Genomic DNA, 72089 nt, shown 5'->3' with positions numbered 1-72089 from the left:
TTGTACCAAATTAAAACATCAAAAGCTATGAAACTGTCAACTAGACAAGAAATGCTGAAGAAAACATCTAGATATCTATTTATTTTGTCAGCTATTTTCATGGCATCAATATAAAATCTTTTCAACAATGTAATTAAAAAACATTTGTAATAAGAACATCTGTAATTAAAAAATCAACCTCTCTAGTTATTATCTGATTCTGGTGATGGGGAGGATCTACACCTATCTTCTCTCTAGTTATTATCTGATTCTGGTGATGGGGAGGATCTATACCTATCTTCTTCCGCAGTTGATGGAACTTGTTGTTGCATAATATTTGCAAACATAGCTGCCATCTACAAAAATAAATAAATTTGCTATTAATGTACTTAACTATACAAATAATTTTAAACAATTATTTGTTTAGTGAGAAATGTTATTACTTGTGCTGGTAATAATTCAGGTCCACGAGAGCCCCCAACACTTCCCGACATCATACTTAACATTACTCGTGCAAAATTTTGGAACTGATCATTTTCTTGCATTTTTTTTTCATCAGCTCTATTTCCGTTTGTCGTTGTGCTTCTTGCAACTCCATATCTTTAATTTTCTCTCTCATTTCATTAAATTTGTCTGTCAAATCTGAATTTGAGTGATAATCTTGCCAATACATTGAGCTGTGTTTACATTGCTCTGGGAAAACTTGGCTAGACAATGCACCAGCTCCTAAACATCGTACCCGACCAAAATGCTCAGGCCCAAAAACCTCACTATATAAAGAATATAATTAAAGTCGAACCATATATAACAACTTTTACAAAAATAAAATAAAATTACAAGTAAATTGTTACTGAAATGCCTCCTCATGGACTTCCAATGGTTGTGTTCCTTCAGGTTTATCTTGGAGGAGACGATCTACAGGCTCTTTAAGTAAATTATAACAAGAAAATAATTTGTTATTATAAATAAAAAATATATAAAAGTTAACTTAAAAAGGAAAATTTTATTAATTTAATTCGTATTGCCTCATCGTCAATAGCAACACCTCCTTTCTTTCTACTTCTCCGACTCAATTGTTGTATTTCAATACGACTTGGTTTTCTACCATTCTCTCGAGACTAACAAGATAAGAAATCCACATTTAACACAAAATATTAATAGAATAAATTATTCTATATGTGCAACAACTTATATTGCTAATTTACACATTCCATCAAAAGCTAACTAATATACATTACATTGCTTGTAATTAATATTTAGAATCTCATAAAACCTTGGAACTTTAAGGATAAGAGCATTAAAGTGTAAAACAATAAATGAACAGTGAGAAACTAATTATAAAGAAGAAAATAAAAAAATTTGATTCTTACAAATTTATATTTCAATGACGGAATATTAGTGCGTCCCTGTGCATGAATCCCTTCTTTTTGTTTGCATTTTCTCTATTGATTTTTGAAGTTTTCTGGCACAAAAATTTATAATGAAATTATAACATTTATAAACTTATGTCAAAAAATAATTCATACTAGTAGTACCTCAGTAGACTTCCAATAGTTATATAAAACTTCCCAAGTTTGAGGTGTCAATCCATGAGGAATGAGTTGTATTGCAACAAGCTCTTCTAGTGGAGTATTTGAATCATAAGATGTAGCTTTCACTTCAGTCCTCCATCGTCTCCATGCGGCCCCCATCATTTGTATTATAACTCTTCTATGGTGATTGGGGATATAGAAACGTGCCTATAAACATAAAATGAAATATGTTCATGCTTCAAATTTAAAATTGAAGCTAAACTCTTGTAAACTTATGGTAACAAGTTACCATGCATCATTCAAGCGATTTGTCGGCATTTTTCTCCAATCTAAAAAGTGTAGGGGCAACACAAGTCCATTCCGTGCAATAGTCCTAATGAAATTTGCAAGCGTTGGTTGTAAATCACCGTAAGGTTGCCCCCTTTCATTGAATTCAACAACGAGCACATGATCGGGATGTAATGCATGAATATCTCTCATGATAGTCTTGCCACGTTTTCTTTGCTGACTTTGGGATGAAGACATGACCTCATTTTCAACTAAAAAAAAAGTAATTTGCACTTAGTGTTGCAAAAATAATTTACTGTTCATATCCAAAAATATTTTTCACCTTGCTCATTAATCTTCTCATTTTGTATCTCCAATGGTGAATGGAATGTTGTGTATTGTGATTCATTTTCATCATCAACTCCTCTGTTACTTGATTCTTCTCTCCTAGATCATCTTTGGCTATTTTGGATTAGCTTTCGCATTCTTTTGTTTGCCATTTTCGAAAGTTACCTACATAACACAATATAGGAATATAAATGAACATCCATCATCAATATAGTCAAATAGATTATAGATGGATCAATAGGGAGGTATAATGCATGGTTGATGGCCAATAAGATTGACTATATAGAGCCTTTCATTGAATCGCAAAAGAATAATGTTAGAATTCTTCTCAATCGGCCTTATTGTTTATGATGTTCTCAAAAAAAAAATTTTGATTGTCTCTTGCAGGTGTTGGAAGGCCTTCTGCAGGTGCTCAAAAGAAGAAGCATACAAAATTGATAATTGGAATTGTAATAGGTAAGTAAAAAGTTGGCTCAAAATTAATCAATATTCTTGTTTAAGTTTGTGGTAGCTGTGAACACCTTTTATTCAATGATTACTAATGGACAAAATAAAAGTAGTGAATTTCCAAAATAGCTCAATCATATCCAAAATTTCTTATATTGGGTTCAATCACACACATGACACACATATATAGTTTGCCCATTTTTTATAATCCTGATGAACATGGTAAACTGCAAGGACAATGGTTGGCTTTATACTTGCATGTTTAATCTCAAGCTACCTTCTATGTTTTAGACAGCCAAACGAGAAAAAAAACCAAGCTATTCAAGACTTCATACCTCAGTACGAGTCCATAACTCCAAGAGATACACTTACACTCAAATCAAAAGAATGACAAATTCTTTCAACGACAAGCTTGGGAATGGTGGTTATGGTTCTGTATTCAAGGGGTTCACTCCAAGATGGCCGCTTGGTCACTGTTAAAATCCTAAGTGAAACTAAAGGCAATGGAGAAGATTTCATCAATGAGGTAGGAAGCATCAGTAGAACTTCTCATGTCAACATTGTTGCTCTTCTTGGATTTTGCTTGGAGAGATCAAAGAGGGCTCTGGTTTACGAGTTCATGCCGAATGGATCACTTGATAAGTACATTTTTGATGATAAATCAAACAAAAAAAATGACAAACTCAGTTGGGAGAAGTTATATGATATTGCAATAGGTACGAGGTCTTGAGTACTTGCATCGAGGATGCAATACTCGCATCGTTCACTTTGACATCAAACCTCATAATATCTTATTAGACCAAGATTTCTTCCCCAAAATTTCAAATTTTGGATTGGCCAAGACACATTAAGCAAGACCTAAAAACCCTAATAGCATATAGGAATCAGAAATAGGTCGACAACGATAGCTAGGTCAAATAGTGTACCTTGAAGGAGGAGGAGGTTATGCTAGCTGCGTACCTGGGAGGAGACGGAGGTTCTCCTGGCTATGTAACTAGAAGGAGGAGGCAGAGGTCAGAGGCTCTTCGTCAGCGATGGGATGAATCCGATCGACAAAACAGGACACAACAGCGGGCACAGCAGCAACGACGAACACTTTGGCAGAATCGCGCAGTAGGAAATAGTGGGAGTAAGAGGGGAGGGAGATACACAGCAGCGGACGAACACTTGCAAAATCACGCGGTAGGAAATAGCGGGAGTGAGAAGAGGGAGGGAGATATAGCGGAAACGTGAAATTTTGGCTAAGTTTGCGTGTTGTTTGAGTGAGGGAAATTAATATAAAGTCTTATTTTTATTTTATTAAAATTAATATTTTAAATAAAATCAAACAAAAATAATGGCAATTTAAATGATTAATCTATTTTAGGTTAAAATTTGATGTGGTCCATCAACACAATCTCCTTGACACTATTTTTTTATTTTTAAATAAAAACGTAATAATAACACTTATAATGTCTAATAACAAATAAATTGATAAAAATATGAATTATCATGAAAAATAAGAATTGTAATTATCAATTTTGGGTGTTATTTGAGTGAGGGAAATTAGTATAAAGTCTTATTTTTATTATATTAAAATTAATATTTTATTTAAATAAATTTTAAATAAAATTAAGCAAAAATAATAACAATTAAAATGGTTAATCGATTTTAGGTTAAAACTTGATGCGGTATGGCAACACAATCTCCTTGACACTATTTTTTTCTTTTTAAATAAAAATGTAATAATAACACTAATAATGTCTAATAACAAATGAATTGATAAAAATATGAATTTTCATGAAAAATAAAAATTATATTTATCATATTTAATAAAATTAAACAAAAAGAATAATAATAACAATAAAAAAAATAGGGAATGTAAATAATTAAAGACACTATCACATGTAACTAAAAAAATAATCCACACTTATTTCCTATGATTTTTTTGTCAAAAATACCCCTAAATGAGTAGTTGTTCTGATGATCACTAGATATAGGGATCACAATGCACAGTATAGTCTGGGTGAGATACCTATGCCACCCTACAGGTAAGTCAAGGGTAATTTCATGCTTAAAAAGCGAGATAAGTATATTTTGTTAGAGTTGAATGGTTTCTACATTGATCCTCTATCAAACTTGAAATTGGCCCAGATCAAGTAATATCTGTTGAAACGCATAATGCAACACACACTCAGTGCTTCATCCATCCACATTGTCACGTGACTACATACTCTGCCTTTAATATTATATTTTCACCACTTAGGTTTCTTTGGTCAATGATATAGTAATTCAACTCGTTTGTGTGCAAACCTTAACACCTTCGGGAAAGCAGAAAGTAGGGACCTCATACTCTCTCATTGTGGCTCTCTTTCCAGGAGGATACTTGAAAAGAATCTGCAATTCCAATTTGAAAAAGCATGTAAGAGCAGTAGTATTCCATAGGCATATAAAAAGTATTAAGAGTCAAAATCGTACAAACAGAATTCAGGAAAGAGTATCTAAAAATCAGACCTGAGGTTCCAAAGTAGGCATACACCCATGATACTGATGTTTTCTAAGATCCAAGATTTCAGATTTTGCAACCTCTAACTCCCAGATTTTTCTTTTAGCAAAAGCATCTTCAACAGCTTCAACATTTGCATTTGAATGAAGACCAACAATGAAAAAGTGTTCATATAACGACATGGGTACTTTATTTTGACTATGATCCTACACTAAGATTGTTCATTTCAAAAAGCAAAGACTAGACATCTGAAATAACAATTCAAACAAAAAAAGTCATCGGCAAAGGTGAAAAACAGATCACTACCAATTAATGGTTGACTATGAATAAGCTATAAGTTAAGTCAAAACAAGGAAGTGCAAGATCAGAAAAAATAATTTGTGTTCATTGCATTCATTGAATTACATGTTTGGATGAATGTGTTATAAACAGATCTGAATAAGGTTGCTAATTTGTGGATCTCATCGTGGCAGAAAATTAAGGTATCACTGGCCTATTGAAGTACCTGAATTCCATTTGGTAACAGTTTGTACTGATCTCATGCAGCTTACCAAAGTTTTGACTGTTGACTACTTGGCTTATTTCTCATATGAGACTGGGAAAGGCATAACATTTTAACCATCCGATACCATTGAGATCCAAGTAATTATTTATACTACAACTATTGGAATCAGATTATATGCCAAATGTAGTTTCAGTGGCATACATTAGCAGTTTAGTGGGATGTCAACAGGAATCAGATTATGTGCCAAATGCAGTTTCAGTGGGATGCATTAGCAGGATTATGTGCCAATCTGCTTACTATTAGATTTGGTTTGCTCTTGATTTCAGAAATCAGATTAAAACTGTCTGATCTTAATAGTACCAAAATGCTGTTAACTAATTGGTGTTGTGTAGAGATGTTGAGATTTTCATGGTTTAAAGCATGAAATTTCAGTGGATGTAATTTCTGAAACCTGTGGCAGCTTAACTTAGCAAGATAGATGCAGAAATTTGCTTGCCAAGAATAGAATTAAATTTCTGAAGTCAAAAGTTGATATGCCTAAGAATCAGTAAGTTGATATGCCTAAGGAACAGGAGCATGAAACAGATTGGATCACACAAGATTATCTTCATTAAAGGGAAAAAGTATGGAGCTGGAATCTGACATCCAGAAATCAGAACTGGAACTAAATTTCTCAAACTGTTTTACTGGATTCTATTGCTGAATTTGTTTCTTAAGTTCAGATATGCAGGAATTTTTCAGGCTTGAGTTTGAATCTGCATTTTGAACTGGATTCTCAAATCTCGAAATTCTGAAACAAATAATCCCATTTAGCACTAAAACAATAGGAGAATAATGTCTAGTTGCCGCTGATCAGAAACACTTGGATTTTGTATCAAATAGTTTTTTTTCTTTTCTAACACAGATTCAAAACTCTTTGACTGAATTCTAAGTTTACTGTTAGTTAATATATTTGTCAACTCTCTTAATTGACAGCACATGTATTCATTTAGATTTGTTTATGATCAATTACTTGTAACTAGCACATGACACACAACCTAAGAGAGCTAACACATGAAGTGAAGATTCTTGTTCTTTTTTTTAGGTAACAATTCCGATTGATAGAGCTTTAGAATTCTAAAGATAGTTTCAACATAATGAACAACAATACAAAAATCAGCTAAATCTTTCATCATCTGTTTCATTGTTCACAACGGGAAGAACATCAACTATTGAGCCCTCTACATCAGTTCTAATTAATTCAACATCTACTCTATTTACATCACCTAATATCGATTCCATATTAGAAAAATTATTATGAATAAAATGCATCATATCCATATCATCTTCATTGGCCATGTTGTATGTATCTCTTGGTGTGTGACGAATGGCACAGTACCAATCCTCCTCCTTGGGATCACGAACATAATAAACCATTTGAGCTTGCATAGCAAAAATAAAAGGTTCATGTTCCTCACGTTCTCCTATATGTATCAAGCGTGAAAATTTTAGCATTGAAAATCCAAATGGATCAATTTTGAAACCTGTAGCAGTGTTAGCCCAATCGCATCGAAAGAGAACAATTCATCCACGACCACCATAATCAAGTGAGATGATATCATTTAGTCGACCATAATAGATTGACTCATGATCATCATTATCATGCATCGCCTGCACCATAACTCCGCTATTCTGCACCTTTTTGTTTTTTTTTTCAGATTCCACCGTGCGAAATGCAAACTCATTTATGTTGAACCCATGATAACTAAATGCTACTGGATTTGGACCACGCGAAAGCACCCTAAGATTTAAGTTATCGATTTGTTCATTTATTTGATCAACCTGTAAGGTACACGTATAATTTTTTATAGTAAAAAAAATAGCAAGTCCATTTATTAAAAATTTATAATATAAAATAAATCACATATATTACTTACTCGTCTTGCAAACCATTCTGGAAATTGTATTCTAACCATGTCATCCAACTGAGAATTACTTGGGTGTTGGCCATATCTATGTCTTCTCTTCAATTCATTTTTTTATTTCACTGTTCAATATCAACATTAATATATAATTAGAAAAAAAATGATTGCTCATAAAATAATAAAACATTATGCAAAAAAAAATAAAAAATAGTAATACTTACTCACGATATGGTTGCAACACTGTACAATTAGAGAGAATATATCTATGAGCTTAAGTTAGAGTTTTTTTCATCTAAGGTAACTACTTGAAACCCTTTTGTTGGTCGCCCTACATGTGGAAACATCGGTAGTGTGGGAAACTCATCATTTGGTGTCTGTTTATGTCGTGTTCCGGGATTTTTTAATGAGCTGTTACCATCTACATAACGAGAACAAGACACAACACATTCATCTGCTAAATATACCTCTGCAATGTTGGCCTCTAGTCGTGCTTTATTTCTAACAAAATTTTTAAGTTTCCCCAGATATCTTTCTATTGGGTACATCCACCGATAATGTACAAGCCCAACAATTCTTGCTTCATACGCTAAATGTACCACCAAATGAACCATTATTATGAAAAAAGATGGTGGAAATATTCTCTCTAATTGATAAAAAACCAAAATAACTCCTTCTTCAGCCTTCTGTAATTCTTATTCTTGTAGGGTCTTTGCACACACTGTTCTAAAATATTCACACAAAATAATAAGTGGAGCAGTTACCTTTTTTGACAACACGCGACGAAGAGCAATTGGAAAGAATTGTTCCATCATAATATGACAATCATGGCTTTTCAAGCCCATAATCCTACAACGTCCAACATCCACACACTTTGAGATATCAGAGGACATACCATCAGAAACACGAATATCTTTCAATACAGAATAAAATATCTTTTTTTTTCATCTTTAGACATATAGTAACATGCAGGTGGCAAATACTCTCTACCATCTGATTGTGACCGGGGCCATAATTGTTTCATAATACCCAAATTCTTTAAATCTCTACGTGCTGCGTAATTATCTTTGCTCTTGTTGGAATCATCTAAAAGTGTTCCAACAATGTTGTCGCAAACATTTTTTTCAATATGCATCGGGTCCAAATTATGTCGGATCAAATTAAATTCCCAGTATGGAAGGCTAAAAAATATGCTTTGTTTTCTCCACATTTGTTCAATTGATCCTGTTTTTATTTTCACATTTGGTTTTGATGCATTACTCTTACCAAAAATCACATTCTTATTTAAGGTCATTCATAGAACATCAGATCCCGACAATGGCGCAAAATTCAACTCATGTTGCTCTGGTTTGCCATAACTTGACATTGTTCGCAGTTCTGAATCTGGTGGTAGAAAATGACGATGCCCTCTGAATGACCACTTTTTGCCATGTTTTAGGTACACTGCATCTATATTATCAGCACAAGTCAGACATGCATTCTTGGCATATGTATTCCATCCAGACAAACATCCTAAACCAGGAAAATCACTGACTGTCCAAAGTAATGCAGCCCACAGTTGAAACATTTTTTTTGTCACAAGTATCAAATGTGGCAATCCCATTTTCCCATAAATCTTTCAATTTAGTCAATAAGGGGCGCAAATATATATCGATATCATTTCCAGGTGCTTTTGGACCTGGAATAAGGGTAGATAAAATAATAGAATAAGACTTCATGCATTCCCAAGGTGGCAAATTGTAAGACATCAGGACAATAGGCCAAGTACTATGTGAAGTGCTTTGATTTTTAAATGGATTAAACTCATCAGCAACGAGTCCCAAGCATACGTTTCTAGGATCAGATGCAAATTCATAATAACGATCATCAAATTCCTTCCATGCTCGAGAATCAGCTAGATGCCTTATATTTCCATCCGAAACACATTTTTTAAAATGTCACTGCATATTTTCAGACGTCTTAGATGACATGAATAACCGTTGCAATCTTGGTTTTAACGAAAAATACCAAAAGACTTTGGTTGGAATTTTAACCTCGAGACGTTTTTTTCCACCTTTATATGATCTCCTTGATGATTTTTGTAAAATTTTCCATCTTGGAAGGTTACACACTTTGCAAACCTATTCATTCTCACTTTCCCCCCAATAAATCATACAATCATGTGGACAAGCGTGTATTTTTTCATTATGAAGTCCTAAACTAGAAATTAATGTCTTTGCTTCATAAAATGACTTAGGCACTTGAGCTTCAGATGGAAGTACTCGACGAAGGAAGTCCAACAATGCTGTAAATGACTTATCACTCTATTTTCCATTCACTTTCAATTGAAATAACTCAACAAGGAATGACAATTTAGAAAACTCTGTGCATCCGGTATATAGCTGTTGTTTCCCTTCCTCTATTAGTTGATAGAAATCTTTCACATTAGAATTCATCGATGTATGACTCGTTGATTCTCCAATGTAATTTTCATTACTTGTAGATCCTTCATGCATTCCAAATGCATCATGCAACATTTCTTGTACCATGGGTTCATGGCTAGTTACTTCAGAAACTTGTTGCACCAAATCATGAAGTTCTTTGTTATCATGATCTTGTATAATTAGTTTTTCTCCATGAAAATTCCAGATGCGATAATCTTGTAAGATACCATTTATCATCAGATGTTCGTGTACTATCTCACGATCATGACTCAATGAGTTTATGCATTTGCAACAAGGACATGGTCTCGTGACATCTGGAGCCACATCACCAATGCATAACGTAAAAAATATAGGATTCCCACCCGATACTCAAGATTGCCATGTGGCGCAGCCATCCATTGCTTCTGCATAATTTGATGTTGCTCAATAATTTATAAAAGTTAACACATTGAAACAAGATTTATCAAAATTAAAGAAACTTCATAAATAAAATTTCCAAGAATTCAACAAACATATATATAACTACAATTCCTAAATATAAAAATGAAGCTTAGCATCATAGACACGCTGTAAGCAAATTACAATAATAAACTTGAAAAATAATACGGATAACTTATAGAAAAAGACAAATTAAATTAATGGATTCATTGGAAAAATTTACAAATCTACCAGCCAACACAAATTAAACCCTAATTGATTATAATTTTTATCACCATTAACATATAAAAACATTGTCACCATATGAAAACTAAACCAAGAAATTACCTCGAGAAACAAAATCAAAGGTGATTTATGATGTGGATGTTGAAGGATGATGCTAGGGTACAATTAATCTGATGTGTCACTATAATAGAGAGGATCGCTAGAACATAGATAGTCGATAGAAAAGAGAAGGTGGCTGGAACAAAGAGGGTCGCAGAAATAGAAAGGTTTGCTGGAATTGTGAAAATAATATGAGATGCGAGCATGTTTTTTTTTGTTAATCTCGTATGTACCCTTTAGAAGCGGTCGTATGTAACCTTTAGAAGCGGTTCTAAACCGCTTCTAAAAGTAACTTATAGGAACGGTTCTAATAACCGGTTTTATATGTGTCCAATAGCAACGATTTACCAACCGCTTCAAAAAAACTCAATTGAAGCAGTTTTAAGAGCGGTTAAACTTGACCAATTCTATTGGATCTGCTTTTACAACCGCTTCATCAACCGCTGCTTATATTGCAGTCCTAATGTCTAATTTTTTTGTAGTGGATGCAACACTTGAACACAAATGCATATATGTGCAAATGTTGGGATATTTTAATTTTTCCAAATGAGCTTACATGACTTGAGCATCATTCATTAACCAAGATGTAGTTTGAGAAATCACCATGGGAACTAAGTACTAAACAAATAGGATGAATCATGACTATTCTAATGATATCAACTATTCAAGATCAAGTAGAGTGATAATAGAATCCTTAGGGTTAAGATAAAACTTGAATTTGTTTCCGTACAATACTTAGCTCATATTATGATATTTAAGATAGAGAAAAGAGGTATACTAAACATACTAGCATTATATCCAAAACATTATGAATCAAAATATAAACATGCAAATAATTTTGCTCTTAGACAAGTCAGCAGAAGTGAGGAATGATGTTCTCAATACGCCACATGTTTCAAAAAAGACAGTCAAGTGATAGTCAAAAACAAGCTAAGCAAACAAAATAAAGAAAAACTAAATGCAAGGCATAAGCAAAAAAAAAACCCTAAATGCAAGCAAAGTAAAAAGAAAAATTGAAAATGTAAAAAAAAATACATAAATTTTAGGTTGCATACACCCCCCAAGACTTAAACTTTTCATCGTCTCGATGAAATCAATATCATGGAGGTGGAGGGGGAGGGCGGGGAAATGGAGGTCTATGCGTTCGGCTAGCAGGAAAACTAGGAAGACCAGGAGTCACACTCAGGATCCTATGATATTCATAGAGGGCGTCAACTTGTTGACGCGTAACGGTCATGCCCTCTATGAACTCTCTCATTCTAGCTTGATCTGTATCAAAATCCTGGACAAATTCAGCCACCTGACCCTGAAAGTTCCTCTTGAACTGAAAATGATCTTGCACCTCTCTATACTAGTCATCAGACAAGGTGAAGCGACCCTCCAACATTACTCATTGGGCTTCTTGCTTCTCATGAAGTGAGTTAAGAGATGCACGAAAATTCGAAAAAATCAAATCTGGAGTGACCTGTACCATAGGCAAAAGAGTTCCTAGTAGGTTCCGGATGCCCTGATGGTTGCGGGTGTCCAGATGATGAGGGATCAAGGTGGGGCTCGGTGTCTCTGGACAAGGAAGGGACATTCTCGGGATCTAAATCAGTGATCACCCAATTAGCAGGGTTTCGAACAGAGGTCCGCTCAGGATAAGGAAGGGGTAAAGGGAATTCAACCTTTTTGGGAAAGGCAAACTCATTCTCATCCCAGCAAATCATTTTCATGGCAAGACATGCATCAATATTGATCATGTCATTACCATGAATGACTTTTAACTTATCCAAGTCACAACCCAAATTTATAGCTATTTGGGTAATCAATCCACCAAAGACAATCAATCCCGAGGATACTTGCCCAGCTCTCACTAGGTTTTGTAAAAAATGAAAACCGAAATCAAAGTCAACCTTATATAACATAGCCCATAGAGTATAAAGTCCACTTTCCTAATGACTCCATCGCTTTCCACTCTACCAAAAATAGTTTTGCTCATAACTCGGTGTAAGTATCTAAAGATGGGGTTTTGCATATGGGAAGCTTTAGCTCTAGAAGACTCATAAGGTTGATCCAATCCGGTGATTGAATTCCAAACATTATTCCAATTAAACCTAGGATCAAACCTGCGAGAGCCACCAGTAGACAAACCAAAACAACTATTGAAGTTACTAAATATCCACTGAATTTCTTGATTCATTAACCTAAAAGTAATTTTGCCAACATAACCATCTTCATTTGAATAGTGGACATCTAAAGAGCTTAAGAATTCAAGTATAATTCGTGGGTATGTAGGAAGATGTGTGTACATAATATCGTCCCAATCTAGAGAACTAATCATCCAATCTACATCATCTCTAATTCCTAAAACGTTTAAAATAGTTGGGTCCATGCATCATGTACACACAACCTTCCTTGTGACAAGAATATCAAATCTAGCTTTATGATTCTCATTTCTAAAAACAATATTGAATTCATTATCGTTACCTTCGTTGCGTGCCCTCCGTTTGCTTTCCCCTTTACGACTTTCTCCTTGCCCTTTTCTTTTGATGGATCCTTTTCTCGACTTGAACCACCACTTCCTTTTCGAAGTTTCTTCAAAAGGCTGGACATGATGTTGAGTTCCAAGGGGAAAAGTGTTGTTTATTTGGAGAAGTGAGATCTTGAGAGAATGGTTCTTGAAAAATAGGATCTTAGGGAAGGAAGTTGTATATCTTGAGGGTACGAGAAGAGAATTTATATTTAGATCTAGATCTAAATGTAGTTTATTTGGAGAAGAATGATTGAGAGATCTAGATCTGAGAAGTTAAGAAGGAAGGTTGAAGAGAAGAATTGACTTGGGGGTGTGGCCGACATGGCCTTGGCACGATTGTGTCTTATAGACACGCCCAGGTTGAGATGCTCCACACGGCCGTGTAGATCTACACGGCCCAAGCAGTCCTCCTTTCGGTCAGATTCACACGGCAGTGCCAAATGGCAGGGGCAATGTCATCTCTTCCTCGGTTGGGCTCACACGACCGTGTGTGACACACGACCTCCTTCGTCTCCTCCTCTGGAATTTTCACACAGCCGTGTGGAATCACACGACCTTGTCCTTTTTCTTCTCGGGTGAACTCACACGACCAGTGTGAGTCACACGACCAGTGTGAGTCACACGGCCAGTGTGAGTCACACGACCAGTGTGAGTCACACGGCCAGTGTGAGTCACACGACCAGTGTGAGTCACACGGCCAGTGTGACTCTCACGGCCAATGTGAATCACACGGCCTTGTGCTTCTCCACCTCTGTAAGTGTCACACGGTCGTGTATGTCACACGACTGAGTTCTCCTCCTTCTCTGGAAATGTCACACGACTGTGTTCGGTACACGGTCGGACTCTATCAAGACTAAAAAATGCTACATTCCCTCTTTTTTGACTTCTCCAATGCCTCCCTGCCCATGAAATAATCATGGTCAGCTCATGGAAGTTATGTTCAACCTGAAGACAAAAACAACAACGGATTAAAAACACTAACTAATGAAAAAGAAAACTCAAATTGAATCTAATAAGAGAACCCTTGGGTTACCTCCCAAGAAGCGCTTGTTTAAGGTCATTAGCTCGACCCCGTTTCCGTTTTCACGACTATACCCAAGGAGATACAAATTTCTCTCCTAGGGTTGAGTGTGCTCCTTTTTCCCTCATTTTTGCCCTCGGAGGGCAGATGTATTTTTCATTTTTAATGGGAGGCCTTCTCCCAATGTTTGCCAAATCATGTTCTTCGTCCAACGGCCTCCCATGAGGATGGAAGTTTCGATCCTCAAATCTGTAAGCATCTGCCCTGCTGCAAACACTCACTAGAAAAGAAGAGACATGGTTTGAAGAATTAGATAGATCATATTCCAACCTTTCCTTACCGATTACCAATGAAAGTTTATGATTTTTCACATCAATTATTGCTCCAGCTGTTGCAAGGAAGGGTCTTCCCAATATGATTGGAATTTTTGGGTCTTCTTTCATGTCAAGCACTACAAAATCTGTGGGAACAACGCTCCCACTGTTGGTTGCTACTCGGGATATCGTACTGGTTCCCCTGTACAAAAATTTTATACAAGTCCCGAACCTTTCCTAACAACCTATTATGTTCTTTAGAAATTAAATTTGGAATCGCAAACAAAACTTAACATTATTGATTCCGAATTCAACTTATCTGTTCTTAGAGGTTTAGACTTGGATCGCAAACGATACTTAACATTATCGATCCAAATCCACCCATGTTACAAAGTTGATTAAATATTTATTTCAAAAATCGGCTTCCAGGTTAAACATGGCGAGACACTAGGCCTTCTTGGGTATAAGATCATCCACCACTTCTTAGACAAAGACTTTCAACGAAATTCAATATTTAATCTCCTTACAGTAACCTTAGGTTTAACCACCAAGAACAATCGAATCACAAGATCGAAAAATAAAAGAAACGCAAAATCGAAACATAAAATTGATTACCTAGAATCGTTAGCCTCTTGTGTTTGGTAATTCAAAATCCATACTGTAAAGCCCGAAAAATTCCCGAATTTATTTTAGAATTATTCTATGATTTTTCTGGAATTTTTAGATATTTTTCCGGAATTTTCCGAGTAGCGGAAGTAGCAAAAATAAATAGAATCGTAAAACGGCCTAAGCGGGAATTGAACCCGAGACCTACGGTTTACGGATAATGTTAGAAACCAGTGAACCCAGCAGGGCCGTGCTGAAAGGAAAGGGATTCAATAATATTTATGTTAGGTTTGGGCGGAAATTACCACTTAATATAAATAGGAGGTTCAAGTGGGTTTGGTTTATTTTAACTTAGTTTTGGTTTGGAAATCTCTCAACCAAAACCTCACGCCACTTTTTCTCCTCTCCCAAAACCTCACGCCGCCTCTTCTTTCCTCCTCCTTCTCTCGGCGCCCTAGCCCAAGGTCCCTAGGTTCATCTTCCGGCGACGACTCCAACACGAAAGAGGTTCTTCTCCGCGAGAGGAACGCGAAGACGTGATCGGATCGTCGAGAGGATCATCTCCACCGGAGTTCTAGCGAATAGAATCGTAAGAAATTACGATCAAGAGGTAAGAAACCCCTCACCTGCAGTATAATAGTTTCCGCTTGAATTTTTATGCTCTAGTTAGGATGTATGCAGATTTTTATCGATACCTAGGGTGTATTTAGCTCTCTTCGCCAATTAGGGATTAGTTTAGCGCTTTTAGATGGGCCGAATACGTCTATTCTCCTTCAGTTGGGGATCATAGACGCTGTTGGGTGCCTAGAAGCGATTCCCTAATGGAGAGGAGGGTTTAGGCACACCAAGTGTTCGATAAAATGATTAGATCAGCTAAAATGCAACTTAGGCATTTTAACAGCTTAGATAAATGCACTAGAAGCATTTAAACCAGTAAAATAGTTATTTCAGCTAATATGGATTAGATATCCAATGGGTGGGCTCCCATAGTCGCCTCTAGGTTCAGATAACCTAGTCCTAGGTTCAGATAACCTAGTTTCACCAAAACAGATTAGCTATTCAAGATTTTACTTTCAGTGGCACTGTACTGGATTAGATATCCTAGTAAGGTTCACTAGTTAGGGATGCGCGCACAGCAAAGTACGGTTGCCGGGCCCTACAGCATGTTTATTATTTTCACTTATTATGTATTAGTTTCAAACTCAAAATCAGATATGCTAGTGGAGTTTGTTTCAGTTACAGCTTTAGTTCCAGTTAGCTTAACTTATGATTAGCTTAGTGTTATTACTTGCTATGCCATGATTCCAGTGTATATGCCATGCTTATATGTTATGCCATTAGATTTCAGTATGCCATGGTTTAGCTTTTCAGTGCATGTTTTCAAATAGCATGATTTAAATCCATGATTGCATCGTTGCATGCTGTTGTGAGGTATACTATTTTCCTTATACTGCAGATACAGGTAAAAGGAAAATGGACTAGCAGTGGAGGCTGGGGGTCAATGCGAAGGTGGTGTGTGTGGCAGGAACTGGAATAAAAGGTCTTAGGGGACATAGCGAATTGAGCATTTGACTCATTAGCATTTACTTTAGCATTTTACCCATTGGTTTTGACTTTCATGTTCTATGCACTTGTAGTTGTGGGTTGCCATGAATTCCTAAACTATGCCCCATGTTAAGTTAGATTACTAGTTTAGGTTGTTAGAATGTTAGTCACATGTTAGTAGGATGTGTATTATGCTTAAATGTTTGGATGTAGGGGTTTGGAAGACGAGTCCTTCGCGACCGATCGCCAGTCGACCGATCCAGGAGATGCTGGCTGCATCCAGATCGATCCGGCTCCCAGCGTCGGCGGTGACCGATCGACGCCGATCCCATCGAACAGGATAGCGAAAGTTACGAGGTGGCGATCACCGACCGATCGCGTACCGATCCGGTCCAGACCGATCCACAATGAAGCTTGAGGATCGGACCCGATCGTGGTCTTGTGACCGCATGCGAGATCGCAAGGCGATTAGTTTATAAGAATCAATTAGTTAGCAAAAATTTTAATTAGCCCTCTTTCCGCGATGATAGTTTAGAAGACAAGACAATCAGATGATTCATATAGCCTAGTAGTAGAATCGTGAGTGGTATCGAATGTTCCATACTTCCTACACACACATTTTCCAAGTAAGAATACCTCTACTCTCTTAATTGTTCTTGTTTATAGTTACAGTTCATGTTATATGTTTATTGCCGGTTAGTACATGATAGTTTAAACAGGATGTCGAAATTATATAACCGTGATAGTATTAGTTATACATATGTTCTCTATGTCATTAGAAATGGCACGAGGACGCCCTGCCTAGAAGGGCACTAGCCATCGAGCAAAGAGGGCGGTGCCTCCTCCGACACTCTGATTAGTGGCTCGATGCAGCAGCCTAAAGTAAATGACAGAGATAGCCACCTTAAAGGCTAATCAACAGAGTACCCCCACAGTTTCAGTACCAGCATCAGCAGTCCCAGCAGCTGAGCCAAGGAAGGAAGCCTATCTAATCCAGTAGACACTAGTGAACCATGGGATGCTCAAAACACCGGAGAGCACGATGGAGCTTCTGGGCCATAACACGAGAAGGTGAAGTGTGCCTCCTTCGCTGACAGGAGATGCACGCATGTGGTGGGAGAGATGTCATGGGGGACTTGAGAGGGAATTCTTCGAGGAGTTCTTTCACATGCGGGTTACAAACCGCCACCACGACGAGTTCACGAGTCAGGGCAACCTTTCAAAGGAGGAAGCCGTGAAGAAATTCAGTTGGCTCCTATGTCCGGAGTTAGTCACACGAGAAGGAACGAGGGTTGATGCTCAAGATGCGAGGCCCGAGATCGCGGTGAACGTGGCGGTGGCATTCATAGGCCACACCACGAGGAGCTAGTGAGCGCCTTGACCACGCAGCATTACCGTGAAGCAATGTCTCGAGTCCAAAGGCCAAGGAAGCTCTCACACTCGAAAACAGCAAGGAAGCAAACGCAAATCAGGGAGTGACCCAAGAGGAGGGCCATCTAGCAAGCGACCCGCTTATCTAAAGTGTGCTACTTGGAAATTCCACCTGTGGGTTTGTCGCAAGGGCGAGATGCTTAATGTGGACAAGAAGGGCACATGGGAACAAGGCCGGTCTGACAAGACGTGTCACCCACGCTTATATCGATGCAGCCGCCTAGAAGGCCCACATATCAGTACATTAGAAGCCCCTATGGCGCGAGGATCTACTCACTCACCAGAGACGACGACTGGTCAGATTAGCATTTTCATGATAGTGCTACTGTCTTATTTGATACTGGGGCAACCCATTCATATATAGCCGGATGTTCTCCGAAAATTAGAGGTACCCCGCAGATACTCGGCCACGCGGGCGCTACCTTGAGAGATCATGGCGCCCACGATCGAGCGTCATTATAGCGCAGGCTCTGTCGGATAGTGCTAGAAATGACCGACTATGACATTATCTTCGGAATGGACTTTTGGTCAAATACGGTGCCTCAGCGGAAGCACAGTTCAAATTCGTCGGGGAACCAAGGAGAAAGGCCAAGAGGTTTCTCTCACCAAGGCATGATTCATGGGATGCACGGATTCCTAGCACACGAGTCAAGACCGGACAGACCAACAGGAGTCGTTTGTGACTGCTGAAGAGCTACCAGCTTAGCACGGCGAGGGAGATTGAATTTGAGATAGAGCTTATTCCGCACAAATCCAATTTCCAAGGCACCATACCGCATGGCTCCAGCAGAAACTACAGGAGCAGCTTGACAAGGGTTTCATACGCCGAGTCACTCACCATGGGGAGCTGTGTTGTTCGTGAAGAAGAAGGATGGAAGCATGCATCTATGCACAGGTATCCTCTTCCCGAATAGATGACCTATTCGATCAGTTAAGGGCATCGGTGTTCTCTAAGGTAGATCTCAGATTATCATCAAGTAAAGGTTAAAGAAGGGGATATACCAAAGACATAGATACGGACACTACGAGTTCGTGGTCATGCCCTTTGGCGTGACCAATGCTCCAGCTACATTCATGGATCTCATGAACAGTATTAGGGAGTATTTAGATAAGTTTGTTATTGTGTTTATCGATGACATTCTTATCTACTCAGAAACTTCGGGAAGAACATGCAGAGCACCGAAACTAGTATTGCAGACACTTCCAGCTTTACGCCAAGTTCACGAAATGTGAATTTTGGCTAGATCAGGTGTCCTTTCCGGGTCACATCATCTCAAAGGATGGTGTTATGGTGGATCCCAGAAGATAGAAGCATGAAAGAACGCCAAAGGAAATCGGAGCTCGGGATTAGCAGGATATTACGAAGTTTGTAGAGGATTTCTCCGGTAGCCTCCCATCTCTTACCAAAGAACAGAAATTCCGGTGTGTGAGAGAGCTAAAAGGAGATTGACCAAGGCTCCTATTTTGGCTCTACCAGACGACACAGCTTTGACATCTATAGTGATGCCTCTAAGTTGGGACTAGGAGCAAGATTGATGCAAAACGTGATTGCCTATGCCTCCAGACAACTCAAGGATTATGAGAAGAATTACCCTACTCATGACCTTGAGCTTGCAGCAGTAGTGTTCGCCCTCAAAATTTGGAGACATTACTTATATGGAGCTCGGTGCAGAGTGTATACAGAACTTCTTCACTCAGAAGGATCTGAATATGCGACAGCGCAGATGGCTTGAGCTGGTCAAGGACTACGATATAGACATCCTCTACCACCTGGGAAAGCCAATAAGGTAGCAGATGCACTTAGCAGGAAATCTAGTGCTACCTTATTAGCTCTTACAGCCATGGCCCTACAGAAGGAGATCGTGGATTTCGGTCTCGAACTCATCGTGGGACAGCTCTCTATGACCCTAGAGTCTACCTTGCTTGGTGATATTCACCACTCGATCGGGACCCCGAGATTCAGAGAATCAAGCAAGGGCCAGCGTAATCAAAGTAGAGAATTGAGTGTCCGATAGGCGGGTGTTGTATTTTGGCATGCACTGTGTTCCATCGAGGAGCTACGAGATGATTTTAGGTGAGGCTCACAGGACTCCTACGATGCATCCAGGCTCCACCAAAATGTATCAAGACCAGAAGAAACACTTTGGTGGTCCGGGATGAAGCGAGACATCGCCAGATATGTTAGCATCTGCCTCACCTGTCGAGGGTCAAGGCAGAACATCAGCGACCGGGAGGAGTTCTGCAGCATGGAAGTGGGAGGATATCTCGATGGACTGAGGTTACCCAGAACCACAAATGGTTTTGATGCCATCTGGGTAATAGTTGACAGGTTGACTAAATCAGCCCACTTCCTAGCTATCAAGATATCCTACTCCATGGAGAAGCTAGCTCGGTTGTATCTCGAGACTACATGGAGTCCCACGAACCATCATTTCAGACAAGAGATTTACATCACACTTAAGTGTGTTCGCTAGAGCACCCAGCTAAAATTCAACCTTTCCATCCTCATGGTCGGAGTAAATCACTCAAGATATGCTCCGAAGCCCTAGATTTCAAGGAAGTTGGTGCAAATATCCAAGCAGAATTTGCATACAACAACAATTATCACTATCGGCATGGCTCCTTATGAGGCACTCTATGGGCGGATCACCAACACTGCCATGTAGAGTGGTGAATAAGGAGCTAGAGGGATCTAGTGGCAGATACCAGCAGCCTATTCGAGACTGAGGATAGAAAGACAGAGCCAAGAGCTATGCCGATACACCCTAGAGTTTCGATACAGTAGCTCCCATGAAGGAGTCATGCGTTCGGGAAGAAGGGCAAGCTAGCTCCCAGATATGTGGGACCATACCTTATCACGAAGAGAGCAAGGTAGCATATGAGCTAGAGCTACCTCAGAAGATGTCACCTGTCCACAACGTGTTCCATGCTGAAGAAGCATATCCCAGACGCCACCCGGTGATTGAGCCCACAGTCCGTGATGATCTCACTATGATAATACTATTCGGATAATAGACCGGAAAGAAATTAGAACAAGGAAGTACCATTAGTTAAAGTCACCGGCAAAATCACCGAGGCGACTTGGGAGACAGAGACAAGCATGAGACAAAGACTGTTTTAAGTTCGAGACTAACTTTTATAAGGTATGGGGAATTGTAATAAAATTCCAATTTATTTTAGAATTATTCTATGATTTTTCTGGAATTTTAGATATTTTTCCGAAATTTTGTAGCGAAAGTAGCAAAAATAAATAGAATCGTAAAACGGCCTAAGGGAATTGAACCCGAGACCTACGGTTTACGGATAATGTTAGAAACCAGTGAACCCAGTAGGGGAAAGGAATTCAATAATATTTATGTTAGGTTTGGAAATTACCACTTAATATAAATAGGAGGTTCAAGTGGGTTTGGTTTATTTTAACTTAGTTTTGGTTTGGAAATCTCTCAACCAAAACCTCACGCCACTTTTTCTCCTCTCCCAAAACCTCACGCCGCCTCTTCTTTCCTCCTCCTTCTCTCGGCGCCCTAGCCCAAGGTCCCTAGGTTCATCTTCCGGCGACGACTCCAACACGAAAGAGGTTCTTCTCCGCGAGAGGAACGCGAAGACGTGATCGGATCGTCGAGAGGATCATCTCCACCGGAGTTCTAGCGAATAGAATCGTAAGAAATTACGATCAAGAGGTAAGAAACCCCTCACCTGCAGTATAATAGTTTCCGCTTGAATTTTTATGCTCTAGTTAGGATGTATGCAGATTTTTATCGATACCTAGGGTGTATTTAGCTCTCTTCGCCAATTAGGGATTAGTTTAGCGCTTTTAGATGGGCCGAATACGTCTGTTCTCCTTCAGTTGGGGATCATAGACGCTGTTGGGTGCCTAGAAGCGATTCCCTAATGGAGAGGAGGGTTTAGGCACACCAAGTGTTCGATAAAATGATTAGATCAGCTAAAATGCAACTTAGGCATTTTAACAGCTTAGATAAATGCACTAGAAGCATTTAAACCAGTAAAATAGTTATTTCAGCTAATATGGATTAGATATCCAATGGGTGGGCTCCCATAGTCGCCTCTAGGTTCAGATAACCTAGTCCTAGGTTCAGATAACCTAGTTTCAGCAAAACAGATTAGCTATTCAGTATTTTACTTTCAGTTGGCACTGTACTGGATTAGATATCCATTGGGTTGGGCTCCCACAGTCGTCCCTAGGTTTAGATAACCTAGTTAACCCTTGGACTTGCAAACCCGGGTCTAGTTAGGGATGCGCGCACAGAAAGTACAGTTGTCAGGGCCCCAAAGATGTTTATTATTTTCACTTATTATGTATTAGTTTCAAACTCAAAATCAGATATGCTAGTGGAGTTTGTTTCAGTTACAGCTTTAGTTCCAGTTAGCTTAACTTATGATTAGCTTAGTGTTATTACTTGCTATGCCATGATTCCAGTGTATATGCCATGCTTATATGTTATGCCATTAGATTTCAGTATGCCATGGTTTAGCTTTTCAGTGCATGTTTTCAAATAGCATGATTTAAATCCATGATTGCATCGTTGCATGTTTTTGTGAGGTAGATGGTTTCTTACTAAGCTCGTTGGCTTACAGATACTATTTTCCTTATACTGCAGATACAGGTAAAAGGAAAAGGGGTCAATGCGAAGGTGGTGTGTGTGGCAGGAACTGGAATAAAAGGTCTTAGGGGACATAGCGAATTGAGCATTTGACTCATTAGCATTTACTTTAGCATTTTACCCATTGGTTTTGACTTTCATGTTCTATGCACTTGTAGTTGTGGGTTGCCATGAATTCCTAAACTATGCCCCATGTTAAGTTAGATTACTAGTTTAGGTTGTTAGAATGTTAGTCACATGTTAGTAGGATGTGTATTATGCTTAAATGTTTGCAGTGTATGGGTTTGGCACGAAACAGTGCTGGGGATCAGAGTCCAGACTTGAAATCAGAACTCTGATCGGTCTACAGACCGATCAGAGGCTGAACTGTGCCACTGGATCGGTCAGCCGACCGATCCAGTGAGATACAGTAGCATACTGTATCCTCCTGGATCGGTCAGGCGACCGATCCAGCACGATACAGTCGCTCCAAGGGCGCTACTCCTGGATCGGTCTGTAGACCGATCCAGCCAGGAACAGAAGCAATGAAGCTTCAGGATCGGACAGCAGACCGATCCAGGGTCTTGTGACCGTACCAGTATCAGTAGATCGGTCTGTAAGGCGATTAGTTTATAAGAATCAATTAGTTAGCAAAAATTTTAATTAGCCCAGCTTTCCGCACAGTATAGTTTAGCACAGTACAACTGTAGCGATTCGCCTTATAGCCTAGTAGTAGAAGGCGGGTCGTTACACATACAAAGAAAACTAGTATGATGCGGAATAAGACAACTAGTTATACCTTTCTTTGTTAACAAAAACCTCTTGATCTTCTATTGTATTCCTCTCCTTCTCTTGAGCGTTGTGTAGGCGACGATCTACCAAGAAGAAATCCACCAAAGCCTTCTTCTCTTCCTCTAAGCTCCGACCACCAAAGGGATCTAGACAAGAGGGTCTCCTTTCTCTTCTTCTTCTCCTCCTAGCAACCGGCCACCAAAGCTCCTAGTAGACTTGATGTCACCGGCCATAATGTGGAAAACAAAAGGAGAAGAGAGAAAGGAAGAGGACTGACCACCAAAGGAAAAGAGAGAGGAACAATAGAATAGAAGTTGTGTTCCATGAAGGCACCCTTTACCTCTCTTTTATAATCCTTAGTGAATCCAAAAAGGGAAAGTTTTATAACAAAAAATAAAACTTCCTTTTCTATTCATGACATGGTCGGCCACCACTTACAAAACAAACAAGGAAAGATTTTAAACAAAAATTAAAATATCCCTTTTGTGGTTAGCTATAAAAGAAATGTTTTATAAATTAAAATCTCTCTCTTTTAAATCCTTTTATGGATATCTATAAAAGATAAGATTAAAAATAAAACTCCTTTTATATCATGGTTACAAAAAGGAAAGTTTTCTTAAAAATTAAAATCTTTCTTTTAACATTATAGATATCTACAAATAAGGAAAGATATATAATCTCTCTTTTAATCCTTTGTAGAAAATCTATAAAAGGAAAATTTTTAAAATTAAAAACTCTCTTTTAAAACCATGTGGATAAAAACATAAAAGGAAAGATTTTATCAAAATTTTATTTTTAATAAACTTCCCTTTCCTTTCCTTGCTTGGCTGACCACTTGCTTGGGCACTAAGCAAGGCTTGGCCGGCCCTAGCTTGAGCTCCAAGCTTGGCTTGGCTGGCCCCTTGCTTGGGCTCCAAGCAAGAATAGGGGCCGACCCCTAGCATGGGTTAAGAGGGTAGGCTTTGGGTGGATATAAGACTATATAAGATGCTACAATAGAGACCGAGAGGAGGAATTGATTTTGGTCTCCCGATGATCTTGAATTTCCTGTGTTCGCCCCAAACACCCAACTCAAGTTTATCAATAATAACTCATACCATTAAAGAGCTACTATTGAACTACCGCACCAATCCCAAATTACATTATGGGCTCCTTCTTATTATGAGTGTGTTAATCTCCCTGTGTTTAAGGTATCGAATGCCCACTAATTAAATGAGTTACTAACAACTCACTTAATTAATATCTAGCTCCAAGAGTAGTACCACTCAACCTTATCATCATGTCGGACTAAGTCTACCTGCAGGGTTTATATGACAATCCTTATGAGCTCCTCAAGGGGACATCATTAACCTAGATTACTAGGACACAGTTTCATTCTATAATCAACAACACACCATATAAATAATATCATTTCCCAACTTATTGGGCCTATTGATTTATCGAACTAAATCACACCCTTTGATAAATTAAAGAAATAAATATTAAGTATATGTGCTTGTTATTATATCATGATTAAGAGTACACACTTCCATAATAATAGAGGTCTTGTTCTTTTTAAAGAGTCAGTATAAAAAGAAACTACCTCAAATGGTCATGCTCAATACACTCATAGTATACTAGTGTAATTGATTAGTTAAGATAAACTAATACCTAATTACACTACAACCACTCCAATGATTTGTCCCATTCCATCTTGGTTGTGAGCAACTGTTTATAAATTATAAGGAACAGATAACATGAACTTCTGTGTGTCTCCTCACACCATGTTATCTACAATATAAATTAAACGGACAACTACACTTAGCATAAATGTAGACATTTGACAATGTGATTCTTATTTTAAAATAATTGTTTACAAAAAGCTAGACTTTTAGTATACACTCTAACACCCACCAACCTCTACCGACACATCTTCCATAATACCTATAGGGTACCTGCAAGAATGATCAGCCAATTGTAGTACCATGGTAGTAATTTTAAAATTTTTGAGCCCTAGCTTATTACAAATTGAGTATAGAATGAAGCTAACACTTGCCCCCAAATCATAAAAAACCTCTCTATAAATTTAGCTCCTATAGTGCAAGGTATATAAAAGCTTTCTGAATCTTAGAGCTTCGGGAAGTGTTCTTCTCAAATAAAGCGCTACATTCTTCAATAAGTGCTATGGTCTCGATGTCTCCCTTTTTTTCTTTTGTTGGACATAATATCCTTCAAAAATTTGGCAAACATCGGCATTTGTTGAATTACATCAATCAGAGGTACCTCAACACAAATATCTTTAACTTTATCCAGAAATCTGTCGAACTCTTCATTTTTCTTCATCATGACTAATCTTTGAGGAAAAGAGATTACTTGGCTTTGAGGGTAAAGTAGAAGAGCCTCTTCAACCTTCTTGGTACTCTCCTCTTCATCTTGAATCTAAATTTGTTCAAGTGTTGGAGGAGAGAGCTCTTCTTGAATTTTCATCCCTTTTGGAGCAGTCACTTGAGGATCTCCCAAGGTCCATCTACTCCTAAGTTCAATTCTATTGCAGTATTTCATTGGGTTGACATCAAGTTTACCAAGAAATTGTCCTAATGCTCTTGAAGGTGATGAAGCAATCTGGGCAATTTGGCTATCTTGTATTTTCTGGAGCTTCTCTGCATTATCCATTCTCTAAGTGAGTAACTTGATCTCTTGCTTCATTTCATTTTGATTGGAAATAACTTCTTCAATCATTTTCTCCAATTTAGAAAATTGATAGCCTTGAGAAGATTGTTGTTGATAGCCTTGCTGTCCAAGCTGATAGCTCGGTCTAACCCCCGTGGATGGTCCTTGTTCTTGGTAATTTCTATAAGAGAAATTTGGATGATTCTTCCAACTATGGTTGTATGTGTTGGAGTATGGATTATTCTGTTTTTTTATTGTGACTCATGATAGCATCACATTGTTCTAATTGATTGATTTGTACAGAAATAGCTCCTAAAGGACATGAGTCTTTAGAATGATCTGAGCTTCTACAAGTTTCACAAACACATACTATGGCATTGACCGATGCAGAATTTGTTCCCATGCTTTCCAGTTTTTTAATAATAGCATCTAATTTTGAAGACATTAGAGTAATGACATCTACATCAAATTTTCCTGATGCTTTAACTGGGTTTGGATAGGAATAGACTCCACTTCTTTCTGTTGCCCATTGATGATGATTTTGCGTTAAACTCTCAATAATATCCTCGGCCTCATATAAACTTTTATTCATAAGTGCCCCTCCAGCTGCAGAATCTAAAGACACCTTAGTATGATAGTTGATGACATTATAAAAAGTATATAGAATTAGCCATTTTTCTAAACCATGATGTGGGCATTGTCTGAACATATTGTTGTATCTATCCCATACTTCAAATAAAGATTCTGAGTCTGACTGTCTGAAGCTTGCAATTAGATTTCTCATATGAGCAGTCTTACTTGGAGGATAGAATTTATAAAGAAATTGTTGCTCACATTGCTCCTAAGTGGTTATGTTGTTAGTTGGTAAAGAGTTATTGTTTTTCTCTATATTTTAAAGAAAACCCAAATAATAATAATCTCACGGCTTCCGATGGAACACTGTTCATCTTCATGGTGATGCAGATTTCATAGAAAGTTTCAAGATGTTGATTTGGGTCTTCGTGTGGTCCACCTCCATACTGATTTTGTTGTATCATAGTGATTATTGAAGACTTGATTTCAAAATTATTAGCTTCAATAGATGATCTTCTGATACTAAAACGAAGCCCTCTAGCATACGGTGTTGCATAATCTTTCAATAGTTTGTTTGCCATATTAGAATGTTCTTGTTCTTCTTGATTTCTTTACAAGATCTTCCTCCTATGAAAAGTTCTATCAATCTCCGGATCAAGAGGTAACAAAACTCTTGCAAGGTTAAATCTTCGCATGCAAAGAACAAGATCACAAGTAACAAAATTTTCTCTTTGCTTGAAAAGTAAGGAAAAACTGGACTAAAATTATGAAAATATAAAATGTAGAATTTGAATTGCAACAAGATTAATTGTAGGAAAAGTAATCAGAAATAAAAGATAAGATTGAGGAAACAGAATTTCTAAGATTAGTTACAACTATGTAATAGAAAAGAAACAAAAAGTCTAGTCTAACTCAAATGATTATCTCTAATGTTATAGACGCAGTCCCCGACAACGGTGCCAAAAACTTGTTACGCAACCGCAAGTGCACGGTTTCGTCGTTAGTAATAAAAAGATTATCGATCCCACAGGGATTGGTTATAAGTACTAGAGATGTCTCACAACGAATTAGCTAAACAATCGACAAAGGAAACGAATGTACTAAGTAGCAACTCGAAATAGAAATATCAAAGCAAATGTAAGAACTTGGGTTTTATGAGAGTTCTAGGAGTTTGGTTCATTGTGATGTTTATCAATGTAAGGTGATATACCAATTCTTATCCTCAATTACCATGCATTTGCAGGAAATTACTGGTTTTCTCCTACAGAAGTCAACCGACAAGGAACTTTTATCTATACCTCTAGTAATTTAATAGTCATGATCCCTATGAAGTCCGTTAGCGGGGCAACCTATCACCAATGCCCTCAGTCATACAACATAAAAACAAATCACCATTCAATCCACATAAATGTATAGGGGATAAGTGCACTCAACTATTTCACCTCCTTGTAGAGATTAGCTTCACCTTTCAAGGTGATCCCCTAGATGTCCGTTAGTGGGGCAGCTTGTCACTAGCGCCCCTCGGTCATACGATCTAGAGAATCTCCCTACAAGACCCACAAGTATCACAAATATCCAATCAAGCATGGTAATTAGATCCAAACACAACAATCCACACAAGATCAAATTGATGCAAAACATAACAACATCACTGAGATAGGAAATTGGCATATCCATGAGATTCTTACATCAAATCACACAACAAATATTCCCTTAGTCCTAGCCAATGATATTGTTGTTATAAAGAAGAGAATTGGTAGCCATAATCGTTGATGCTGTTTAAAAAGCATCACACAACATTTAATCCCGAATCCGAGATCCATAGAATCTACTCTATCTGAGCCTATTTAAGTCTTCTATCTCGAATCCCTAATCACGCACGGACAGTTGAGATCACAAACATGGATCCCATCAGCATTTATTATTCTAGCTTAGAGAGATGGAGATCTTCTAACCCATCCCTATTCCGGAGTTGGAGCCTCCCTTGACTCCCCTTTGAGGCCTCCTCCCTTTGATGCTCCTCCCTATAGGACTTTACCTCTATTAGCATAATGGCCTCATCTGCATGCTGCCAGCTCACCATGTAGATGTACACATGCGCTCTACCAGAAGTTTATAGCTTGTGGTCACGACTGCGTACTTTGAGTTTCGTCGCTTTGCACAGCCGCATATGCAGACAGCTATTCGTTTAGCCGGCAATGAATCGGCCGTGCCTTTTGACTGCACACACGGCTCCGACACCTCTCCTTTCTCCGCGAGACCTTGCATATGCACTGTACGATATCTCTCCGACCGATGCTGCTCACTCTGGCTGGTGGAGTGATGTCAGTCTAGATATTGCTGGTAGATCCACATGCCACATATCATACCTATCAAGCCCACTACACTTGCGCCTTGGCCGCCAGACACACACACCACACCCATCTGTCTCACCCTTATATACGCGCACACCACATGTGAAGCCATCCTGAAGACCCTTCATCCCCATACCCCGGCGATTACGCGGCACACCAGCACGATGACTCACATTTCCTTCGCTTGCGGACTTGTCCTCTATTGGTGACTTCTGGTCGTTGGTCGATCGAGACTAGAACATCTGTAGAACATCACCCCAAGATCTACACACATAAATATTTATGCTAGATAGATTAAAGAAGATTATATTATGCGTAAAAAAAGTAGTAAGAAAAGTAAGTATAGACAGGCGATTTAATGCAAGACCTAGTCGCCTTTTGGAACGATTGCTACATGTAAAAAATTCTTCTAAGAATGTTGATCTATCTTTTCCAGAAGTCACTCGAGAGAGAAGCCAAACGTTAGTTTGTTTGCATTAGTTCCTTCCTGTTTATGAAATGAACCTATTACTCAATGAGTCTAATTTGAATTCATTCGAGTCTAACTCAATGTGTATAATTCAGATTAGACTTAACCCTAGAATCCATCTCCAAATCAACATATTCTTTGTGTGTGACCTGATAGGCTCTTCTAACGTTAGCAATGTATCTAAAACTATTTTGGATACATAAGCAATGAGTGACATCTAGCAATGCATCATTGCTATCAAAGTGACAAGAATGCCAAGATCCGACCTAACCTTTCCATGTCTATTATCTTGTATGACCCAATTCTTCTATCCTTGATATATAAATTAATCAATGAGGCATAGACCGTGTCATCCCCTTATCAATTTTTGTGTTTCTTGATCTCTAAGTAGACACATTCAATCAAATAAGCTCAATATCGCATATTGACACATTTGAGCATGGTCATGTATTCTTGTGTCCTATTAATCAAGGGGCCCACATATATCGCTTCCATCATATGAAAGGGATAGATCTCATCTACATCACTCACATTCCTCCACATAATTTATTGCATATCCAGTGATCGATTTTATAGTCTACCTTGTTATAGGTGACATTTGCCGATACTAAAGTACACAACTCTTTATGTAGGGACTTATAGTGACTTTAGGTCTAAGAATTATTCATATTAATAGTCACTATGAGAATGTTTCATATAATGATTTATGAAACATTCTCATAGCGGGTCATTCAGTACATATTTTCTAATATATACTCATGTGTTAATATGATATATCATATCTATGACTTATGAGATTAAGTCATCCATCGACCTACATGCTAATCTTAACGCATTAATATTGTCTTTGTATATTAATGCTTGACTAGGAATAGTTAAGAGTAGTATTCTATATATATTTACATATCTCACTATTAATTCAAACAATTAATATAGTATAGACTAGAACCTACTACCCTAGAATATTATTATACTTATTCATTCGACATTAAATTAAAGTAAATATAATAATCAACTTTACCTTTTATTAATTAATGAAATATGATATAAAATTATCATTGTCAATTATCTCATAATTGATACTAGGGTTAATACTAACAATGAGTCGGGAGTCAGAGGTTCTTGAGAGGATCTGTAAAATACCGAAAAAAATAGAGAATAATGATAAGGGAATTTTCCAAAATTTTTGGAAATTTTTCGGGAATATTTCGGAGCTCGTACGGACGAGATAACGGGGATAAAAACGGGGCCCGGGAAAGCCTGTTTAGGCTACCCTGTTTTAATAAGGAAAAGTTTTATTTCTTTTTTTTCCTTTTCCTTTTCCTTTTCTTTTTCTTTTTCTCTCATTCTCACCCGCGTGCCCGAGCCCCTCACCCAACCCTTCTCCTCGCGCTGACGCCTCCTCCTCATGCCGAGCCGCCGTCCCCTTGCGTGCCCTAACTGTCGCACGCGATCGTTTCCTCGCGATTAAAGTCGCAACCGAAGGAGAGCGCCGTCCACCTCCACACTGTTCCCTAATTCCCCGATCTCCTCTCATCAGAGTCAAGCCCTCCTCACAGCGACCCGTGCTTAGATCACCGAGGATAGGGAGGGTGCACCGAGGACAAGGCTGATCACCAAGTTCTATCGTGCCACCTACAAACCCTAGTTTGGTCCGGTGCCACCAAATTGAGTCGGTGCCTTCTCCCTTTCTTCCACGCGACAACGGATCCGTGCCATCGTTGGTCCTTGCACTGTTAACACTCATCTGTGGTAAGGAGGTCAAATTAAACTTGTGTTGGTGATAGGTTGTTGTGTTGGCTTTTAATCTTGTCTTCTAGATGCGGCTGATTCCAGTGAGGCAAGGTTTTGTTCTGTGGGATTTCCGGCAGAAATTTCCTCCAGCAGCACCTGGTTTCCGCAGTGGCTGTGAAGTGAGGTAAGGAATGGAAGAATTTTTTTTTTATTATTTGTAGCAGCATGCTCAGGATTTGAACTAGGAAAGGTTAAGAATAAATATATTCTAGTTTATTTGAGTAGGTTGGTTATATATAGATCTGATCAATTGAATAAGGGAAGGGTTAAGGTTAATGAAGTTAACCCTAATTGATCAATGGATTAGGATTTATTTTAGTTAATGGATGCATGATAGGATTAACTAAACTAAATATTGTGACACAGGACTTTGACGTGATCGAGTATCTAGATTCGATGGATACGTATAGTAGGCTTTAGCGCTGAGACTGAGAGTGAATCGAGTAGAGGTGCATGGCATCGCATATGCATGATGTATTTATTGGTGTTTTTGTGTCTATATATTTGCTACATTACACATTTGGATGGATATGTTTGACATGCTGACACAGCAATGACAGGTCGGCCTATTACCTTGATATCTTTACTTAGTCCGTTAAGACAGCTTTTCTTCGCTTATTTCATTGCATTTATCCTTCTAGTATCGGGAGTTATCATGATTAGTGCTAGATGTTATTTTCTTTATTATGCATATTTGTGTTGTCAGGAGTTGACTCACCGTGGATATTTACTATTTTCGTTGAAATGTTTGAGTTCAGATTCGCTAGTCCCCGGATCCGAGGATGTTTTGTTTTGTGTCTTTTGGTTTTATATTCTGCACTATCTCGATCTTGTACTAGTTTCGTATGGACATTGAAAGGTTTTATATCTGGTTGTTTTATTACATGACTGCGGCGGACGAAGTCGTTATCGGTTTTGAGCTTTATGAGTGTAGTTGAGTGAGAGTCATATTATCCTGTTCTAGTTTATTATCTATTTAATCTGCGTGGGCGCAGTGTGATGTATTTTATTATTGTTATTGTTATTTGAGATGTATTGATGATTGGCAGATTGCGGCCGGGCTGGGGCGTGAAAGTCTTTATCGAAATTTCTTCTCCTCCGTAATGACAATTTATGCAGAGCCAAGTTGGCGATACTTGTTTGATTCGTGTTGTGATTTTGATTTATCGATACCAATTTATTGGTATCGGAGCAATTTATGATTTGGTGTGTATATTTGGATATCTATTTGGTTTATCAGTTCTGATCATGTGGTATGTTTTGGACTTCCGTTTCGGATTTATATGGATTTCCGACGATTTTCTCGTTCAGAATTTCGAGGTCAATTTGGGGACTGGATAGCGACAGAACATCTCCAGACAGCAAATAGGTATGATGTTATTTTATGATTGTTATACATGTAATAATATCTGCGATATAACTTAACAGATATGAGGAGGTCTACACGTATTGCTGCGAGACGTGGTGCTGGACGGCCACGTACGAGGACCTTGGGATCTCTGGATTTGCCAGAGATGCCTACTGGGGCTGAGCCTGTCAGTCAGGGACAGACTCAACATACTGCGGGCGCGTTGGGACCTCAGACCTCGATGGCTCCTATAGGGGTACCTACCTCGGCTGTGCCGAGTGTACCTATCCCTACTATATTTTCGGTACCATCAGGGCTACTACCGGCATACCCTGCATCTGCTCCGGCCCAGCCAACGGTGTACTCAGCACCACCGCCACCTGGACCCACAGTGTACCCGACACCAGTGGCACATGTGCCCCTAGTACCTACAGTATACCCAGCAGCACTTGCACCAGCGGTACCAGTTGCTCCACTTCCGGTACCATCATCTAGCATACCTTCAGCTGCGGCCACCTATGCTGATCCTACAGTGCCACCAGCGGTATCTGTCCCAGTTTATGCAGTAGCACCCGAGATACCTCCCTCGGCCTATCCAGTGGTACTACTTGTAGCACCAGCTCCAGTGGTTCCGCCAGTTCCGGCAGCCGTCCCGACACACCTCACTGACATTGTCGCAGCACGAGCTAGGATTCCAGTATTAGCAGAGTCAATGAAGAGTCGATTCACACTCTTCCGAGGAGACCTTGATCTGAGTATGGCCCTATCATGGATAGAGACTATGGAGCAGACATTCTTCTATATGGCTTGCGCCGAGTGGGAGAAAGCAGAGCTGGCTGCTTTTCATTTATGGGATGAGGCTAACACTTGGTGGGTTACTCAGCGTTCCATCATCGGCAAGCGGAACATCACTTGGGCCAGGTTCAGAGAGGCTTTTGAGAGCCGCTTCTTTCCACGAGCATATCAGATGACCCGCCGGCAGGATTTCATGAGCCTGCGTCAGAACAACCGATCGGTGACAGAGTATAATGCAGAGTTTAACCGATTGGCCAGATTTTGTCCAGAGCTAGTTATTGAGGATAGTACGCGTATGCAGCAGTTTGTTCAGGGGTTGCATGGACATTTGCAAGTAAAGCTTGCCGATTTGGGTAGTGCATCTTATTTAGAGACGTTGGACAGAGCCCTCATGGTTGAGTCAGCTCTGCAGAGAGCATATCCGGACAGAAAAAGGAAGCGAGCGGGTGTTTGCATCCGTGGGCAGATCTAGCAGAGCGACGCGATCGACAACGAGCCAGTAGTCGCAGCACGCTCGTCGTACTTCGGGGCATCCGGCCACCGAGGTTCGGTTTCCATCAGACGCTTCCGGCCTCCTCGGAACTCCAAACAAACCGTCGGTGACATTCACTGCGCCCTGTGGATCCAGAGCACACCACATCACGCACACTGACATCGGTTTGCTATTATTGTAACTGCCGAGGCACGTGAGCCGAGATTGTCGCTGCCTCGGCATATTACTTGGAGTTTCGGTCATGGAGTTCAGCCGGGAGACAGGACTCTCGAGGAGGGCACAGAGCCCAACCTTCGTCCGCAGAGGATCGCCGGCGCTCTGCAGCGATTGCATTTGGCATGCTTGGGCAGAGTACTCGGTGTTTCCATATTACCCGAGTCTGCTTCGGGATCTCATTATCTCGACTCAGGCCGGTCACTCGATCGCAGCCCGCACTAGCCAGCCACGTCCGGCCGGCGACGCAGATCGCGCCTCGAGACTTCTCGGCGCGATCCGTACCACCTCGATGTGAGCTCTTGCCAGACGCAGGCCGTAGGCGGCTACCACCTCTTCCTCCGCTAGAGACTGGGCGTATACATGCGATCACCAGAGAGGATGCGCAGCGAGCCGACGGATCCATTTTCCGCGGTACAATTTCTATTTATGCCTTATCTGCAGATATACTGATAGATACTGGTAGCTCGCATTCTTTTATATCTCATACTTTTATGCGGGAGATTGGTAGATTACCCACTTTTAGATCGCAGCGACTGACCGTCTCTCTACCCTCCGGTGACACCATGGACGTCACCCAAGAGGTCAGAGGTTGCCCGTTAGATTTTGGCAACCTAATACTTACGATGGATCTTTTAGTATTGGAAATGGTCGATTTTGATATTATACTTGGCATGAACTGTTTGTCAACATATCATGCCACAGTTGATTGCCAGACGAGGGTGGTCACATTCCGACCATTATGACTTTTTGGTAATGTCATTTGAGCTTACCAATGCTCTAGCGGTATTTATGGATGGTTGTGGTGGAGCGTTGCTCCCACATATTGAGGATTTCTTGTGGTAGAGCGTTGCTCCCACATATGTGGTATTTCCTGTGATGGAGCGTTGCTCTCACACTGGAGGATTTATTCTTTGGTGATTTATATTGTTGGTGATCAGATTTCAGACTTGTTGTCGGGGATCTTATGGTTGAGTATGTCTGTTGTACGGGCATTATGAGTTCTAGGTCTTACCCTTTAGGCTTCAAAGCCCTAGATGTTTTCATGGACTCGATGATTTTGGTATTCCTAGGTTGTTTGAATCGGTTTCCATTGTCCTTGTTGACAATTTTGTAATCTATTTTTTTTTATCCGAGCTCGATACCCCCATCTTTTCACTTGAGGTATGTGATTTAATTTACCGTTCAACATTTTGTACTTTCTATCTGTTGTTAGTACTTGCTGATGGTAGATAACGAAATTTGGAGACCAAATTTTTATTAGTAGGGGAGAATGTAAAATACCAGAAAAAATAGAGAATAATGATAAGGGAATTTTCTGGAATTTTTGGAAATTTTTCGGGAATTTTTCGGAGCTCGTATGGACGAGATAACGGGGATGAAAACGGAGTCCGGGAAAGCCTGTTTAGGCTACCCTGTTTTAATGAGGAAAAGTTTTATTTCTTTTTTTCCTTTTCCTTTTCTTTTTCTTTTTCTCTCATTCTCACCCGCATGCCCGAGCCCCTCACCCAACCCTTCTCGCGCCGACGCCTCCTCCTCGCGCCGAGCCGCCGTCCCCTTGCGTGCCCTAATTGTCGCACGCGACGGTTTCCTCGCGATTAAGCCGCGACCGAGGGTTGTCGATCCCCTTTCCTCTTCTCTCTCCCCCCAGCCGACCGCTGTGTCGTAGATCTGAGCCGCACTGGCAACGCCCTCTTCCTTTGCAGAGCGTCGCCGCCGCACAGGACAGCGCCGTCCACCTCCACACTGTTCCCTAATTCCCCGATCTCCTCTCATCAGAGTCGAGCCCTCCTCACAGCGACCCGTGCTTAGATCACCGAGGATAGGGAGGGTGCGCCGAGGACAAGGCTGAACACCAAGTTCTATCGTGCCACCTACAAACCCTAGTTTGGTCCGGCGCCACCAGATTGAGTCGGTGCCTTCTCCCTTGCTTCCACGCGACAATGGATCCGTGCCATCGTTGGTCCTTGCACTGTTAACACTCATCTGTGGTAAGGAGGTCAAATTAAACTTGTGTTGGTGATAGGTTGTTGTGTTGGATTTTAATCTTGTCTTCTCGATCCGGTTGATTCCAGTGAGGCAAGGTTTTGTTATGTGGGATTTCCGGTAGAAATTTCCTCCAGCAGCACCTGGTTTCCGCAGTGGCTGTGAAGTGAGGTAAGGAATGGAAGATTTTTTTTATTATTTGTAGTAGCATGCTCAGGATTCGAACTAGGAAAGGTTAAGAATAAATATATTCGAGTTTATTTGAGTAGGTTGCTTATATAGATCTGATCAATTGAATAAGGGAAGGGTTAAGGTTAATGAAGTTAACCCTAATTGATCAATGGATTAGGATTTAGTTTAGTTAATGGATGCATGATAGGATTAACTAAACTAAATATTGTGACACGGGACTTTGACGTGAGATGAGTATCTCGACTTCGTATTTGGACAGATTGGACTTTCCGCTTAGAGGCGGGTACTTTGACTTTATATCATTTGACATGCATAGTAATGTTTATAACATATAGCAATGATTGTGTTTTGTTATCTGTTTCGGTTGATCACTACCTGACCTGTTACATGCTTGCTTGTTTATTTATTTTGCACATCATGCTAGTGTTTACTTGATTATGCCTATTTATAGAGGTAGTGACACAACCATGTTATTTATCATATTCAGGACCTAGGGTTTTTGATACCTTATCTGGTCTGTGTACTTTGATTTGATTCACTTCCCGATGGTACACATTTTACATGTATATGGATTATTGCTATGCTGCTCAGTATTTTGCCATGCTTAGTGGCATGCACCATTCGCATGATTTGATGCTGTGCGATTGTCGGCTCCATTATTGTTGAGCACATCGCCAGTTACATGTATCTGCACACACGACCACTCATGGGTTAGTGGTATATTCAGGCAAGGTGTGTTGCAGCAGGTACTCTGTCAAGGGCTCCGTTGGTCCACTCATGGGTTAGTGTGACACAGCGTTGTAGCAGGACAGGGATCCCTCCCCGTCATCGTGTACCGGGAGATGAGAGCATTGAGCTCCCCCATTTATGACATGGGATAAGGAGGATAGGTGTACTCCGATAGCATCCCGTCCACTCGGTCACTCTTCAGGAGTAGTGATGGCAGAGTGCACGGTTGTCACAGCCCTACCCACTTGGTCTCACCATCGGGTGTGAGACGGCTGACTGGAGAGTAGGGGTGACCAAGACATGTCATTGGCATCATATGCATGATGTATTTATTGGTTGTGTTTGTGTTTGCTCTATTTATTTGCTGCATTTTGGATGGATGCATATGTTTGACATGCATACAGGATTTATGACACTTCTAGTCTGATGACCTTGATATTTTTATACTCTGGTCTGGTTAGTACAGTTTTTCTCCTGCTTATTTCAGTTGCATTTATCCTTCTAGTATCAGGAGATTGTACGCATGATTAGTGCTAGATGTTATTTTCTTTATTATGCATATCAGTTGTTACCCGCTGAGGAGTTGACTCATTCCTGTGGATATTTACTATTTTTAGGTTGAGGCTGTTTGGAGGAGTTCCAGTCGCTAATCTCCTGCAGATCCGAGGATGTTTTGTTTTGGGTCTTTTGGTTTTTATTGCTTATTGCACTATCTGATCTTGTACTAGTTTGCGTATGGACATTGAAAGGTTTTATCTGGATTTGTTTTATTACATGCCTGCCTGGATGGCGAAAGAGGTGAGTTTGTTATCGGTTTTGAGTTTTATCAGTGTAGTTGAGTAGAGTTGTTTTTTAGTCATATTATCCCTGTTCTAGTTTGTTATCTATTTAACTGTGTGGATGGTTGTGTGATATATTTTATTATTGTTATTGTTCCAGCCGTGTTGGCTGATGTATATGTGACCCTGGGGGTGATGTAGAAAGTTTCAGATTGTCCGCCGTACAGGGGAGATGCTGTCGAAATTTCTTCGGACAGGGACTCCTCCGGGACGTGACAGGATCAAGAGCTAGGAGTCCCGAGTTGGTTGGGAGCCAGGAATCCTGAGAGGATCAAGAGCCGAGAGTCTCGAGTGGGTCGGGAGCTAGGGATCCAGAGATGGTCAAGAGCAAGAAGTCCCAAGTGCCCAGGAACCAGGAGTTGGGTCTTGGACCTATCTTTGGCAGCTTTCTTATCCTTTTATCTACGTGGCGTCATACTGATCCTTACCTGGATCAATGCTAAATAAATATAAAATAAAATAAAATAAAGAAAACTTAATAACTAATCAAACAAATAAAATTTTCAAATAATCAAACAAACTTGAATTAAGAGTTCAATAATATTTAAACAAACTAAATTGAAACCAAATTTAAATCAAATTCAAGCTCAAAAAATAAATCAAGACAAACTATCAATTTAATTACTTGATTCATTTTATATTCGGCTTGATATGATTCAATTATCTTATCAATCAAATTTAAATATCCTAAAATTTAATTTGACTTACTATTGATGACGAATCAAAGACCAGAAATTCTCAACCACTAGCAAGTTGGCTAGACTCAAGACTAATGAGGACGGATCGTTGGGTTAGTTACGATGTCTCCTTGCTTATTTGGGAAAAAAAATCAGTAAAACATCAATTTTATTCGATTATAAAATTTAAAATTCAATCAAACCAAATTACCAACAATCCATATAACAATCGATTGATGATGCAATTTAATCGATTGTTGATAAGTTTTATATCAGTTGATGAAAACCTTTGTTAATATATTAATAAGATCAATTTAGCATTCTGGCCTTCAACATGATGCCAATATCGCCATACATTAAAAAAAACAATCAAATGCCACAACATTACAACGTTACAAAAAAAGAACAAAAGAAAAAGAAAACAACATGCACACATAAATTACTTACTAGAGTACTTAAACTTTCAATCATTTACCACATAAATCACCTATAGATTCATTTTAACTCCTTTTGTCTCCCCCAAAGTTTCTGACCAACTTCATTGGTTATTTACAGAGAACCATGTCGAAAACACAGAAGTGCAATTCATAGCTCTCATCATCCACATTTTGCCCAGTTTTTTTGTTAGTCATGTTCTTCCAAAATTACTGGAGCTCAAGGCAGATCTCTGCTGCAGCTGACATGAGGTATGTATGAGTCTTTATCCTCTATCAAGGATAATAATTTGGTTACAGTTGGAAGATAAATGGTTATGGAGGAAGAAAACATTAAGATTTATACTGCAGTAGGAAATCATATTGCTACTCAGTGTTCAAGCCTATCTATCGCAACCATCAATAAAAACATCAATCAATATAAGGCGCACAAAATTTGATCTCTTGCATCAAGTTGGTAGATCATACCTCAAAGTCTTTACGAATGATTTTGTCCATGTTGCAAAGGGTTAGGATCTTGAATCTGGTTCTCCAAGTCTTGCTGCCTTGTGTCACCTCCATCTTCAACTCCAGCAAGGTTTCTGGCTTCATTCTGCTGCTGACTCTGATTAAGTTGGGTCGAGCGCAAATTTCTCCTAGCCCTCCATCTTAAATACTCAATGAGCAAAGAGTTCATACTGATTGAAATACCAAACCCAGTAAATGAGGAAAGTAAAATGGAGAACACAGGGCTTACTCCTAGCTGCAGAATCAACAAGGGGATTTTTCAACTTCTGTATTAAAAATTAAACAAAAAATTTGGGTTACCAAATCCATCTGACGAATCGCATCACCTTACCACACTATAGAAAACATGAGCAAAGAGGATCACAAGTGCAAACTGGAACGATGCATAGGCCCAAATGTAGCTCTGACTCACTGTAAATAAAACCCTCAAATTCATGGTTTGACATAAAGCATTGTAAAAAACAAAGATTCAGTACAACAATGTGGCAATCACAAACATCGCTATTAAGGTTTGTTGTATGATAAAAAAAAAATGGATACTGAATATATGAAAGCTAATAGAAAATATTGGAAGAACCTGAAATTGCAAAAACCATAGGAAGAGAAAGATGAATTACCCATCGTTGAAGCTATCATGGATGCGAGAAGACCTAGAACACAAGCAAATGGCAAAGATATGGCAAGAGCATGGGGACCCAATTCACTAACCTGTTAGAATAAAGTTTTAGTTGAAAGTAAATGAAAACTCATGAGACTAAATTGAACAAGTGTGTTGGAAATCATTAAAAAAACAAAAAATAATAATAATACAAATTGTATTTGAAAGTTGAATACTCTTACTAAGAGTTGCTCCAGGAAGCAGAAATAGGCAAGCATGCTGACCATGACAAGAATAGGGACATCCTGCAATATCCTGTCATGAAAATGAAGAAATACCAGTTAAAACTAACATATACCCAAAGGTCAAAGGCATATATCGCCACAAGATTAAGCCAAAACCTGTAAATTGTTAAATAATGATCTATTGATTATAGTAATGCTTTTATTAAGGTACGACCTGCAGGTCAATGAGAAATGTCTAATATATTCAAGGCATAAATTTCGATTCAAAGCTTGTGCAGAAAACAGTTTGCATAGTTCGAGTTTTACTTGAAAAAAAATAAGCAGTCTGACGGAAATCTTAACAATTTATCAGAGGGAGTAATCATAATTGGCACAAACTCGTGTTATTCAAATGTCATCATTTGAAATTAATCATAACAATTATTTATTTTAAAAATCAAACTTTTCTTTGATAACCTCCATAAAAGGATAACAAAATGAATACATATTTGAACGACATTTTCATTCCAAAACCATAAGCAAAAAAGTAAATGTTCTAGAATGGGCAAGATAGAAAAGCCTGCAACTCAATGTTTGATGTGTTGCAAACCATCGAAATATTCCATCCACAATTTCCCTCTCCTCTAACCAACGTTAGTCATAGGGATGACAAAATATGCCCTGCCCTGAAACTTCATTGATCTCCCCCGATTGGAGCAGATTTATCTGCCCCAACTATAAAACTGCACGGGTATAGGTTAGAAAGTTACAATTCACTTGTGGGAAAAGAATGGGATGGCCTAATGTCCTGCTCCGTCTACCCCATCCCAGCTTATTTAAATTTATAATATATATAATCCATATAAAAGTCGTTTATTGATTGGTTGATGCCATATGTATACTTTTAATGATTAATTCATACTTATAATTGGTATTTGTAAATGGAAAATAGTGGGATGAGGTGGGCAGAGTAGGCCAGGGAGTGAATCAATCTCATGTGTTGTGCGAGAAACTTAGGACATGGCATGGGAGAATTGGGAGGATTAAATTACGCATGGCGGGTATGAGATTTCCAAAACCTACCTTACTTTGCCTTGTATTATTAAACTCTATGTAAGATTATACCATTATTTAAATCAAATAAATTATTTTTTTATTGGATTGACTAATGTTTTCTAGGGTCTCCCTCAACCGCACACATCTTCCACTATAATTGATTCAACGTTTCTAATTCTATATTTCTATGAGCATGTTGACATCATCTCAACCTTTTTTTGTTGTTTTATCTTCAACTGGAACTACACCTAATAATAGCTCCTGGATATTTGCATTTTTTTAATTTAACAAATTCATATTAGCATTCTTATCTCTGCTATATTAACCTTTTGTTCAAAGATCATATTCTAAAAGAATGATTCAAACATACTTAAAGATTAACACAGACAATTGCAAAAACCAAATGTCAGATATTCTTTCAGCAAAAAACCATTTAATCAGAATAATAAAATTTGTTATTGGATGCATGGTTAATTACTGCAGAAAGGAAAAAATATGATAATCTAGAAATAAATGGGTCTTGTAAATCTATATAAAAAGAATCAGTAATTGGTAGATGAAATCAATAAGTTTGCACAATTTTGTTCTTCTGAAAATCCAAGGTTGATTAGATTTATAGCAGTTCTCTAGGAATAGGACACGGACGGAGACTGAGATATAGAATCACAGTTTCTTCTAATTTAAATGATATGAAGTTTGCCAATCCATATTAAGGATCACAGAAAATGAGAAAAATAACCTGTATTGAGCAACTTGTTGCCGATGAGTTGCATATGCAGCGTGTCTACGAACAGTCTGATTATTCTGTAATCTCAGCAATGTTACAGGTAGGTTTCTTACTTCCTGCTTGCATACATCACATCTCTTGTTTCCCTTAATACTAAACCATTTTACTGCACACTCTTTGTGTGCAAGTGCAAGTTCTCCTTTGCAGCTACACTCCATTTTAAGTGTTTCTCCTCCTTCAGAAAGTTCAATGAAACATATTCGGCAGACGGCCTCTTCTTCTGGAATATCTTCACTAACATCTTCAGTTACTGCAAATTCATGTATCATCCATGTTAATAATATTATATAAATTGGCCTCTTTTCTAACAGCTCAAGCTTTCTAGGGATGTAGTTACCCAATCAACCTTAATATAGTATGAAACCAAGAGGTGAATTTGAATCCCACTAGTGTTAAAAAAAAATCCAATCAAGTCACTGTTAGTATTAGCCCTAGTACCAATTATGAGATGATTGATAAGAGCAATTTTGTATCATATTTCACTTATTAATAAAAGACAAAGTTGGTTATTATATTACTTCAGTGCAGTGCCGAATGAATAAGTATAATAATGTCCTAGAGTAGGAGGGTATAGTTTATAACATATTAATTGGTTGAATTGAAAGTGGGATATTGTGGACATATAAAACGCTACTCTTAACTATTCCTAGTCAAGCATTAATATACAAGGACAATATTGATGCATTGAGACTAGCATGTAGGTCAACGGATAACTTAATTTCATAAGTCATGGATATGAGATATTAGGTTGACACATGTGTATATATTAGAGAATATGTATTGAATGACCCGTCGTGAGAATGTTTCATGGATCGTTATATGAGTGTCATAAACATTCTCATAATGACAATTAGTATGAATAGTCTTTAGACCTGAAGTCATTACGATTCCTTATATAAGGAGTTGTGTACTTTGGTATCGGTAAACATCACGATTCCTTATATAAGAAGTTGTGTACTTTGGTATCGGTAAACATCACCTGTAACAAGGTGGACTATAAAGTTATTCAATGGGTATGAAATAAATTATATGGAGGGATGTGAGTGATGTAGATGGGATCTATTCCTTTCATATGATGGAAGCGATATCTATAGGCCCCTTGATTAGTATGACATAAGAATACATGGTCATGCTCAAATGAGTCAATATACGATATTGAGTTTATTTGATTGAGTGTGCTTACTTAAAAGATCAAGAAATACAAAGATTGATAAGAGGATGACACGGTCTATGCCTCATTGATCAATCTAGATATCAAGGATAAAAGGATTGAGTCATACAAGATAATCGATACGGAAAGGTTAGGTCGGATCTCGATATTCTTGTCACTTGGATAGCAATGGTACATTGCTAGATGTCACTCATTGCTTATGCATCTAAAATGATTTTAGATATATTGTCAATATTACAAGAGTCTATTGGGTCATACACAAAGAACATGTTAACTTGAAGATGAATTATAGGGTTAAGTCTAACCCGAATTATACACATTGAGTTAGACTTAAATGAATTCAGATTAGACTCATTGAGTAATGGGTTACACTCAGTGGCTTATTGGGTTAATGACTTATGGGTTAATGGTTAATCTAATATATTAAATTCAACCCATTAAGATTAATGAATATTAATAGAGATTAATACATCATTAATTAAAAGGAAGATCAAGAGACAAAACTTTTGTATTCAGGATGAGTACAAAAGTCATTTGTAAAAGTAACTTTTAGGTGAAGTAACCTTTTTAATAAAGTAACCTTTTGGTGAAGTAACCTTTTTAATAAAGTAACCCTTTTGTGAAGTCACCTTAAATAGATGAAGTGACCTTTTGGGTGATGGTGATCTTCTTGGTTTTTGCTCTTCCTCCTCTTCTTCTCTTGGCCAAAACAACCTTGTGTAGTTGTTAGCACAACAAAGGTTGTTTCTTCTCCAAGTCGTGAGTTCATGAGATGGATGGAGAACGTGTCCGTGTGGATACCATAGAGGCGTAGACGTGCTGATCGCGTTGAGATCTGCATCCAAATCAAAGTTGTTGTCGAGAGTATCGGTTCACGCAACAAAGGTAACTATTCTATCTGATAGAATAGGAAAAAGTAGTATACAATATTCGCAAAGATCTCTGGAGGGATCCTTTTTCTGCTGCGTTATGTGTTATTTTATGCATTAGATCCCTATAGTGGTATCAGAGCCACTTGCGAATGCGTATACATCGTTTTAGTTCTATTTTATATGTGATATAGAAGAACATGTGTTTTATATGACATGGTGGATGGTTATGACTCTTAACCCCGATGTGATTGGATGTGTGTTGTAATTCATAATATGGCCTGTGTGTCGTGCCTCTTCTTTTTCATTCTTGTTGTAAATTTAGACTACCCTCGGATGTAACTCGAGGTTTCTTTAGATTTTGTAATGTATAAATAAGAAAAGAACTAGTCTACTAGACGATGGTGAAAAAGAGAGAAGGACAACAGTACACGACGACCAAGGAAGCACTTAGAGAAGCTGCTTTGACCTAGGTTGACCTTTCGCTCTTCTCATTAGCTTGAGAAGATCGTAGTTGATGGAGCCATAACCATGTCATGTTTATTTAAGCATATATGGTGATGTGTGTCATGATTGTATGTGTTGCATGTGTAGTTTAATCATAATTAGGTCTCTTTTAAATATGCCTACCAAAGTTTGATACTCACTTTTACCTAAATCAATTGTAGACATGTTTGCCAAAGCAAAATGACTCAATTTATTATAGTAGAGTGCCACAAGACAATTGTGATGCCCGATTTTAAATTTTGGGTGTGACTTAACTATGTTACCTCAATTAGGTTGAGAACTTAGAGACATATCCCATACGATGTAATTCAAATTATAGTCTTGGGCGATTAGCCAAAGCTAACTCAAGATGAGTTATAATGTGGATTTCATAAGATGTGCAAATGAACAAATAGTCTTGTTTACCCAATGATACAAGAGTTACATATGATGTAATTCGTAAATGTTGTCTACTTATGTTAATACTAAGTCTTGGGTGATTAGCTAAAGCTAACTCAAGATGAGATATAATATAGGTCTTGTCTCACATGAATGTCATCGCGATTGGATTTGGAGCTAGTAGTGTGGGTAAAACCACATCCGTGACTTGCTCCTACCAAGCTTTACAGTTCAATGGGAGAATCATTTAATTAAAGGCCTAATTAAATGATCTAAATATGATACTTATTTTTGCATTTTATTTTTATAGATCACCATGTCATCAAATATGTCGAATATTCTCTCTGCGATTTGTCCTTGATAAGGACAATCTTAATGGAGCTAACTTTCTGAACTGGTATATAAATTTGAGAATAGTTCTTAAGCAAGAAAGAAATTTGTATGTCTTAGAGAAGCCCATTCCTAAAACACCCCCATCAGGGTTGGTTGGTAAGGATGTTATAAGACATCAAGATGACGATTAGATGATCATGCTTATACGATGAACGAGCTCACGGCGTGTAGAGACGAGAACATGTTTATGTTATGGTTGAATATCTTAGACAACTATATCAGACAAAGGCATATGAAAAATTTGAGATCTCTAAGGCTCGTCAGCAAGACGCAAGAGGCGACCAGTGTGATGACCAGTACTCAATGATTGAGTACAAAACCTACAACGATGGATTTTCCAAGATTGGGCAATTAGTGGAGGGGGGCTCAATAATTTGGTTTAATTATAATGAATGAAATTGAAAAACTATCACTCGGAGAACTGGTCATTGAACCCTGGTTGAAGCAAAGACCTAGTACCATTTTAATGGTGCAAAGAGGAAAGGTAAAGTGGAAAGTAAGAAGGGTAAGTCCCAAGCGACAAAGGACAAGACTCATGCATCAAACACCAAGGTAGGATTGGAGGAAGGAACCTACTTCCACTCTGAGACCAGACAGAAAGAGGAATTGCAAGTTATACCTAAAGGAACCGAAAAGGAAGAAGTAAGACTTACGCCTGTGGTATATACGTTATAGTGTCAATCTATCTATCTCGCTCTTGGGTATTAGATATCACAAGGCATCTTTAATGTCGCCAGCCAGTGGCCTTGAAAGACTAGATCCTCGGTGAAGGGAGAAGTGGACCAACAGTAGCAGGTGGAGCAAGAGTTGTTCTTGTAGAAACATATTCCTTATCGCCGCATCGGCCCTTTTAAACTAGAAAAGTGATGTTATGTGTCTGCTTTAACAAAACATTATTTTTTTTTGCTTACATGAAGGGTTTTTATTTGAATAAAGGACAAATATTGTTTCATTTATTTAGATGGCATTATAAACCTCTTACGAATAAACTCATATTCTAGACTTCAAAACTCAATCTATAACATAAATAAATGATTCAAATCTAACCAACCAAACATATATCTGTCGTCATTGCTTGTCGTTAAGACGTATACTAAAAGCCAGCTGTATAAACATTTATCTAGAAATAAAAATCACATCGTTCAAATGTACGTCATTTACGATAAATGATTAATTTATATCAGATATAACGCATGCTGGTGTCACACACGTGAGGAGGATTATCTCTGACTATAAATTATAACAAAGATCATGACCAAGATGGAAAGAACACCATCGGAAGGTCGTTGTAATTAGTATTAGTTTATCTTAACTATATAATTACACTAGTATACTTAGAGTGTATCGAGTAGACCATTGAGAGGTGCTTTCTATAACGACTTTATAAAGGAACAAGACCCATTATTATGGAAGTGCGTCTTTAATCCTAATATAATAACAAGCACATATATTTGATATTTATTTCTTTAATTTATCAATGGATGAGATTTAGTTCGATAAATCAATAAGCTCTGATAAGTTGGAAACGATATCACTTATAAAGTGTGTCGATTATGTGTGGCACTAGTAATCTAAGTTGAGAATTAGAGAGGAAGGAGCTCAATAATGTCGTATTACAAGCAGGTGGACTTAGTCGGCGTGTGATAAAGTAGTGGAGACTACTGGACTAAGATATTAATTAAATGAGTAATATACTCACTTAATTAGTGGACATCTCGAAAAACGAGACTAACACACCATAAGAAGGAGCTCAAAAACAATGGTGATTGCAATAGTGCAATAGTTCATAATAGATGTGAATTATTATTGATAAAATTAAGTTCGTGTTCGGGGCGAACACTTTATCGGGAGACCAAAACCAATTCCTCCTCTCGTCCCTATCGTAGCCTCTTAATTATGTAGTCATACCCACCATATACCTTCTTCTCATCCCATAAGTAGCTAGAGACCAAGACGGTAAGGGGTGAGTTCACGTGGTAAATGGGTAGACGTCCTATGAACTCAAGTTTACAGGCTTATTAAAATAAAAAGGAATTTTAATTTAAAATTTTTCTTATGTGGAATAACATGATTTAAAAGAGTTTAAAAATTTAAATCTTTCCTTTTATAAGATTCTACAAAAGATTAAGAGAAGAGCTAAATCTCTTTCCTTATTCGTAGATTAAAATGTTGATTTTAATTTTAAACTTTCCTTTTAATCATTCATGATTTAAAAGAAAGTTTAAAATTAAAAATTCTCTTTTATTAGTTTCTACAAAGATTAAGAAAAGATTTAATATCTTTCCTTATTTGTAGATCGAAGGAGATTTTAATTTTAGATAACTTTCCTTTTTAGAAATTATCCATATGTTAAAATAAAGATTTTAATTTATAAAATTTCCTTTTATTAACCAATCTTAAGGGATAAAAATTATCGGAGAAATATTTTATAAATTTCTGAACAAATTAGGAAGTTTTAATTTTGTTTTTAATTAAAACTCTCCTTGGGGGAAAGAGGTCGATGAATCATTGAAAAAAGAAAATTGTTTTAATTAAAATAATTTTTCTTTTTCAGAATTAAGGAAATTTTATTTAAATTTCCTTATTCGCAAGACCAAGGATTATAAAAGAGGGTAGAGGTGCCTTCGTGGACACGACTCTATTCTTTTCTTCTCTCTTTCTTCCTGTGTGCGCCCAGAGGTTCCCTCCTTCCTCTCTTTTTCCTGCCGACTTCATCACCTTGGAGACATGTTTGATCTAGCTTGGAGAAAAGGAGAGAAAGGAGGCTTGTTCTGCATCCCTGGAGCTGGTTGGTGGAAAAGCTCTTCATCCTTCGAAGTTTTTAGCCAAAACTTGAAGGAAGAAGGTGCCTCGTGGTTCTCATCTCAAGATCATCACCTATGACCGAGGTCAGGGTTAAGAGGAATACGGTAAAGATCAAGAGGTCATTAAAGTTCACAAAAGTATAACTAGTAATTGTTTTCCGTGATCATACTAGTTTTATTTCTTTGAAAAATACCAAATACTGATATTCTATGTTTCAATTAGTTTTCGAGCGCGTTCTTTGTTTTTCAACTTATCGTTTCTTTTCGGTTAACCTAGAGTTATTTAAGGAAATTAAATATTAACTTTCCAAGAGGCTTGCTTCAAAGCGCGTTGGTGCTCCCATATCCAAGAACCATGCATCCTGTTCTAAAGCCAAATTCGAAATTAATATTTAATTAACTTTATGACCTAGGTGATTTGGATCGAACGTGTTAAGTTCCGCAAGAGATCCAAGTCTAAACCTAAAACATATAAGTTAAACTTGGGATCAAACGTTAAGTTCCGCAGGCGATCCAAGTTTAATTTAAAAGAACACTGGTAGCTAAAGGTTCGATTCAGAAACAAAATTTTAGATAGGGAACCATTAGGCTTCCGAGTAGCAAACACGGGTCACATAAATAAGAGTCGATATCACAAACCATAAGGACGGACTCGACTCAATTGATTTAATCATACGAGGTACGCGAATCTTGTCTTCAAGGCAAGATAACTATGACCTTTTTAGTGGACACAAGAGCTAATGACTTTAGACTTATACATACGATATACGCTCGAATAGCACTGGGGAGACTATCATTACTTCATTACTTTCACTAATAATATCGGTGGTACGACTATGCGATCTAATGCGACGAAGTCAGTCTTGAAAAGTCTAATCAAGAATTCAAGAATGAAGTACAAAACCAACTTGGTAAGCGTCTTAAGATGCTTTGATTAGATCGAAGTGGGGAATACCTTTGCCAAGAGTTTCATGATCATCTCGTTGAGTGTGAGATCATATCTCAACTCACTCCACCTAGAACACTACAATGGAATAGTGTATCAATCATACTTTATTAGATATGGTACGATCGATGATAAGTCAAACATATCTTCCTACTTCCTTCTAGGGACATGCTCTAAAGACGGTCGTTTTCACACTTAACTACGTTCCATCTAAGGTCGTCATAAAGACACTATAAACAATATGAACTGGGAAGAGTCCCAAGATGTCTTTCATGAAGATTTGGGGATGTGAGGCTTACGTTCAACGACAAGTTTTAGATAAACTAGGACCCAAATTGGACAAGTGCTATTTTGTAGGATATCCCAAAGAAACAAAGGAATATTACTTCTATAATCTCACACAAGGCAAAGTGTTTGCTACTAAAAATGGTGTCTTTCTAGAAAGGGAATTTATTTCTAGAAAAACTAGTGGAAGTAAAGTCGATCTTGAAGAAATTCAAAATACACAAACTAGCATTGACGCCATGATGAAAACTGAACAAGTACCACAAGATGTTGTGGATCATGATTTTGTTACACCGCAAGGAGTTATAGAGCAACAACCTGTTCAAGTAGCACAAGCTTTACGCAGATCTGATAGGACTTGTCATCAACCTGAGAGATATTTTTTTCTCTTATCAGACCACGGTGATGTAGTGCTTGTTGGTCTTAACGAGTCTACATTTTATCAGGAAGCTGTACAGGGCCCAGATTATGAGAAATGGCTAGAAGCCATGAGATCTGAAATGGAATCCATGTATACTAATCAAGTATGGACCTGGTTGATCCACCTAAAAGGATCAAACCCATTGGATGTAAGTGGGTCTTCAAAGTGAAGACTGACATGGATGGTCATATGCATACTTATAAAGATAGATTGGTAGCTAAAGGATTCAAGTAGATTCATAGTATAGACTATGATAAAATCTTTTCACCAATTGTGATGCTCAAGTCTATTCAGATCATACTTGTTATTATCGCGACTACGATGACGAGATCCGATGACGGATGTTAAACCTGCATTTTAATGGAAATATACTCGAGGATGTGTATAGAGACATCGAGGTTTGTTGATCCAAAGCATGCCGTAAAGGTGTAAGTTACAACGATCCATTTACGGATCAAGCAAGCTTTAGCTGAAATCTTCGATTCGATAACGAATCAAAGCGTTTCTCAAGAACGAAGACGATACTGGTCCTATAGTGAAAGATCATAGATAGATCTAAACGATCGCTCGTAATATATTAACAAGATACTTAATCGCCACATACGAATTCCAAAAGGGATTTTGCCAATATCACATAGTGTGAGTCTTTGAAGACTAACCCAAGGAAGAAAGGATCGTGAATCATAATTCCTTACGATCCGCTATAGGGTTTATAGGCTCACATCAGACTCATCTAGATGTCTAGACGCATGAAAGCACGAGCACGATGAGAGATCCGATCCAAAGGTCAGGATCGATAGCAATCAAGAATATTTTAAGTATTCGAGAAGAACTCAAGATTATTTCTTGGTTGACGATAAATAGCTCAGTAAAGGGTTACACCGACGCTAGCTTCCAAACCGACAAGGATGATTCCATATCAGATCGTGCAATATGTACGCTTAAATAGTGGTGTAATGGGAAGAGTTCAAAGCAAGATACGTCATTTCCTAGTATCATTTCCTAAACTAAAAAAGATAGATTAGGAAGTTTATTATAGCTGGTATTGTTCTCCAATATACGAACCCAATAAACATCTAGTGATAATAACGACGCTTATCATGCCAATTGAACCTCGCTCTCATGCGAAACACATACTCGACAATTCCATCTCATTCGAGAGATCATCGATAGAGGAGATGTGAAAATACGCAGAGAGTACCAACCAACGCTAATATTGGATCCTTCGCTTAGGCGTATAGATAAGTGGCACACCGTTTAGATATTTCAATGACCACAGTACTGGTGGAGATTGTTAATAGCATTAAGATCCATAGAGTGAATAAGGGTAATTTTATTATATTTCACTTATTAATAAAGGCAAAGAAGTTATTATATTACTTCAGGTCACAGAATTAAGTATAATAAATAAAGTAGAGAGAGTCTAGTTTATAAAATATCAATCGAATAATTAATTGATATCAGGGCATATAACGCCACTCTTAACTATTCTAGTCAAGCATTAATATTAAGGACAATATTAACGTGAACCAGATAATTTAATCTTGAGAAGATATATTAACACATGATGGTATATGAATTAATCAACATGTATATATTGTAAAACGTAATCGTTGAGCATGATCGTTTCGTTAAGATTATAAACATTCTTATAATAACAATTAGTACGAATAGTCCGAAGTCACTGCTTCCTATATGAATTCAGAGTACTCTCTGAGAACTATAAAGTCAATCACCGGCATATAAATAAAACATGAGGGACGCGAGTGATGTAACGGATCTATCCTCCATACGACAGGCGATATCCGATCCTCGATATAAGACATCGATCACGTCAAACGAATGAGTTAATACGCGATATCTTATTCGATTTAGTATGTCACTTAGATCAAGAAATACAAAGATTGATAAGAGGAGATTACGATCTAACCTCATTCATCGATCTAGATATCAAGGATAGAATGATCGAACACAAGATAATAGGCAAAGGTTAGGTCGGATCTCGACTTCTCATCACTGGGTAACATTGATGATTTCTAGATGTCTCATTACTTATGATATCTAAGATGGTTTTGTATTACATCGTTAAAAGAGTCTAGTCACACACTGAACACGGACGAGACGGATTATAGGATTAAGTCTCATCCGAATTATACAGTTAGACTCGAATGAATTCGGATTGGATTGGACTCATCGAGTAATGGGTTGCATTTGATTTATTGGGTTAATAGCTTATTAGGTTAATGGTTAATCCAATATACTAAATCCACCCATTAAGATTAATGAATATTAATACAAATTAATGGAAGATCAAGAGACAAAACTTTCAGATTTATCGGATGAGTCAAAAGTCATTCTAAAAAAGTAACCTTTAGGTGAAGTAACCTGTAAAGTAACCTTTCGTAAAGTAACCTTTTGTGAAGTCACCTTATATAGTGAAGTGACCTTTGGTGATGGTGATCTTCTTGGTTTTGCTCTTCTTCCTCTTCTTCTCGCCAAAACAACCTCATAGTTGCTAGTATAACAAAGGTTGTTTCTTCTCAAGTCTTCATAGAGAGGATGGAGAACGTGTTCGTGGGATCGTAGAGGCGTGGGGCGTTTGAGAGATCAGATCGATCGATCCAAGTACGAACGCAGGTAACTATTCTATCTGATAGAATAGGAAAAAGTAGTATACAGTATTCGCAAGGATCTCTGGAGGGATCATTTTTCCGCTGCGTTATGTGTTATTTTTTGCATCGGATCCCTACAATCACGTGTTAGAGGTTAAGGCCAATCAAGTGAAGTACCCTACTAACACATGAAGGGGGAGGGTTAACATATCTTTCCTAATAGATTGAGCTTTTAGAAAACGTTATTTAACCAATCAACCTTAAATCCAAGTATTAGTCTCTTCCTATGTAAGCCAATATAAGGTTGTTGTTGAATTGGGATGATCCCTTTCCTTCCCTTTCCTCTAAATATTTAGACATAATGGACTATTGTACTTGTCCATATGACACTAATGGATATAGAACATCTTAACTTCAACACACTACCTCCTAATGCCTATCATAACTCAGGTACGAGCATAGCTTTGATACAATATTAAATTGAAATGGAGTCCATTTCATCCCACAGTGACTAGTCATTTGAGAGGAGAACATTTTTCTAGTTTATAAACATAATGGATGATCATTCTTATTCATGTGTCGATAATAGGTTATGAATCTAGCTACGATAATAGTTAAATTGGTGAAGAAATCATTCCATCCCAAAAGGAGTAGTCATTTAAGGAGGGGCACCCCTATTCCATCCCAAGATGAATAGTTGTTCGAGAGGGGATACCCTTCTAATATTTAGACATAATGGGTCACTACATTATTTATGTCGGGCTATTAGGAATGGAGCATTGTAGCTTCTCATTATGACTCAATGATATGAGCTTTAGCTCTCATAGCATGTCGCGAAGCCCATTCCATTCCAAAATCATTTTGGTATGGAACGGGCTTTACCCCAATTCAACAAAGGTATACTCAATAAGTGTGAAATTTTATATTAAATTTCAGTTTATCCATTAATATTTTGAACAATAACCATAGCTAGTAAAAAATACATCATGCTTCTCCCACCCAGCACTCGCAAAGAAATGAGTAAAAATAAATCCAAGATCATGAATTAGGTCATCATATTGCTTAATTTGCAGTTCATAAAGTACCATTGACTGTCTCGATAGCTGCATCATTTTCGATGGTAATGTCAGTCATGACAGGACGAGGGGTTGCTGAAATAACTCGTACTAAACCAATTGAATCCATTCTCCGTAAACCTCTATTTTTGGCATTCCCAGGTACTGAAAGTGATCGTCTGATCTGCATCTTCATACCTTTTTTCTGTTGAATCAAACAAAAATGCAAAGCAAACAGTTTGAGAAATGCTGTTCTATGTAGGAACATAGACTACTGAAATGCATCCTTCAGATTACTGTCAGATAGTCTCTAAGCAAGATTTATTTTTGATAACATAGTTATCCATAAATTCATACACCAAGCAAACAATTAGAAAAGTTCTCACTCATATCAGGAATTTAGAAGCCTATTATAAAAAGTGAAGCATGTTTGCTTAGAAAATTAAAGCCAGTGTCCAAGCAAGCTGATCACACAAGTTAAAAGTCTACAAACCATTCCATCAAATAGTCTGTTTTACAGGGAATTAGCATACTGATCAGGTGATCATGATGCGCAAAATGGACAATTAAATTGACTTAGACATGGGTAGGAGCAAGGGGTTAATAGCTTTAGTTCACACACATCAAGGAAGATAGAAGTTATGAATTTTGTAGGTTGCACCAGTATTGAAAGAAAAAAACAAGGTATAATTTTTTTTTAATGAACTAGATAAAGAAAGATCACAAATGATTGGCATCAGAAAGTGTTTATACAGAAAATGAACATATAAGACTTACTTCCAGAGAAGAGAGGCCCACATGTCTTTCTTGTTCAGTAGATGGACCTTGATTGCCAACTGGTGTAACAGGTAAAGAGTATGTTCTCTTGGTTGAAACAGAGGATAAAACCTTGATAAAAGAAAATTGCCTTGACGTTGAAGGATTGTCTTGTTGTCCTGAAGAAGGTGTTCCGGGAATCAGGAGAACTGTTCTGTCACCTTCTGAAGTTGAGCCTTTTGTCTTAAGACTCCTCTGTGAGAAGACACTTCTAATAGATGATTTTGACCTTGTTGAATTTGATTTTGGTGGTAGGCCTGCTCTTGCTGAACCAGGACTGGACAATCCATGTGTCCTTGCAGAAGGCATTGGACTTTCCAAAGTTCTCGCAGGTATTTGCAAGGATGCAAGGTTTGGTCGTCGAGAATTATGTGCATGCACAACCTCCCTTAAGGTGTTTGCATCCTTGTTAGATGACTGCAAAGGCAAACTATATTAGAGAAATATCAATTTTAGTAAAGGCAAATGCTCAAGATGTTATAGAATGTTATAAAAATAGAACCTAAATAGTTTCATAAGTTATTAATACATTTTCTGTAAATAAACAGATAACAAGTTTAAAATAGCAGATAATAATAATCTGGGCAATTGTCAATGCAAAGAGCACATTCCTTGGTTCAACACCTATAATCAGACTTGGTTATTCGTCTTCTAGAAGCTACAAAATCAGAAAAATATTCTAAGATATGGTGCATTGAACATCTTCCACCTATGGTTCAACTGCCTATAAGTCTGGAGTTGCAGGTCCCAGCATGCCACCACAGGTTATTTCATATTGTTCTGTCATGGCCATGATGGCTTCTGATAAATCAAGTCAATCCTGTAGTAGTCACTTCCACCTCATAACAAATCTCGTAGAATAGACATACACTGGAATCTGGACGAGTGCCTTATTTTCTTCTGTTTTCATCCATTGTATTAAATGCTTTGTTTTTAGATTTATTTTTTGGGTGAACCACGGTCACCCTTTTGCACATAAGCAATCGTCCAGTTCATCAATCACATAACTGGTTGACTATGGGATTGCCCTATTCATTTTTAAAATCTCTACAAAGCATTTGATAGAGAAACAATCCAACATGATCCCTTGAACTTCAAACAGTCATAACTTTTGACTTGGGATTTGGAATCAAACTCTGTTTGTAGTCACGCGTGCAGAATTTAAAAATCTACATTGTTACTCGGTACTCATAACCGCCAATTTTCGAACCCAAATTCCACCGTTTAGCCGAGCCTTCGAAGATTTTATTATTATTTTTAGTCATTTTTGTTTTATGGTATTTAGGATATTTTTGATATTCCCAGTAATTATGGGTCATAGTTAGTCTAAAACAGCATCTTGCTTTATTAATTTTAATTTTTGTCAAAATATTTTCTTTTCTGGAAAGATCTCTTTTTTTGTCTACAAGATTTAAATTGAGGTCCAGATTTATTTCCTTTTTTGTCTTAGGGTCTAGAGTCTATATAAACACCTATCTAGTTGTATGAGGATTCATCCCTCAAATATTAATGAAGTGTTCTATTTTAGCAAACGAGGACTTTTCTCCTTATTTCTTCGGGTTCTCTTCTTGCCTTCTCCTCTAATCTCCCCTTCTTATCAGCCCACAAGATAATCGCTATCCTGCCCGGCGTAAGTTGGTATCAGAGCAAGGTGTAGATCCAATGAAAGGTTGTTGTGCTCGTGGTTGCGGTAGGCAGGTTCCAGCTGAGGAAGCCTCACATTATGGTCGTAGCGTTCATGACATAATGGCGATGAAGGATTTACAGAGGCAAGTTGCAGACTTAACCCAACGTCTAGCCGAGGCGATGCGAATTATTGAGGCTCATGGGCTCTCAGATCGTGGATCTGAGTCTTCCTTCGAAAACCCTTATCACCAATAAGTTATGTACCAAGAGCGGCGTGGTCGAGAGGAGCCCTATGAAGACCTCGATTTTTGGGTTGAACTACCCGAAAATTTTGGTACGTTGCAAGTAGAAGGCTTCGTTGATTGGATCAACGAGGCGAAGTGGATCTTCAACTATAAGCAAGTTCCAGATCGGATGAAGGTGGAGTTGATTGTCATCAAACTCAAGGGGCAAGCATCTGCATAGTGAGAACATAAGTAGCGCTCATGATACAGACAGGGAAAATCCCAAATTACTAACCAAGAGAAGATGAAGAAGAAGATAAGGGAACGCTTCTTTCCTTTCGGCTACACCCAAACTTTGTTCCAGCGACTCCACTCATTGAGACAGGGCACGAGATCGGTAGACAAATATACGGAAGATTTCTTCCAGTTGGTTGCCCGAAATGACTTGTCCAAGACAGAGGCGCAGAAGGTGGCACGGTACTTAGGGAGGTTGCTAATGTGCGTAGATTATATATGTTTTTAGGCATTTTTGATGCATATCTACTTGTATCTCATGAATATGATCTATGTTTGTTACACCCTATTTCATTATTTATGTCATACTTCCATTCTATTTGTTCGAAGATATGCTTTTTGCATGTTTTGATTGACAGGATGTCATTTGAAGCAAAAATGGAGCAAAGGCACACATTGAAGCAACTTGTGAAGATCCAGCAACCTATTCATGCCCCCTGGCACAGCCATATGCCTCCCTAGTGCCTCCCACCAGAAAGATACCGGCAGGCCGTGCCTCTCAGGCACAGTCGTTCCTTATCCTCAGCTGAACACACAGTCTGGTCGTGCCCCAAGACATGACCATGCCTCTCCTCCCAGAAGAAAACACGGCTTGGTCGTGCCCTAAGGCATGGTCGTGCCTCTCATCTCAGCAAAAGACATGGGCCATTTGTGCCAAAAGGCATGGTCGTGCTTCGTCCATCTAGAGAAAGCCACGATTTGGTCATGCCATCAGGCACGACTGAGCCGCCTTGGGCCGCGACACAGTTTTCTCCTCTAGGGGAAACCCTAGAGCCCTTATCTTCGTTGATCAACGCTATCCGTCCACTTCCGGAGCAAGGGAATGCCTCCAAAGACGTCGAACTTCAAGAATAAGCACTCTTTTCTCTCTATTTCCACATATTGAGTTGTAGTTTAGTATTTTCTTTGTCCTTTGGTTGTATTCCTTTGTAATGGAGTAGAATCTCCGATACTTAGGGAGTAATTATGATATGTTGTTGATGCATTAGATTCTCCGATACTTGGAGTAGATTCCTTGATTTGTTTATTTCTTTATGTAATAAAGTGTTTATGTCATGTTCTACGTGTGTTGTGCCTTGTATATGTTTGACGAAATGTGTGTATGGTGTATGCATGTGGATTGTTGTGGATTGGTTACCTTGTAGAGGAGAAGTGCTAGATTATATACCGCGGAGCCTTGTGATAGGGGGTAACCCTTTAAGTGGATTCTTTAGAACGATCCTCTTGCAAGGAAACTGATTCTCTACAAAGGATTATCTAATTAGAGTTTAGAAGGTTTTTCTTAAATTAATGTTATAAAGTGACTTGTGTAATCTAGATATGTATAACTGGTGAGTCTTATGACATAAGGTAACCCTTGAATCGGACTTCCTAGGTTACCTTGTCTACTTAATTGCATTAATCTATTGTTAGGAAGTAAATTGGATAACTCTAGAATTGTATACTCGGGGAGTGGTAATCTTTTAATCGGACTTTCTAGAGTTGCTTCTTTACATAATGACATTAGAACTTGGGTAAAGTCTCCGGTGCGATCTTCACGGGGTTGTGTCGAACTTTAGTTAAAAATCCTACACAGTGCAGGCATAGAGTTAAGGAAATGAACAATACATAGAGACATTAACTAACATCATAATGAAACCAAATTCCTAGAATCACTTCCCCTAAACTAATTTCTCTTTCCTAATCCATCTCTCTCTCTCTCTCTCTCTTCTCTCCATGTCTTTCTAGCTCTCAAGCTCTCAATCAACTTTCGAACGTCTTGATAATTTGCCGTGTGAAATCAACTAGTACTTAATCAACAGTCCTTATAAGATCAATATTTTTATTACTTGACGACGTACCCATGCACTTACGGTCACACATTAGTTGCACCTGGCCTTGCAAGATGCCCTCAACCTTTATTCATTCTTGATGGTTTCAGAGGCCTACCAACATACACTAGCGGCCGAAAAGCAGCAGAATTAGAAACCAATGGGGAGAAGTGACCAAAACAACAATTGGCCAGTTTTCCCTCGGAATTCTCATCCTTCATAGCAGCAGCCACGACAACAACCACCACAAGTTTACTCTAAGGCCTTTGTCAGATGTTATCAATGTGGTGAACAGGGGCATAGGATGAACCAATGCAGGAAAGCTGCTCTTGCTGATCCAAAGGGTAAAAATTTATTCATTAAGGAAGACGTGATAGAAGATCCAACAGCCATCAGTGTATGAAGTTGACAACATGCTATATGGTGATGGCCATAAGACTTTACTTGTGTGCAAGAGTCTCTTACTTCCAAAGGTCAATCAGGGAATAAACGATTGAGAACCAATATTTTTAACACTACTTGCACCGTCGCGGATAAAGTCTGCAAGATGATCATCAACAACAGTAGTTGTGGGAACGTAGTATCTGAGGAGGTTATCCAAAAATTATAATTGAAGGCGGACCGTCACCCTACGCCATATAAGTTGTCTTGGCTGAATAAAGACAACGAGGTAAATAGACGATGTCTCGTATCTTTTCAATTGGTAGCAAATATTATGATAGTGCTTGATGTGATGTGGTGGTCATGGACGCATGTCATGTACTGTTATGGCGACCTTGGCAGTATGATCGCAGCGTCATCCACGATGGACGAAAGAATACCTAAACACTTTACATCAAGGGACAGTAGATTGTGTTGGCACCGCGGCGAGAATAAACCACTCTAATTCCGCCAGCCAAAACTACTAATCTGCTTCTATGTCCAGGTTTTTAGATGAGATGGAGCATAACGACGTTGTCTATGCTTTGTTGCCATGCCAGAGCAATGTCCAAGCCATAGACACAGAGCTATCGACCGAAGTGCAACAACTGCTAAAGAATTTTGATAAATTGATGCCAGAGGACCTTCCTTCTGGGCTACCATCTATGCGAGATATCCAACATGAGATTGATCTTGTTCCAAGGTCGAGTTTGCCTAATTGATTAGTGTATCGCCTCAGTCCTAAGAAAGTTGAGGAATTACAACACCATGTGGTGGAGTTGCTGGAAAAGGGTCATATCTGTGAGAGCATAAGCCCTCTGCTGTTTCTGCCCTACTAGTGTCGAAGAAGGATGGCTCATAGTGTATGTGTGTTGACAACCAAGCCATCATCAAAATTACAGTGAAGTACAAGTTTCCAATTCCCCGCTTGAACGACATGTTGGATCAACTATCCGGTTCTAGGGTTTTCTAAAAAATTAGCCTTAAAGGCAGATACCACCAGATCAGAATAAGGCCGAGAGATAAATGGAAGACAACATTCAAGACACAACATGGACTTTATGAGTGGATGGTCATGCTTTTTGAATTGTCCAATGCCCCAGCACATTCATGAGGTTTATGTATCAAATCCTGTAACCTTTCATAGGAAAGTTTGTGGTGGTTTACTTTAATGACATTCTCGTCTATAGTTTGACATGGGCATTACACTTCGATCACCTCCGTGCTATTTTTGAAAAATTGAAAACAGAGTGCTTATTTGTCAACAAAAAGAAATGTTCTTTCTTTATTACATCGGTCACCTTCCTTGACTTTATTGTGTTTACTAATGGTGTGCATGTAGATCAAGCAAAGATAGACGTAGTCTTGGAGTGGCCTCAGCCGAGGACCTTGCACGATGTCAGAAGTTTCCAATACCTGGCTTCTTTCTACTGTTGGTCCATCAAAAATTTTAGCACTCTGATTGAGTGTCTCTGGTCTGAAGAAGCAGTGGCTAATTCCCAACTGGTCAAACAGAAGATGACAAAAACACCAGTTCTGGCACTTTCTGATTTTTACCAAGTATTCTAGGTCAACTGTGATGCATCCAGTATCGGTATAGGAGGTGTTTTGAGTTAGTCGGGGCGTTTAATTGCTTTTTTCAGCAAGAAGCTGTCTAAATCCAAGAAGATCACTATTAGTACAGAAGGACTGCATCTTCTTTATTAATCACGAAGCATTAAAATATATCAATAGTCAACACAAGCTGAGCAAGCGACATGCCAAGTGGGTGACTTTCTTACAAGAGTTCACCTTTACGCTGAGACACCAAGCTGGAAGTTTGAATCATGACGCAAATGCCTTGAGTAGTCGTTCTTCATTACTCACCATTATGAGTACCAGTGTTATAAGCTTTGAGGTTTTTTCAGATATATATGCAGCTGACCCATCATTTGGTAGGATATTACAGGAGGTATATGATGGATATACATATGATTTTATTTTACATAATGGATCTCTATTTCGTGGGTTCTGAAGTAGCAGATCATGAGCGAGTTTCATAATGAGGGGCACTTCGAATGTGATAAGACGTTGGTCCTCATCTCTACCGATTTGATTGATCCAAGTTGACCAGCGATGTGACCCACTTTGTGGACCGGTGTTCTGTATGCCAGTGATCTAAGGGGGTGCTCACCAACGCAGGCTTGTACACTCCCTTACCTATCCCTGAAGCTCCTTGGTTCGATGTCAGTATGTAATTTGTATTAGGATTACCCGCACACAACGAACCTCATATTCAGTTCTTGTTGTAGTTGACAAATTTTCAAAGATGACAGATTTCGTAGCTTGCAGGAAGACTATGGATGCTGTCCGGATTGCTCATCTTTACTTCAAGGAGATCATGCGTCTACATGGCGTTCCTCGATCCATAACTTCAAATCGAGATACCAAGTTCATCAATCATTTCTAGAAGAGCTTATGGGAAAAATTAGACACATAATTGAACTTTAGTAATGCCTATCACCCTCAGACAGATGGACAAACCGAGGTGGTGAATCAGAGTTTGGGCAATCTTATAAGATGTCTCACAGGAACTAAGCCAAAGAAATGGGACTTGCCGATACCCCAAGCAGAGTTTGCCTGCAACTGATAGAGAAATAGGACCACAGGATTGAGTCCTTTCGAGATTGTCAATAGGCGGAACCCATCGAGAGTTCTGGACTTAGCCCTTGTTCCACGTGTGGGATGATTTAACCCTAAAACAGATGAGATGGTAGAACATCTTCAGATTAAGTAGGTGAAAATAGCAATTCTGAATAGCAATACCAAGTACAAAACTTGAGTTGACAATCATCGCCGTCAGATATTTTTTAAGGTAAGAGATTTTGTTAGGCTATTTTAACTCGTGGTCATTTTCCTATTGGTGAGTACAATAAACTGAAGGATTGGAAGATTAGACCGTGTGAGATATCGCAAACCTTCCTAGTCATCTGAAGATGTTTGATGTCTTCAATGTGAAGCACTTGACTCCTTATTCGGTAGATGCTGATGAGGCTACTATGAACTCGAGGGCGAGTTCTTTTCAACTCGGAGAGACTAATGCAAGAACAACCCAACACAACCTCTTAGAACTTCAAACAGTCATAACTTTTGACCGGGGACTCGGAATCAGGGTCTATTTATGATCACATGTGCAGAATTTAAAAATATACATTTATTACTGAAGTACCCGTAACTACCAATTTTTGGGCCCAAAGTCCACCGTTTAGGCCCTCATTCGAACCTTCAAAGATTTTATTACTATTTTTAATAATTTTTATTTTTATAATATTTAGGGTATTTTTGATATTCCTAATAATTATAAGTCATAGTTAGTCTAAAATAACATCCTGTTTTATTAATTTTAATTTCTGTCAAGAGATTTCCTTTTCTGAAAAGATCTATTTTCTTTTTGTACACGATTGGAATTGAGGTCCATATATTAGGATTACTTTCCTTTCTTTGCCTTGGGGTCTATAGTTTATATAAACATCTGTCTAGTTGCTAGTTGTATGAGGATTCATCCTTAATTATTAATAAAGTTTCTTTTTTAGCAAACGGCGGCATTTCTTCGCTCTAGAAAACACCAGATTGAATGCTATTTGAACATCAGCTCCAGAACTAACTCCCACCAGGGAAACTCAGACAAGATCGGATAGAAACAAGAAGATAAAGAGCTCATCGTTCTTGTTCTCCGCAACTATCACATAAAGAAGTACTTTTTGCACAAGCTTTAAGGTCAACACTTACCACTGATTAAAAAAACGATCTGACGCAGTAGAATAACAAGCAAAAAAAAAAAAAAAAAAAAAAACCTCAGAACACTAATCCCCACTCAAAAAAAATTACTCTCGGAACAACAAGTAAAAAAGGCATCATTGCTCGGTAGGAATTACCTCGCGATCAAAGCTCGAGGGCGGCGATGCCGTGGAAGCCGAGTCCAATGGGCCTGTCGAATCCTCCATAAGAAACCGAAACAAAAATCAACGCCGAAACTGACACCAAGTGATTCGACAAAGGGAAAAACCCCAGGTGGGTGATTCCGGCAGTGATCTCTTCCAGCAGCGGCTCTCTCGGCGGGGTGGAGAAGGAGGCCCGATGAGGCGGAATAAATGAGCGAAAGCGCCCAGCACCTTTCAGTGGAAGTATAAATTTGTCTGAACTCTAAAGCCAATTTGTTTTATCCGATTCTTAATGGGTTAGTGAAATCCCAAAACTACTCCTCTGGTTCTTTCATTCTTACCGTTTCAGATTTATCATCCCAAAACTAAACTATGTTACAGTCTCCTGAGAAGAGTGTTTGAGAGATTAGATGGATGTTCCATAGCTACATCATAATCCGTGATTATTTTTAAATTGACATTAGATATTAATTCTAGATGATCGATTCAGTTTTACTGAAAATTTTCATAAGCTATAAGAATAATTAACCATTCAAGAAGAAAAATTCATATCGAGGGCTTTCTTTTGCGCACTGTTGTATTATGTGGTCCTTGTCTCAAGCCGCCATGGAGATTTTTTTTTTTTTCTTCAATAAGGTTGTTCCCGTTCAGTCCAGCAAGTCAATTAGACCTAACATCATCGTTCCACACTTTGGAGCCCAATATGGTGAACGTCGCCACCATAACATTTTAGGCAGACATAAAATGTTCTTTATTTTTATTATTAAAATATTTCATTTAAAAAATATATTTTTAATATTATTATAATATCTATAATCATAAAAATATAATATAAAATAAAATTATTGTAACTTAATTTTAATTAAAATCATAATAGATAGAATATTTTTTTTATTAAAATACTCTTTCTCAATTTACTTAAAATTATTTTAACTAATTAATTAAAATAGTTTTAATAAATTTAAATAATTTAAATTGATAATAGATATTTTAATATAATAATATTTTATTTATTATAATTTTTATTAAATTAGAACAATTTTATGAATTCATATTATAACACTATGTTCGTAATAAAACTAGAATAAACATATTTGTAAAATAAAAATATGATAAGAAATCTTGTAAATTTTAAAAATAGTGTTATTTTAAAGATAATAAAAATAATGAACGGTCGTTTATTATTTTTACCCGTGGCATTAAATATTCTATTCGTTGAGAGACAGGGCTGCGGATAAGTCCTGCGGTCGACGAGCCAGTCAAGTTACAAGTCGACACGTCAAAGCAAACGTGTTGGGATATTTGTAATTTTACAAAATAAAAAAAAAAACATTGACAGTTGAATCTGGTCAACCTGGTTCAATTTTTTCTAATTATTAGGGTCAATTTTCATTCATTGAACATTATTAAGATAACGGCACGAAAGCACTTAATACATCTAAAGTATAATACCAGTGCATATTATTTACACATGAAATATGTGAATGAACAATTACTAAATTTAAATTTTGAAAAAAAAAATGTTAAAAGTTGTTAGTAGAGTAATTTAAGTTTAGTAATATTAAATATAATAAAATAATTGTTAATATAGGAGATATAAATTGTCTTAGTTACTAAGAGTTTTAAATTTTTAGGATTATTTTTATAAAAGAATAAAGGAATTGAGAAATATGTTATATAAAATAGAAGTGAGATGATTGAAATTGAGAAAATCGTCATGTGATGTTTATAATCATAAAATACTTCTAAAGGTACGTTCAATTCAAGATTATTATGTATAATCTTAATTATGTAATTACCATGTAATCATTATAATGAATATAACATAATGTAATGTTATTTGGTTTAATTTTAAGTAGTATGTTTGAGGGTTTTAGTGTATAACATAGAGTACATAGAATTATATCAATTATAAAATAAAATACATATAATAATAATAATATTATTATTAATGGTGATATATATAAATAAATAAATTTAGATAATATTTTAATTTTTTTATTTTTTAGGGATAATTTTGATGGACTTTAGATTAAATCTATTTAGTTTATCTGAACTATATCTAAAAGTTAATTGATTCAATTAATCTAAATTTTAATAAAAATCCTATTTTTTTAAAAGCACTCCATCGTCCTCACGCACACCGCCAGTCTAACACCTCCCGCAGAGCCTTTCTGTGAGATGCCTGACACCTCCGGCCCCTGCGCGAGCGGTGTTCGGTGAGCGATGTTCAACATGCAATAGGTGTTGTGCATGAGGCTTTCACTGGAATGACTTGTCTGGCTAGCACCACTTAACGGGCTTCCTATTCATGGGACTAGTGTGCCACATACCACCTCTAGCCCTTGGCGAGTCTTTCGCACGAAGGAACATGGTGACTGATTCGGTTGTATTCTCATAATCCTAGAATCGAGAAAAACCTCAAAAATCGCATTCCGAATTGAATTACCGAATTATTGACGGTTGTTGATGGTGTCGGGCATGAAAGATTACTCGAGAATCATTCATCACTTAAACTAAACAATATTTTTGTTGATAATCTTGGATGGATAACCAAGGTTATCAACTATAACCTCCAACCAAATGTACCCTAAGAGTTAAAGAAAAGTTGTACAAAATGGCGATTTGACCTGATCTATTATATGGAGCTAAATATTAAGCAATATCTCGAGTACATGAGTAGAAGATGAGGCTTGTAGAGATAAGAATGTTAAGGTGGATATGCGGGCGTACAAGAATGAATATGATAAGAAATAAAAATATTAGAAAGAAAGTCAGAGTTGCATGGAGAAAAAACTCAGAAAATATGTTTAAGATAATGCAAATATTTATTTAGACACTAATAAATGCTTTGAAGTAAAACTATGATAAATATGTCCATCAAATGAGAAAAAAGTTTTTTTTAAGATTAAAAAAAACTTGATTAATAATAATATAAGATAAAATAATATACATGATGATATAAGAAAAAAATTAAATAGAAAAAGATCTATATAACACTCTATCTAATGGGATAACATTGTTATTGATATGTGGTGTTAAAAGTGGATCCCAAGCTGGCGTGGAAGGTCAAAGTCAAGTTGAGGTAGCGGTTCAAGTCAAGGAGATGTGGCAGTCAAAAGGTCACTCTTAAAAGGGCCCTATCCTCTAGCGTAGTACTTAGGTACCTTAATTCAGGGGCAATTAATCTAAAGGCTGGTCGTGCATAAGGGATAGAGGCATTATAACACTTCATCCGACCTCTAACTATTCATGTCCTAGCCGACCTAAAGGACGGTCGGGGAAATACTTGGTCGGGTCTTAGCCATCCAACCTTTCATTTGGGGTACAACTGCATATATGGTCACACAAATATGTGGGCCTTCCTGTTCAATTTCCTGCCCTCCTATGTATGGTCGGTCGGGTTAAAGGGATGATCAATTACAAGCCTCAGTACCCTTAGCCATGCAAAGCAAGCTAGGTAACTTTCAGAAACTCAACTGAATTTAAATAGCTCGATATATTACCTCAGTAATCAGGAACCAGCCTCCAGTCATAGGGATGCCCGACCAAGAGGTCAGTTGGCTCCTTGGAGTTCAATTCCTCATACTCCAGAAGAACGCACCCAAGTATACGGCCGAACGGTCATAGAACCACCCTGACCTGAGAGATTTGTTTCTATAGGTTCACTCAGATCTCCAGATTCCCAACAAATATTCGAGTGACCCTAAGAACAGGGTGATATTTCACTTAGATCTCTAGACTCCTAGCATATATTCGAGCGGCCCTAAGGATAGGATAGTGTTTCACTCAGATCTCCAAACTTCGCATATATTCGAGCACTCTAAAGGACAGGGTGGTATCTCACTAAAATCTCCAGACTCCCATCATATATTCGAGCGACCCTAAGGACAGGGCGGTGTTTCACTCAGATCTCCAGCATTACCACACATGTATATCAAAGCATTGCCAAGTGCAAGCCAGCCTTATAAAACTCAAGGTATTATTTATTATTCGCTAGAGCGGGTCAACGTCCGACCGAGATATGCTCAAGGACAATATTGTCAGAGAATTATAATAACTTATTAGAGAATAGTAACTGTTTGTCAAAGAATATTTTCTGAGATGATACAGGATTAGGGAACCTTCCTCGAAGGCGATTATGTTTCCCCTTAACCGATATATTATGATCGCATATTCCTTCAACCACCTCATTGATGACGTCCATTTCAAAAAAAGGTGCACACGGATAGTTAAAGATTCCTCAAACTAACTGATCCGGTAGTAAGAGCGGGCCCCCCCTTCAGGCAAAGTCAACGCCAAGTTAAAGTCACCGGAGCAGCCGCTCATCCGAGGAGAGTGTGGTCCGACCGGACGGACGACCGTAGACGGCCGGCCCGACCGGACTGCCGGCCGCCCGATGGAATCGAATACCCGGAAGGGTCCGGCCGGCTCGCACTTATAGTTGGAAGACCCTGTCAAATCGGGGTTCCGACGCTCAGTTAAAAAGGTCACGGACCGAGCTAACCTTTTGACCGGTCACAGTCATAAAGCGCCCCTGTTTATTCGCCTCCACCAAGCACAAGTAAACCATTGCGTATGTCCGGTCGGATGTTTAGGGAGATGTCCGCTCGGACGACAAGTTTTGGAGCAAGGAAAAAGACCCGAGGATTTCTCCTCTGACAACCGGTAGGTTTCACGTGTGTGTCATGCTCCAAATCTCGTGACAGGGGATTCTGTTGTCCCATCGAGGGCATGCTTTGACTGTGGCGATATGGGTCAGGTAAGTTTTCTGACAGCCACATACCTAGGAAAGGACAGGTAAGCTTTCTGACAGCCGCATACCTAGGAAAAGACAGAAGACACTTATGCACCTAGGTATGTGTGCCCAGACCCTTCAGAGCTCTATATAAAGAACCTCAGGTTTCGCCGGAGAGGTACGTATTCTGAGATTTTGGAAGCCACTTTGTTCATCGTAGCTTACCTGACTTGAGCGTCGGAGGGCCCGGGACACCCCTCCCGGCTCGGTTTTGTTGCAGGTTCACCGGAGCACTCGAGATCCAGCAGGAGCGCCGCATCCCAGCGTTCGTTGACTCTTGGTTCGACAGGATCAAATTGGCGCCGTCTGAGGGGAACGCCTCAGCATTCAACGGAACAATGGACTAGGGTGGGCGACAACACAGTGGCGCTTTCAGCGAGAACTCGGCACGCCTCCGAGATGAGGGCCAAACTTGTGGAAGCAGAACCGCCGCCCGAGCGGAGCAACAAGCAACATCGCCGGTGTGGCCGGGAGCACCTCCGCCACCGCGCATTCCACCGGCCTTATTTCGCACCCAAGCCATACCACCGGCCGAAGAGATAGAGGATCTTCTTCGGATGAAATGCCAAGGCGGGATGGCAGGAAAGGGAAAGCTCCGGCGACTCCTCCCGAGCGGATCAATCGCCAATTTTCGGAGGCTATTCTGCAAGACCCTCTGCCCAAGCACTACGTGGCTCCGACGATCGGCGAGTACAATGGAACAACGGACCCGGATGATCATCCGGTAAGTTTGATAAACTACACTCCATCAATATCAGATGGAGTAAAGTGCCTCTTCCTTACAACTCTCTCGGATCGGCCCAAAGGTGGTTTCGAGGTTGCTGACGGAGCCATCACTAGCTTCAAGGACTTCGCGCGGCCTTCCTCCACCACTTCGCCAGCAGTTATCGGAAGACAAGTGTCGGCTTGTTTGCCATCAAGCAAGAGTCGAGAGAATCGCTGAGCCTACATCCAGTGATTCAACCAAGTGGCGATGGATATCCCAACAGCCACATCGGAAACGATGATGAATGCCTTCACGCAAGGCCTTGTGGACGGGGACTTCTTCCGGTCGCTCATCCGAAAGCCGCCCAAGATTATGATCATATCTTGCCCGGCCAATGAATACATAAACGTGGAAGAAGCATAAGAAAAGGAAACTCCTAACCAACGGGCACTTATTCATGCCGAAGCGACAAAGCCGCCGCTCGGCCTCTAGGGGACCGAGAGGCGCAATTCGATTCCCCACGCCCGGATCGCCGCGTCTGAAGTGGTGGCCGGCTCCAAGCCAAAGAAGAGGTGGACCCCTATGTTGCACCTTCCACCGCGGATACCGCACAACACAAGGGGATTGTCAAGTCTTCCTTCGTGGTCAATCCTGTTCCGGAAAGCCGACGACAGCGGTCTCCTCCCATCGACAGGAGACAAAGGACCCATGAAGCCGACCGCCCCGCCCGAAGGCGACATCATGGACACTCGATCGACATGCATCTCCAAGACAGGAGAATCGCGGGGCCCCAGAGAACGGGATCGCGACCATCCACTCGGGAAGAGGAAAACAGGAATACTTCCGGGCGAGATCAACGTTATTGTTGGAGGGCCGTCCGGAGGAGACTCCAACCGAGCGTAAGGCGGGCTCTCAGGGATCCACGCGGTGTCATGTAAGGAGCAGGCGGCAAGTGGACCGGAAATCACTTTCGGTCCGGAGACTTGGAAGGAGTAGAAGTGTCCCACGACGACGCTGCTCATTAAAGCGGTAATAGTAAATTATACTATTCACCGCATATTTGTTGACACAGGAGCTCGGTCAACATCATATTCAAGAAGGCGTTCGATCGTTGCAAATTGATCGTCAAGTACTCGTGTGACGACCCGCCTCACGGGTTTACGGCAACGCAAGAAGTTCAACGGGATCCTACGCTACCTCGGAGAGGAGCCGCTCAGAGAACTAGGACAATAAACTTCGTGGTGGTCGACTCTCCTCATCCTACAACGTTATTTTGGGACGACCGGCACTCGGGAATTCCGAGCGGTTGTCTCAACTTTCCACCGGAAGATAAAGTTCCCGTGGAGGACAAAGTAGGAGAAATGCGTGGAGATCAGCTAGCAGCTTGGCGGTGCTATATAGAGATGGTCCGCCCCGAATTGAGGTACACGCCATAACCGAGAAACCTCCTGCTTTAATTTACGATGAAAAGGAGGAAGTTCAGATCCATCCGACCCGATCGGAGGCCACGACTTTTATCGCCTCGATCCGGAGGAGGAGCGAAGGAGGAGCTGATCCAATGCCTCCAACGAAATCATGATGTTTTCGCTAGTCGACACATGAGTTGCCGAATTTCGCCCTGAGCCAGCGAGATGAGTTGCATGTCCGACGGACGCTAGGCGATGGAAGGAGAGAAAAGGGACTTCAAGAGCAATACCATCATCCGATGGAAGTAGAAAAACTCCGAGGTGCCACATACAGGTCTGCGTTCATCAGCCAACGTGGTATTGGTCTCCAAGCCGGGCGGCAAGTGGTCTGCATCGACTTTCGGGACTTAAACAAAGCATGCCCCAAGGATTTTTATCCCTTGCCCCGGATAGATCATGGTGGACTCTACGGCCGGTTGTGAATTGATTTGCATGCTCGACGCATACCAAGGCTATCATCAGGTACCGCTGGCACGCGAAGATCAAGAAAAGGTTAGCTTTAGGATGCCACGTACCGTATTGCTACAATGTGATGCCGCTCGGATTAAAGAATCTCGGGCCACCTATCAACGCTTGATGAACAAGGTGTTCAGGAGCAAATCAGGCGATGGAAGTCTATGTGTCGACATTCTTATTAAATCCACCCGAGCTACCGATCTTTTCAAGGATATGGAAGAAACCTTCCGAAGCTGCAAATATGGAATCAAGCTAAATCCCCAAGTGCCTCGGAGCTAAAGGAGGGCGTTCTTGGGGTACATAGTGACCGAGCGGGAATCAAGCAAATCCCACAAGAGATGAAGGCCAGCAAGACATGCCGCCCCAAGAAATACAAGAGAAGTAAAGGTTGACCGGTCGGATAACCGCTTTGTCCAGATTCATCTCCAAAACCACCGAGAGCCTTCCATTCTTCAAGATTCTGCAAGGCTACTAAGTTCCAGTGGATGAAGAATGCGATCGGCTGTGAGAATTGAAGACATATCTTAATTCTCTGCTTAGCTGTCGATCGGGGTGAGTCACTTTATATTTATTTGTCGTCAACTGAGTATGCTGTGGGCTCAGCATTTGTGAGGGCAAGCGGCGAAGAGCAGCCGATGTATTTTCTAAGTCACATTTTAAAAGATGCTGAATCTCGGTACACCGGGCTCGAGAAGTTGGCCTTTGCTTTGGTTCTAGCCGCTCGGCACCTTCGACCGTATTTCTTGGCTCACACCATCATTGTCGGACGAGCAGTCCACTTGGAAGAGTAATCTTGTTAAATCCAAGCGTCCGGACGGCTCATCAAGTGGACAACAGATTAAGTGAATTTGACATCCAATGTCGGCCGCCTCGGCGATCAAAGCCCAACCTTGGTCGATTTTGTGGCCCAGTGCAAAGGCCGAGCCGAAGCTATGTGGAGAATATATGTGGATGGGTCCTCCACTCGGCTCGGAAGTGGGATTGGAATATTGTTGCTCTCACCTCAAGAAGAGAAGACGCACCTATCCGTCCATCTGGATTACAAAGCTACCAACAAAGTAATATGAGGCCCTCATAGGGATTACAGCGGCGAACATGTGGGTGCCTGGGGTGACTCTCTATGATTCACGGTTGCAGCTCAACAGAACTTTCGGTACCTTTGAAATTAACAACGCTCGGCTTAAGCTCTACGCTGAAGCCTTTGAAAAACTCGGAGCCACTTTCCGAGAGGTCCTTATTCAAAAAATTGCCCGAACGGAGAACCATGCAACAGATGACTTGGCCAAGCTAGCAAGTTCTATAGTGCCAGTCACCATTCAGCAACCTATTGAGAAAGTATTGCTGGTAGCGCACGTCGACCGGATGGAAAGCCTTACGTTTCCCAGCGACTGGAGGACACCCATTATAGAGTTCCTTCGCTCAGGAGTCACACCGGCCGATCGGGAGGAAGCCCAGCTGCTCAGGAGGAGGGCCGGTCGGTTCACCCTTATCGACGATCAGCTCTACAAGAAGGCTTTCTCTCCCATTGTTGAAATGTGTGAGCTCGGAAGATTCGGCTTACATCCTCGAGGAGGTACATCAAGGATCGTGCGGAGGACATCCGGGCGGACGATCACTAGCCAAGAAGATTTTGCTAGCTGGATACTTTTGGCCGACCTTACAAATGGACTCCCGGACAGTATCTACGTGCCTTTCATGCCGAAGTATCACAATTTCTCTCACCGACCGGCAGATGAGATGAAAGCATCAACCGTTTCATGTCCGTTCGATCAATGGGAATGGATATTGTGGGTCCATTTCCAATGGCGACCGGGCAAAGGAAATTTTTACTGGTGGCGGTCGATTATTTCTCCAAATGGGTGGAGGCCACCAGGATCACCGAACAGATGGTCAAAAATTTATATGGCAACACATCATCGT

General features: G+C 39.1%; 1 protein-coding gene and 1 non-coding gene across 6 annotated transcripts; one reads left to right on the top strand and one right to left on the bottom strand.

The window, feature by feature from the left end:
- The first annotated feature begins 26803 nt into the window (after positions 1-26803).
- LOC122033126 lies at positions 26804-26909 on the top strand. Its single transcript, XR_006126384.1, has one exon. It is a non-coding gene; the product is annotated as a small nucleolar RNA R71 (small nucleolar RNA).
- An 11952-nt stretch (positions 26910-38861) lies between these two features.
- LOC122032415 lies at positions 38862-63002 on the bottom strand. Of its 5 annotated transcripts, none has more exons than XM_042591704.1 (9): positions 62738-63002; positions 54410-54865; positions 53663-53837; positions 42144-42441; positions 40367-40439; positions 40144-40234; positions 39858-39937; positions 39488-39761; positions 38862-39292 (listed from the first exon to the last, which is right to left on the bottom strand). In XM_042591704.1, the coding sequence occupies exons 1-8, from the start codon at positions 62804-62806 to the stop codon at positions 39498-39500; spliced, it is 1506 nt and encodes a 501-aa protein (XP_042447638.1). In that variant the 5' UTR covers positions 62807-63002; the 3' UTR covers positions 38862-39292; positions 39488-39497. The 5 variants fall into 5 exon arrangements, with proteins under 5 accessions (XP_042447638.1, XP_042447637.1, XP_042447639.1 ...); XM_042591703.1 differs by having other exon boundaries at positions 38862-39261; XM_042591705.1 differs by having other exon boundaries at positions 38862-39255.
- Positions 63003-72089: the final 9087 nt, after the last annotated feature.

The sequence above is a fragment of the Zingiber officinale genome, chromosome 11A (assembly GCF_018446385.1).
Source record: "Zingiber officinale cultivar Zhangliang chromosome 11A, Zo_v1.1, whole genome shotgun sequence".
NCBI lineage: Eukaryota > Viridiplantae > Streptophyta > Magnoliopsida > Zingiberales > Zingiberaceae > Zingiber > Zingiber officinale.
The sequence above is the reverse complement of the archived record's forward strand: the minus strand, read 5'-3'. Positions and strand labels throughout refer to the sequence as shown.

Bases quoted from the DNA above. Each gene is read 5' to 3' on its own strand.
- LOC122032415 (XM_042591704.1), bottom strand. From the start codon at position 62,806: ATGGAGGATTCGACAGGCCCATTGGACTCGGCTTCCACGGCATCGCCG. The intron at 39,938-40,143 runs GTAATTCATCTT...TTTTATTTACAG, and splicing joins CATGATAGCTTCAACGATGG to TGAGTCAGAGCTACATTTGG. The intron at 39,762-39,857 runs GTAAGGTGATGC...TTGATTCTGCAG, and splicing joins CTCATGTTTTCTATAGTGTG to CTAGGAGTAAGCCCTGTGTT.